This window comes from Ovis canadensis, chromosome 4 (genome assembly GCF_042477335.2).
Source record: "Ovis canadensis isolate MfBH-ARS-UI-01 breed Bighorn chromosome 4, ARS-UI_OviCan_v2, whole genome shotgun sequence".
Classification (NCBI taxonomy): Eukaryota; Metazoa; Chordata; class Mammalia; order Artiodactyla; family Bovidae; genus Ovis; species Ovis canadensis.
This window is the reverse complement of record NC_091248.1, coordinates 61,970,747-62,042,835: the sequence shown is the minus strand read 5'-3', so window position 1 is coordinate 62,042,835 and position 72,089 is coordinate 61,970,747. Positions and strand designations below refer to the sequence as shown.

General features: G+C 41.1%; 2 protein-coding genes across 3 annotated transcripts; one reads left to right on the top strand and one right to left on the bottom strand.

Annotated features, from left to right (window-relative positions):
- Positions 1–16,704: 16,704 nt before the first annotated feature.
- On the top strand, positions 16,705–49,577 carry SYPL1 (synaptophysin like 1). Of its 2 annotated transcripts, XM_069586673.1 has the most exons (6): positions 16,705–16,828; positions 17,068–17,139; positions 39,426–39,547; positions 40,814–41,021; positions 45,399–45,587; positions 48,171–49,577. In XM_069586673.1, the coding sequence occupies exons 1-6, from the start codon at positions 16,715–16,717 to the stop codon at positions 48,297–48,299; spliced, it is 834 nt and encodes a 277-aa protein (XP_069442774.1). In that variant the 5' UTR covers positions 16,705–16,714; the 3' UTR covers positions 48,300–49,577. The 2 variants fall into 2 exon arrangements, with proteins under 2 accessions (XP_069442774.1, XP_069442775.1); XM_069586674.1 differs by lacking the exons at positions 16,705–16,828; positions 39,426–39,547 and having other exon boundaries at positions 16,998–17,139.
- LOC138438797 (high mobility group nucleosome-binding domain-containing protein 3) lies at positions 22,567–23,171 on the bottom strand. The gene has a single exon (XM_069586675.1). It carries the CDS (start codon positions 23,079–23,081, stop codon positions 22,779–22,781), a length of 303 nt encoding a protein of 100 aa, XP_069442776.1. The 5' UTR covers positions 23,082–23,171; the 3' UTR covers positions 22,567–22,778.
- Positions 49,578–72,089: the final 22,512 nt, after the last annotated feature.

Sequence of the window (72,089 nt, the reverse complement as noted above, 5' to 3'; positions counted from 1 at the left end):
GGCCAAAGTACTGGAGTTTCAGCTTTAGCATCATTCCTTCCAAAGAAATCCCAGGGCTGATCTCCTTCAGAATGGACTGGTTGGATCTCCCTGCAGTCCAAGGGACTCTCAAGAGTTGCATATGCACAGGCACTCAAAGACATAAATATACTTGGAGAGCATTCATTCCAGCAGCAATAGGACTGTCAGGGACTGAGTTCCTGCTACCTAAACCCCTCCAGAGATATTCTCATTTTCACCTTTTTCAAAAACTGATGCTCAGTCTTGCTAACAATTTTTTGATCCAATCTGTATCTTTTTTAGTTCCACAAACATTTACCTACTATATGCAATGGTCAATGCCTACTATATACTCAAGGTACTCTCCTACTGAGGAAGCAGCAGAGAACAAGCTGGCCTCTGTGCTCATGGAACTTATTTTCTGATAAACCCTTTTCTTCTTAAGTAGGTGAACTCGTATTAAAGAATTGGTTTCTGTTGCTTGCCACCAACTTTCACCCTCCAGAGAATGCTAGCTCCACCCCTTCTCTGGGTCACCTTGGATAAGCCAGATGCTAGTCCTCTAGAAGTCAGAAGTAAAGATCCCGGCTCTGTGCAGTTCTTTTTTGTTTGTTTGTTTAATTTTTTTTAATTTTTTTTTTTACTTTATTTTACTTTACAATACTGTATTGGTTTTGCCATACATTGACATGAATCCGCCACGGGTGTACATGAGTTCCCAATCCTGAACCCCTCTCCCACCCCATATCATCTCTCTGTGCAGTTCTTGAGAGATACTTCTCTGTTATCACCCCAACGAAAAACCTGAGAACCAACCAGTGGACTTGTCTAAGGTACTCATTTTAGAATAGTAAATGGCTTGGCTGGAACACTACATCAGAGGTACTTCTCAACCAGATGCCCTCCATCGAAACCCATCTTCTCTCCCACTCACGGCCTGAGCATACACCACAATGAGCGTTAAATTGCTTGTGCCTCATTAGCACTCGTTTCAGGTTTAATCTTCTTTGCCAGAAGGCTTTTTAATGCCCTCCCCCAAGGCCCACAGGATTTATTCTGGGATTAAATAGGAGACAAGATGAGAGAAGCTGATCGAAGTGGCCAGACATAGCTTTCTCCTCAGGTAGCAACAGACAGTTATTAAACGCAACTGCAACTCTATCGTGAAATGAGTAAACATGCTGTTTGCTTCACTGTGGGGGGGCTCCGTGACTATGGCTGGGAATTGTCACAGTTGAGTTTAGCACTTCCTGCAAACTTTGGAGCCAGCTTGCATAATGCAGTGGCTAAAGAACATGATTCCAGTCAAACAGAACATGTTCGCAGCTTTAAAAAGGACTCGGTCACATAACAATTCATACATAAACCATGAGGCTGCTGAACCAAATGAAATAATAGTCGTCAAGGGTTCCTGCACACCTGCCCCAGTCACTCAGAGCCTGCACTCACTGGGAATTGCCAGCACACGGCAACCAGCCCTGCCCTGAAGTCAAATGGCAAAAATAAACGTATGTACTGACCCAGTTAAATCAAGAAACACGAGTCCACCTTTAAGCAGGCAGCAGTTCAGGTGGCCTCTCCAGGCCAGGCCTCCTCGGGGATTTAGCTCTGTGTTCAAAGAGAATTAACTGTTGTAGATCCAGTGGCTTGAATGCTGAGATTGAGTTAGGTGTGAATTCCACCCTCATTGATGAGTTTTCACTGCACATGCACCTGTGATGCTCTGAACAGAACACACCAAACTTGGAGCCCCTGACTCCTTCTAAACAGATAACCCTCTGCTCGGGCTGGCAAAGAGGTAAGAATTACAAAAGAAAGATTTGGGCTCCCATACCAGAAAACACACAAAAACAGGATCATGTGTCTAATTGGAAAGGCCGTCCCAGAAAAAGAAAAGAACTCTCACGCCTGGTGTAAAACTAAGCCATCAGTACAGCTGATACTGTGATATGCCGCCAGAAAAAAGGATGTAGAGGAACCAAAAGGAAAGAGGTTCCCTCCAACCCCACCGCCCTCTTGCCCTCAGCAGTCCTCTGGCCTTGGAAAATTGCTTCTCCTCCTTGTGCCTCTCTTTCCTTCTTTAAAATTGGTCTGCAGCACTTCTTTCCTTTTCAAACTCTCCGAAATGGCGGAGTTTAATTGGAGGCTGTGTCAGTTCTTTGTTTCTGGTTGTGAAATTCTAGACCAATAATACCCTCAGTGCTTCAATCACCTGGGGAGTTTGTAAGAATTACAAGTACCTGGGATTACAATACCAGAGATTCTTGAGTGCTAGGTCCAGGGCACAGGTAGATTTAGTGTTATTTAGTGTTATTTTTTTAGTGTTATTTTAATATTTATTTATTTATTTTTGACTGTGCTGGGTCTTTGTTGCTGAACTTTTCTCTAGTTGTGGCAAGCAGGGGCTACAGTCTAGCTGCGAGGCACAGGCTTCTCATTGCGGTGGCTTCTCTTGTTGCAGAGTACAGCCTCTAGGCATGTAGGCTCCATAATTGCAGCACGTGGGTTCAGTAGTTGTGGCCCACAGGCTGCAGAGTGCACGCTCACTAGTTGCCCCATGGCATGTGAGATCTTTCTGGACCAGGGATCAAACCTGTGTCCTCTGCATGGCAGAGTGGATTCTTAACCATTGGACCACCAGGGTAGCCTAGCACACGTAGATTTTAAGAGCCTCCCCACTAGGTAATTGCAATGTACAGCCAGGGTTGAGAACCATGAGCCATGATGGGGAGCAGTGTTGCTCTATTGCATCCCTAGGGGATGGAGGCAGATGGAAAACATGTGGGTGCTCCCACCTCCTCCACATCTGCAAAGGATTTCCTTTCATGGGGTTGGACAGATTGTTTCATTCCCAGATTTTCTCTCACCAACTTCTCCCACCCCTCTGCCAGCATTGTTCAGCAAAGGAATAAGCTAAATTCCTTCAAAAGGTGACTGGTAACTCTTCATGGTTTTTAACTGGAGCAAACTTCTAAGTTACATGTAAGGGTATTACGGCCTTTACCTCCAAGAAGTTTATCTTTCAGGGATTATTCAGCACCGGAACATTTGAAGAAATGGCGGCTCACTTCAGTATTCTTGCCTGGAGAACCCTATGGACAGAGGAGCCTGGTGGGCTACAGTCCATGGGGTTGCAAAGAGTCAGACACCACTGAAGCGACTTAGCACAGCACAGGAGCATTTGTAACCAACCAGAGGGTCCTACAATCCTTAGTCTGCTACTGTGTTCACAACAGGCTGCTGCCTTCACCCCTGGCTGGGGATATCACAGCCTCTGCTGAGCCATAGGTCCTTAGTAAGGGGTGTGTGTGGGCATGCATGCTCAGTTGATTTATTCATGTCCAACTCTTTGTGACACTATGGACAGTAGCCCAATAGGCTCTTCTGTCCATGGGTTGCTCCAGGCAAGAATGCTGAACTGGGTTGCTATGCTCTTCTAGGAGATCTTCTGACCCAGGGATCAAACCCGATTCTTTGGCATTGCAGGCAGATTCTTTACACACTGAGCACCTGGGAAGCACCCACACCCCCCTGCATCCACCTGTGTGTGTGTGTGTGTGTGTGTGTGTTTTAGTCACTTCAGTTCAGTTCAGTTCAGTTGCTCAGTTGTGTCCGACTCTTTGTGACCCCATGAACTGCAGCATGCCAGGCCTCCCTGTCCACCACCAACTCCCAGAGTTCACTCAAACTCACGTCCATCGAGTCAGTGATGCCATCCAGCCATCTCATCCTCTGTCATCCCCTTCTCCTCCTGCCCCTAATCCCTCCCAGCATCAGAGTCTTTTCCAGTGAGTCAGCTCTTCACATGAGGTGGCCAAAGTACTGGAGTTTTAGCTTTAGCATCATTCCTTCCAAAGATATCCTAGGACTGATCTCCTTTGGAATGGACTGGTTGGATCTCCTTGCAGTCCAAGGGACTCTCAAGAGTCTTCTCCAACACCACAGTTCAAAAGCATCAATTCTTCAGCACTCAGCTTTCTTCACAGTCCAACTCTCACATCCATACATGACCACTGGAAAAACCACAGCCTTGACTCGACAGACCTTTGTTCGCAAAGTAAGGTCTCTGCTTTTCAATATGCTGTCTAGGTTGGTCATAACTTTCCTTCCAAGGAGTGAGCGTCTTTTAATTTCATGGCTGCAATCACCATCTGCAGTGATTTTGAAGCCCCCAGAAATAAAGTCTGACACTGTTTCCACTGTTTCCCCATCTATTTGCCATGAAGTGATGGGACCAGATGCCATGATCTTCGTTTTCTGAATGTTGAGCTTTAAGCCAACCTTTTCACTCTCCTCTTTCACTTTCATCAAGAGGCTTTTTAGTTCCTTTTCACTTTCTGCCATAAGGGTGGTGTCATCTGCATACCTGAGATGATTGATATTTCGTCCGGCAATCTTGATTCCAGCTTGTGCTTCATCCAGCCCAGCATTTCTCATGATGTACTCTGCATATAAGTTAAATAAGCAGGTGACAATATACAGCCTTGACGTACTCCTTTTCCTATTTGGAACCAGTCTGTTGTTCCATGTCCGGTTCTAACTGTTGCTTCCTGACCTGCATATAGGTTTCTCACTTAGTCATGTCCAACTTTTGTAATCCCATGGACTATAGCCCACCAGACTCCTCTGTCCATGGAATTCTCCAGGCAAGAACACTACAAAAGGCAAACAATTCAGTGTAGAGGATCCACAGTAAGTCCCTTGCTGCCGCTGCTGTTAAGTCGCTTCAGTCGTGTCCGACTCTGTGCAATCCCATAGATGGCAGCCCACCAGGCTCCTCCGTCCCTGGGATTCTCCAGATAAGGACACTGGAGTGGAGTCGCTTAGTGGGGACTTAATACCTCAGCATGCACTGGTCAGCCCCGTTTTCCTGTCTGCTCTACATGTCATCAATTATGACCAGAACAAGTCCTAGAGGACCCATGGTTCATTTTGTATCCTCCATCAGCCTGAAGTTCAGTTCTTTGCCCTTGAAAGCACCCCATTTGCTCCTGCTCTGTCAAATCAAACATTTGGAAGGAGCTGGAAGCCTTGAAAGATGCAGCAAGGTCATAGAGTGTAGTGATTAAGAGCTTTGTGATTAAGGGGAATCAAACAGGTCTGGGGTCAAAGCCTGTCTCCATCACTTACTAGCTATGCACCTGGAATAACAGACCTAACCTCTCTGAGCATCAGTTTACTCAACTGTCAAATTAGTTTAATTATAAAGTCTGTATCATAGGATTGGTACAAGGATTAAACAAGATGTGCCTGCATCCTGGGACTACCCCAAATGTCAGCCACTGTTACCACTGTTCTTGGTAATAATGTCAGAGTGAGGGGTGCCTTGTGGACAAGTGGCATGTCCAAGAATCAATGTGAACTGTGGAGCAAACAGGACTTGGTTGAGAAAACCTGAGTTTAGACCCATTCCCTTTCTTTATGATTTTAGATAAATCACATCATCTCTTTAAGGTTCTGTTTCAGTTGCAAAATTGTGATCATAATAATAATATTAATAATGACTACTTCACAGGGTGATTAGACGTTTACTAAATGCCACAACGCATGTAAATGTACTTTGCAAACCACAAGTAACCATATAATATTAGTAATTATTATCCACATGCAATTCTTAACATTTTCTGGGTCTAGTCCTGATGATTGACAAAAGGAATAAATAGATTTTCTAAAATTAGAAATGAGAGAAAATGAGGTTCAACTCTCATGTCTTAAGAAAGTCCAGGCCAAAACGTGAGCCCTAAAGAGACTAAGGAGTGTGATTAAAAGGAGCTTCTGTGCTGGGCTAATTTCACCTTTGAATAAGCCCTTCCTTTAATTCTGTAAGTGCCCACTCTTTACTTACTGTATTATCTCATGATGCCTCGTGAGACCTCCTAACATTAGTTGTTAAAGTTATTGATTTTCATAAGAGATGACCTTCGCGAAAGATGACCTCATCTCGTGGGGCAAAGACAAAAAGGGCAGAAAACATCACAGTGTATGTTTCTTCTCTTGAGGAGCCTTTTTTCCTGGCTCTCAGTTTTTTTAATGTTTAATTTTTTTTTAATACTGTGTTTTGGTTGACACTTTTTTTTTTTTAAATGAGTTCTCCCACCTCTGCTGACTATAACCTACACTATGTTCCACTTCCCTGGTGGCTCAGCTGGTTAAGAATCCACCTGCAATGCAGGAGACGTGGGTTTAATCCCTGGGTTGAGAGGATCCCCTGGAGAAGGGAACAGCTACCCACGCCAGGATTCTGGCCTGGAGACTTTCATGGAGTATATAGTCCACGGGGTCGCAAAGAGTTGGACACCACTGTGCCAGTCTCGCTTTCACCTTCGCCATAAACAAACATTTCTAATTTGAAAGTTAAAGGCAGGGAGCAGCTATGCCAGCAACAGAAGGGGAATTCAAGATCCAAATGTATCTTACCACCTGTAGCAGGTCCTGACGGCTGCTATCAAAGCGGTCTGGTCTTTCAGGAACAATCAGAATTTCAGCTAAAGGAAAAAATTCCAGTAGTAGAATGCTAGGCTCTTGAGGGCCCAAGAGGTATTACAGGAGCAGGCAGAAGGTAATACTGGGGTCAGTCGTATGAGGTCTTTAAATGACTTCCTACCCCTTGCCCATTGCCCACTAGAGAGACATTGGGGTCAAATGGATCTGTGGACATTGAACTATGCTAACTGGGAGGGGGAGGCTGAAGGGGAAGTTGCGAAGAGCATTCAGGAGTGCCACTCCTCCAGAATTTTTTGCATGTTTTTAGAGGCCTTGGGGTTAATTTCCAGGGAAGAGAGGCAACCTTGCAATTAGGAATGTTCTCCGTCCTCATAAAGGTTCTGAGAAGGAGTGTCTCAGGGTTGGCGCATGTATAAAATATGCATTAATGATAAGAAGAGCCATTTTTGAGAGCTTCCAGCCCCAAGTAACTTTATTTTACCCACAAATTAGAAAAGAAATTGAGAACAAGACAGGAAAATTTTAAGTTGCTCAAACCTACAAACTTAAAACCTCTGCTTCCTCAATACTACATTTCACCAGCAAAAGAGCAGTATGTGTTCATTTTAATCGGTGCCAAGTATTCAAACACAAGAACCTACGGAGGTGTTATGAAAGACACTGCACTTTGTTGTTTAAGACAGGCAAACCAGAAAATGAATATTCTTAAATAAACAGAAAGCAAAGGAGAGCCTGAATTCAAATGATATCCATCAGTTACCAAGAGTTCTGGCTGACCTAGAAACCAGGTTTGAGGGGTTCTAGATGTGGAAAGGAATAACTAGGTGGACAGGTGACCAGGGTAGCAAGTCATTTTCACATCCCTAAAGTGAACTGGAAATCTGCCATTGGTCCCCATGCCCCACTCTTGCCACACTGATGAAAGGTGCCTTCATCCTGCTGGGGCCAGCTCTGCCCCCACCCAAAGTAAATATTGAACAAATATTTGAAGAGTATCATTTAAAGGAGGTGGCAAATTATTCACCTGCTTGAAGCACTCATCATTATTTGGAATGCCTCTTTAAACTCTACAGCTTTTTAAACGAAGAGCACAGAGGGGAGGTGGTATAGCACCAGGATTGTTGATGTTGGAAAGTGGGTAAAAATTATCTTTACTCCTTCACCCCTCACACAAGTGCCCAGTACCCTTTGGCTGCCCATGGTCAGGAAAGGCTGACATGGCACAAGGAGAAAAAAATGCAAAATGAAGCTAGGCCTGTTCTTGCACCCAGTACTGTCTCAATTATGCTTGATGCCATGAGGCAGGACCAAGGGGAATATACTATTTTTTTTTAGGACTTCTTAGGTGCCAAAGATTCTTCTCATTGCATTAGCTCTTTTGAATTCTCACAACAACTCTTGGAAGAAGTCACCACTATTTCCATATTCCATATGAGGCTCAAGGAAAGTTAAGGAATTTATCCAAATTCACACAGGATTCAAATCTGGGTCTAACAAGCTCCTGCTCATACGAGACAGCCTTATTTACCTTTTAGACTCTGTGTCATTCTGGCCTGGGCCCTTGGCCACCAGTTCTGGGTCAGTTGCCTCCACATCCCAAGAACTTGCACCACCTGGGCTCAACCAAAGTCCTGCCTAGAGTGTCAGGACCTGCCCCAGGCTGTTGGGCATCTGGGCCAGGAAGCCACACGACCTCAGATTTTGGCTTCTCCCATCATTTCTGGACTTAGCTAAAAATGCAGGCTGATTTCCTGGACATCTGGTTTCCCTGACTGCCACCAAAGGAGGCCAGAGAAGCAACCCAGAAGTGGTGCCCAGGGAAAGTTACCTTCCCACTGGAGAGACCCAAGCTGACAATTTTCCTCTACCTCCTCTCTTCCAAGGACTGCTCCAGGCACAGTCTCTCTGAACATCCTCCCTAAAGACTTCTCATGTAGCTAAACAGACACATCTATGAACTCACAGGCCCCGAGTCTTTAGAGCTGTTTGTGAAAACATCCCTGGCATCACTTCCCATTCTTCCCTGACTCCCTTCACTTTTCCCTCACCATCATTGCTCTGAGATGGCACTTTCTAAGTAAAGCACCAGCTTCAGGCTGTATCCTAGGGAACCCAGGCTTTCTGGTTTTGTTTTCATTTAGCTATATGTTTATTTCATTGTTCTTAATATGTGATCAGTAGCTACAAGCCTACCATTCAAAACAAATGCTAGAACCTTGACATAACCTTCATCTAACCATGTGGCTTCCCATCCCATTCCCCATCTTTCCCTATACAACTATAACCATGATCCAGAATTCTTTCACTTTTTAAAATATATAGTTTTATTGCATCTATATATTTTTATATAAAGTATACTCATATTCATTTTCTCAACTCTATAAAAATTATGTCATATTGTATACATTTTGAGCATTTGCTTTATTCACTTAATGTTTTGTTTCATTGCTAGCATTTATCCCCATTGTTGAGAACTAGTGTAGTTCATGTGTTTTTATTGCCATGAAATATTCAGTTGTGTAAATATATCATAGTTTATCTATTCGCTGTGCTATTGATGGGCATTTGAGTTGTTTACAGGTTTTCACATTGTGATCAGTGCAACAATGAACATTCTTTCACACCTCTTCTGCTGTATATCTGCTTGAGTTTCCCTTGGGTCCATCCCACGGAGTGAATTAAATGTTGGGTCATATGTATATGAATATTCAACCTTAGAAGATAATGCCAAAGTGTTTTCCAAATTAGTTACACAAATTTGTGTCCTTTCTATCAAACCAAGAGTGTTCTCTGAAATTCACTTTTTATAGTCCCCCTTGTTCTGATAACTGCCAAAAATAAGAGTTGCTGGTTGACAAGGAAATATTTCATATCTCCTCTGGGTATTTGCATTTTTAAAGAGAATGCTTGGAGAGGCAGTGTTTTAATCCAAAGCAATGGATTTCTCTGACTAAATATTTCAGGGCCTCTATCTCTATATGCTATATCATATTTACTCATTCAATGCTTCACTGGAATGCTTGAATTCTGCAGCTGTGTGAGGCCTGAAGACCAACTAGTGGGACCTGCCTTCAAACATCTTAATGTCTGTGTGAGAAAAACAAATAGCCTAATTATATTGGACTTGGATGCCATCTTGGTCTTCCTATCTCTTCATCACGGTTTCCCAGGTAAGTAAGGTATTTCTGATTGACATTTCAGTCTTAATTACCAGACCACTAGGGAAGTCCCTTGAAAATATATTTCTGTTTACTATTTTTTCTTTCAGCTTATCTTTCCTTTTAGAATGTAAACTCTCTGAGGACAAGAATATCTTATTCTGCTTTGAGGTGAGGTGAAGGTGAAGTCGCTCAATCGTGTCCGACTCTTTGCGACCCCGTGGACTGTAACCTACTAGGCTTCTCCGTCCATGGGATTCTCCAGGCAAGAATACTGGAGTGGACTGCCATTTCCTTCTGCTTCATATGACTAAAATTTACCAAAGTACCTGGTCCATATAGGTAATCAATAAATATTGGAAGGAATAGGTCTGTTTTCATGCCTCTCTATCTTCTCAAATGATTGGCCAGCATCGAAATTAAATATGCTAAGAAAATTCAGTCTTCCCTAAACTAAATTGTGAAGGAATCCAAGTTTGTTTTATTTCTGCTTTCGCATTTTCCTTTTCTCCAACACTGAGCAGCCTCTCCCCATACTTCCCAGGCATTCAGAATCCCTTTTGCATCTTCTTGGCAGCCAGGAACTTTTTCCTTTAGTTAAGACTGTCCTGGGATGGTGCCCCAGATTCCAAGATTATTCCTTATTTCCTACATTCCAATTAAAATTCCCACTTTTCTCACTGCCAGGAGGAAAAATAATCAGATAATTTTCTGTTGAAGTATTATGCTGTAATAGACCACTTAATGCAGTAATTCTCCAAGGTTGGGTGGTTAGGGTTGTCCTTGTTCTCTTAGGATTATACCTTGATAATAAAAATCAAAGTTGATAAACTCCTAGGCTTCTCATCATTAGGTCATTCCAGGAAATGAAAAAAAGAAAAAGAAGAAGACAAACAAGAAACTAGAAGAGCTTATCTAAAAACAAACAAAAACCTCGATTTTATGGCAAGGAAAATTACAATAATCAAAGTAATTGTTTCAGAAAGCAAAGACCAATTTATCTAGCTTGTGAGAAAATTACAAGTATACTTGCTTTTAAAAAAAACTGGGGAGCATAAAATATACAAACTGATGAAGTATAAAGAATGATCACAAGGAGGTTCTCCAAAAGAATCCTTTAAATGGCCAACTCTTAAAGTGTATTTAAAGCAAAATTCCATTTACAAAAATTATCTTTACGGTTAACTTTTTAGGAAACAAGCTACTGGATAAAACACTTTTTTTTTGCCTCCTAGAGAAATTATGAACAAACTTACATTGCCATCATTCCATCAGCATCAGATTTTTTAAGGTCAGTTCCTATTCAGGTCTTTATTTTCCCTTTTGTATCACTTAAGAAGATTGGTTTCTGTTGTTGATAAGAGGACAGACTTCCTGGGCATGTCTTGGTCAACACTGACAGTGGTCATTCAGGCGATCTGTTCTCTCTTAATAAATGCCACAGTGTCACTCAGAAGAAGATCATGGTGGTCCTGATGCAAAATCGACAGGGTCAGAATCAGGAGGGAAATGCTTCCATGCATTTCTTTGGGTTTTTTATGTTAGGTACAGGAAGTTCAGATCCTGAGGCAAACCTGTCCAGCTTGCTAAAGAAAAAGCACTTCATCTGCTCAGTTTACTGTCCCATGTCTATCACACCCTGTTCTCTCCCTGGCAGGAAGGCAGTTCTCTGCACTTGCAAATAGAATAAACAAACTATCCATAGAGAACTAGTGGACATTTTGATTTTTATTTTCTAACTGATTTCACAAGAGTGAAATATTAGGTTGGTCCAAAATTAATTGCAGTTTCAGACCATGAATTTTAAATTGTTATAACTAGGCTCAAACATATCTTTATTAATCAAAATAGGAGCCATTACAATCAACACATTTTTGCCAATGAGAAATAAGTTCATTTATTCCTGTAGCATAGAAATCCATGCTTCAGGACTTGATGAGCTCTTGGAAAGCACTTCCTGCCTTCTGTTGGTTGTGGAAGCGTTTCCCCTGCAAAATGTTGAGATGCTTAAAGAAGTGGTCAGGTGAATATGGCAGATGAGGCAAAACTCTGTAGCCCAATTCATTCAACTTTTGCAATGCTGTTTGTGTGACATGTGGTTGGGCATTGTTATGGAGAAGAATTGGACCCATTATATTGACCAATTACAGTTTTTGGTGCATCTCACCAATTTGCTGAGCATACTTCTCAGATGTAATGGTTTCACCAGGATTCAGAAAGCTGTAGTGGATCAGAAGGGCAGCAGACCACCAAACAATGACCATGACTTTTTCTAGTACAAGATTAACTTTGGGAAGTGTTTTGGAGCTTCTCAGTCCACTGAACTGGTCATCATCAGTTGTCATATACAATCCCCTTTTCATTGCAGGTCACAATCCGATTGAGAAATGATTCATTGTTGTTGCGTAGAATAAGGCAAGACGACACTTCAAAACAATGAATTTTTTGATTTTGGGGTCAGCTCATGAGGCGTCCATTTATGGAGCTTTTTCACCTTTGCAATTTGCTTCAAATGCCAAATGACTGTAGAATGGTCAACACTGAGTTCTTTGGCAACTTCTTGTGGAGTTTTAAGAGGATCAGCTTTGATGATGTTCTCAACTGGTCATTGTCAACTTCCAATGGCCAGCCACTGTGTTAAGGCTCTCATCTCCTTTGCAAAACTCCTTGAACCACCACTGCACTGTATGTTTTTTAGCAGTTCCTTGGCCAAAAGCATTGTTGATGTTGCAAGTTGTCTCTACTGCTTTACGACCCATTTTGAACTTGAATTAAAAAATCGCTTGAATTTGCTTTTTGTCTAACATCATTTCTATAGTCTAAAATAGATACAAAATAAACAGCAAGTGATGTCATTAGCAAAAAAAAAGCAGGAAATGTGCATTAAAATGATATATAACATAACTACATTTAAGAATTATTCCAATACCAAATGGCAAAGTTCAACAATGTAAAACCGCAATTACTTTTGCACTAACCTAATACAATACAAAACTTGAAATCTCTATGTAAAACCTAGGGGGCAATCTGCTTTCCAGGGAGACAATAAAACAAGGAAGTTTTAAAATAACTAATTATGATTTAAAATGGCTCCGAATTGGACTCTAAAATTTCCATATCCACCATGTTCCATAGCCTAGGTTACCTCTTCCCCTCCATCCCTGGATATGATTCTGCAACCAGCTTATGACATCTTCATGTTTGTCTTCATTCCCAAATCCTGATTTGTCAGAACTACGTCAATGTTAATCAACATACGTAAAGTTGGTACCTTACAAATATTCCCATTAAACAGAAATAAGTCAAAGGAAATCAAATGGTAATGCTCCAAGAAAATTTGTAGATTTGACAAAGCTAGGGCAGGAGCCAGTGGTTTATGCATCTAGATGTTATGCTTTTGTTGTTGGCAGTATTGTGCTGCTGGTGCCAACCTGCTATCTATTCCTGCTTATTGTCACCATATCTGGGACCTGAGATCTCATGACCGACAGGTTTAGAAAAGATCAGCTGTCTTGAACCTACCCGCTAAGGATCTTTCATCTTCTATACTACTCCTATAGTGTTTTTCCTACATGGAAATCTGACCATGTGTCTCTCTTTTGCCTCAAAACAACTCACTGCCAGAGAATAAAGTCCAAACTCCTAGCCAGGCATATAAATCCCTTCCTCCACACTGCTCCTCCTACTCAAAGCATCAGACATAAATCTGAGGTATTTGGTGCCCCAAGAGAACTCCTCTCTCCTCTGCCACCATACCCTACCTTCTGCTGCACCTCTGAAGAGAACCCTCTCATCCACCTTTGGAACTCGCCTCATACCTCTCAGGCTTCAGTGCTATATCACTTCCTCCACAAGGCCTTTCCTGATAGGCTTTCTTTCCTCTGAGCTTCCCTCTCAGCAAAATGAATATCTTAATTCCTGTACCTTCCCTTAATTCCAGGGTCACATGGAAGAAATGACAACAGTCTCTGAAAAATGCAGAACACTACATAAACTCCAGGTTGTGTTATTATAAAAGTTATAATACAATAAGCCTTTTTTCTTCAGGAACCTAATTATAGCACTTGTGATCATTATTATGAAATTAGCCTCCACAAAGTAGAATGTTTCCTGTTTATTGCTTAAATGTGAGCTAAACTAAAAATGGGAATGAGAACTATGCTTACATCAGCCACAAATAGATTAAAATTGGACCTATACAGAGAGGATTAGTGTGACCTTTAAGGCTTCCCTGATAGCTCAGCTGGTAAGGAAACCACCTGCAATGCAGGAGACCCCAGTTTGATTCCTGGTTCGGGAAGATCCGCTGGAGAAGGGATAGGCTACCCACTCCAGTATTCTTGGGCTTCCCTGTGGCTCAGCTGGTAAAGAATCGGCCAGCAATGAGGAAGACCTAGGTTTGATCCCTGGGTTGGGAAGATACCCTGGAGAAGGGAACAACTCCAGTATTCTGGCCTGAAGAATTCCAAAGGGTCACAAAGAGTCAGACACGACTGAGTGACTTTCACTTTTGCCCAACGCGATTTTCAGTATTTTAGGGTTAGGGTTATTGTATTTCGTTATTTTGCAACCTTTCTGTAAATCTAAAATTATAGTTAAAATTTTTAAAGACCTCAGTTTAATTATTTTGGGATTAATTTACTGAGTCCATTGAGTCAGTCTATTGTATAATTTATACAAATGAGTGATTTCTGTATTTTTCTAAAATGACTGTAGAATTCATCAGTGAGAAGAAAAGAGCTGCATCTAAACCCAAAACTCAGACTTTAAACTCATGGATATTAAACACTATCAGATAAAAACTTTTGAAAAAAGGACAAATATTGGTTGAGAATGAGTTATAGTCTCATCTTACCAATAAAATGATCAGGACTCTGTACTGCCATTGACTCTAACTGCCAATGTTACAGTTAGCCAATGATAAGACTTCCCTAAACACAGCTTCCTCCTGACCTTTTGTACATCCTCAAATTCCAATGTCATATACTACCATAGGTAAGTCTCAACAATACTACCTCAGACAGGGAAGTTTTGCTTTACAAGTATTATTTTCCATAATGAACCTGGTAGAGAGTAGAGTATGTTGTGTCCAGAACTTCTGGGTCTTTCCTCAGATTCCAAGAACAAATCAGAATATGACCAATGTTATATTCAATGTTAAACAGTTATCTGAACATTCTTCTCAGATTTTGAACAGTTGTGCCTTCAGTGAGATGCTGTTTAAACACTCTTGTTTCTTGAGCATTCAAAAAATTCACAACTATCTAGTTGCCTAATCATATTGTACTTGCTCTGTCAGCCACTCCCAGCTCCTTCTTAGGGAAGTAGGAGCTCCTCTGAACTCAGGTGACTGGCAGAAGCAGTGATGGACTATACATCACCAAGGGTAACAGCTGTAGCTCACTCCCCCTTGGTTTTGCCCAGTCAGAGTATATAAATGAATTCTGATAAGCGACCACATTGTCTTAGCACCAATGGCTTCCTGAAGAGAAACAACCATGCCTTCCATTAGTGGGCGTGAACCAGAAGCAGAAGAGAAAGTAAAAAAAAAGAGGCAGAAGAGACGAAATAGAAAGTTAAACTTCTCAGAGGCTGAGAAAGGGCCATGTCAATTCCAGTTTCTGAAACCTTCAAAAATTGGGGGGGGGGGGGGGGGGCGGCGAGGAGGAATACAGAAAAGCCCAAACTGGCTTACTACATTAGAGTACATTTTTTATTTACATGAACAAATAAAGCTGCAAAGTGAGCATCGTTCTGACTTGTCAGTGTGTATCTGATTTGGAAATAACATGAGAGTCTAATTTGAATCTTTGTGAATATGAAGCCCAAGCCAGAGAGCACTACTAGCCAACTCCAGGGCAAACCCCAAAACCTCAACAGAGTGGAAGTAAAAGTTTAGAAAAACAAACTAAAGAGAATACAATGAGAAGAGTACCAAGGAAGCCAGTATGAAGATCACTACCATGGGAATCCCATAACTGGGTGCCAGAAGAAAAATTTTTTAAAGGGGGTGGGGAGCAGGAGGACCTGAGGTATTCCTTACAGTGGTCTCAGGAGTAGTGAGTACTAATGCATGGTCACCTTCCACTGATTCTGCCCTAAGGAGCAGCTCTGAAGCCTTCTTGTTTGGTAAGAGGAATCTACACTCATTCACTAGGTATCCACTGAATATAAGGCACTGTGCAGGGATTGAAGAATGGAAGTTAGGATCAAAAGAATAAGATTGTCTCTGTGGACCAGGAAATTGAAACATGTTCTCTGCATTCTCTAGGAAACAAACAAGGAGGTAAATAGGTCTCAAATGAGAAAGGATTAGCTTCTTAGAAAGAAGGTCAGTAACACTTGAGTAACTTCAGTGGCGAGGAACCTGCTGACTCATAGATAAGCGCTTGGAAAATCAGTATATATAGGTAAATAATTGGAAGCTGGTATATTGAAATTCCATTGTGCTAGATTCCTTTCTTTCGTATTAGGGGTACATGATGTTAGTCCCTTTACCATACACTCCAAAAGGCCAGCATTTCATCTCCAAGAACTTCCAAGATACTAGGAAAGCCAAAAAGATCATTTCTTCGGGGCTCCGATAACTGGGTGCTAGAAGGTAGGTGTCACCTAGGCGACTCTCAAATGGGGAGCAGCAATTAGCCTTTTGTAGAGACTCCAAGAGCGTCCCACGTAGAAAACTTGACTGACAGGGTAGGAGAGGTGGGTAAATGGGTTAGAAGAAGCCTGTCGGACCAAGTCTTTTTCTGTTAGGTATAACCTTATTTGTAAATCGTTCAACCCTGACTCCAATGGTAAGTTTGAAAATAAACAATTTCCGTAAGAATGTTTGATCAATCACGTTCCTAAGAGAGACCCTGTATAGCGTGGTCGCTCAAAGTCCGTTGTTCTGCAGTAACTTTCCATCATTTTAATAAAAGGTCTCTAGCACCAGCCTTGAATCGCGCCTTCATTTGTGTCAATGTTATAAACCTAGCTAAAACATTGGGAAGAGTGACGGGAAGCCAGTATAACAAAGCTGTTGGGCCAAAGCCGTAGGTTTCCGGTGGATGGTTTTCGCTGCGAGCAACACTGGCCCCAGCTACGCCGGCGTGGGAGTGAGCGCGCGCATGCGCGGCAGGAATCCGAGCGCGGAGGCTGGACTTGAGGGAAGGGGGCGCGGCGCGCGCAGCATGGCGTCTAACATCTACTTGGTTCGCCAGCGGATCAGCCGGCTGGGCCAGGTACGGCTCGGGGAGGCACCGCCCCTTCCCTGCCCGTGTCCGCCCTCGCCTCCCGTGCCCGCCCCTCTCCGTCTCCGCCCCAGCGCCTCGGCAAGCGGCTCAACCGCCGCCGCCCCGCCCCGCGGCCTCCCAGGCCCGCCTCCCGGAGCCGCCCCTCCTGCCCTTCCTCACGGCCGTGGAGCTGTGTCTGGTCGGTCCCCCTCCTCCTCCGCCTAACACGCTTTCCCTCCTTCCCTCAGAGGATGTCCTCCTTCCAGCTCAACCTCAACCCGCTCAAGGAGCCTCTCGGCTTCATCAAAGTCCTCGAGTGGGTGAGTGCAGCCTGCGCCGGCGAGGCTGGGAATCGCGTCGCCGCGCCCGCTCCGGTTCCTGCTCCCCTTCCGGCGCCCTCTGCCAGGAGACTGGGAGCTCTGGGAACGGGGGCGCAGCCCGCCCCGCACGGGCCGCGAAGCCGCCTTCGCCCCCGGGGACGGGCTTGGACGGGACTGGACGCGCGGGGAGGGGAAGAGAGGCCGAGGCCTGGGCCTGCGCGGGGCGGGGCCGCTGCGGTCGGCATTGAATCACGAGTCCCTCGGCTGCCTCTGTCCCAGGCGGAGCCCCCCACCCCCACCCCTACACACACACACCGCAGCTCTCCTCTGGGTGTCCCCCGGAGAGTGGGGGTTCAAATTTCTCTTTGGCTTCACAGCTTTCCGCAAGGGAAGAGAAAACTTCCTGTTGCGGTCTAACCGAACCCGCCGGGCTGGAGTCGCGCTCAGGCCGGCAGGCGCTGCCTCTGCGCCTCTAGCAGAAGGGGCCAGTCAGTGCATTTCTGTCCCCTGCGGACTCGAGGCCGCGCTCCCTCAGAAGTTGGTGTGCCTTCTCCAAGTGATTTGACGAGCTCTTGGGTCTTAATATGCTTTTAAGATTGGCTCCAAGTTAAAAAGGATAAAAATAAACTGGGACAGGGAAGCGGGCGGAGGTGGGGGGAAAAGCTCCAAACAAAATGCGTTGTTAGTCTGATCCACTGAAACACACGTTAGGAATCGCATGTTGGGAACACATTAGGAATCCAGTTTGTTTTCGGTATTTCGCAGCAGCATCCTGCAGTCAGCTTTCAGTCCTTCCCTGGGGACACTCTCAATCATTAACATCAAAGCAGATTTATTACTTCGACCTTGGTAATGATCACTTTGGAGAGCTTAGTGAATACACCAGGCACTGCCTTCAGAGTTAGTGGCCTAGTACATATTCCAGTGCTGGTTTTCAGGCCCGTATTAATAGGCAGCTGGCATCTGTTCAGTGTGCAGGCAGGTTGCTTTTGTAGCCAGCAATATTTACATCCGTAACTCTTCAACCCCTTATGTTAATAATAAAATGGTGAAAAAAACTTAGATTTCCTGTTTTAAATAACCTGCGGAGGTAACACAGAAACTCAGATTCTCTAATGAATGCTCAGTCTGATTTCCTTCCTACACCCGAAGTTTCCTATGTTTCCCCCAAAGTTTTACTTGGTGTTTTCTGAAAACTGTGCTAATTTCACACAAACGTTTGCGTTAAAGACACCTAAATGTACGTATTTAGGGTTCTATAAACATCTGTCCAGATTTAAATATAAAGATAATTACATTTGAGTATATAAAAATTTCACATTGCAAGAGGAAAAACACAGTTAACTTGGCTAATCAAATACCAAGTTTAAGGAAAAAAATCTTACACCTAGTAGTTTAGTCTTCTTGAGGATTATAATTAAACTTATAATTAATTTAAAATTTCACTTAAATGAAGTCAGTTGTTTATATTTGTGCTTACATTATTCATCAATCTTTTTTAAAACAACTTTTTTTCCTTTATATTTTAAAATATTAGTGGTAAGTTTATTAATGATCATAGGTGACATTTTTGAAAGATACCCTTTTTAAGCTTAGGAAAATACTACTGTCAGTTTGAACAATTCATTTTTATACAGAGACTCTTTCATGAAAAGAATATCCATTGTTGATGAGGTAGAGAATTATTTATTCAACAAATATTTGAGTATGTACTATATACCAGTGCTGTGCTAAGCACTAACAGACAAATGGTGAATAAAACGTGGTTTTTTTCCTTGTGACTTAATAAAAAACATGAACACAAATATAAATATGCTGTATGACCAATACTATAATAAAGGTATAGGTTAAGTGTAGTAGGTGAAAGGAAGGAGAAATCAAATTGCTTGGAGGTGTAGAGAGGATTTCATAGACTAAAGAACTTGTTCACTTGGGGAATGGGTGGGGAATGGCTTTCTAGGTAAAGAGGAGCTTATGCTCAGTGGTGTGAAAAGCTGAAGCAGCAGAGCCCTATTTGAGAACTTAAGTAGTTGAGGTTGACTGCAGTCTTTACTGGGAGGGAGATGGTAGTTTGAGATGATTCTGAAAGGTTTCAAATAGTTTGAATACTTTGGAGTTCATTCTACGAGCCAGTGCTTCTTAACCCTTTGGGTTACCCTTGGATAATCTAGGCCCTTAAGAGAATGCGTACATGCAGGTACAGAATTTTGTATTGTTTATTGTACAGCTTCCACTTAAGACCAGAATTCCTATTGTGTGTAGTGGATTCACTCATTCAAGAGTAAATAAACAAGTGGATAATATAATTAGATTTGCCTTTTAGAAATTTTTATTTTGTCAGCAGTGTAGGGGATGAATTGAAAAGGAAAGGCCATAATTGAAGAAAGGGAAATCTATTGTTGGAAGTATCAGTTCAGTTCGGTTGCTCAGTGGTGTCCGACTCTTTGCAACCCTATGAACCACAGCACGCCAAGCCTCCCTGTCCATCACCAACTCCTGGAGTTCACCCAGACCCATGTCCATCGAGTCAATGAAGCCATCCAACCATCTCATCCTCTGTTGTCCCCTTCTCTCCTGCCCTCAATCTTTCCCAGCATCAGGGTCTTTTGAAGGCCTAAAACTAATCGCAGTGGAATTAGAAAGCAAGAGGTTTAGAAATTAGAATATATTTGTGTGTTTGCATGTGTTTAGTCGCTAAGTCTTGTCCATCTCTGATCCCATGAACTGTAGCCCACCAGACTCCTTTGTCCGTGGGGTTTTTCAGGCAAGAATACTGAAGTGGGTTGCCATTTTCTTCTCCAGGTGATCTTCCCCATCCAGGGACTGAACCCGCATCTCCTACATTGTAGGCGAATTCTTTTTTTTTTTTTAACTCTTCCTGAATTTTATTTATTAATTTTTAACTAATTTATTTAATTAGAGGCCAGTTACTGCAGCCGTGAAATTAAAAGATGCTTACTCCTTGGAAGAAAAGTTATGACCAACCTAGATGGCATATTCAAAAGTAGAGACATTACTTTGCTGACTAAGGTCCATCTAGTCAAGGCTATGGTTTTTCCAGTGGTCATGTATGGATGTGAGAGTTGGACTGTGAAGAAGGCTGAGCGCCAAAGAATTGATGCTTTTGAACTGTGGTGTTGGAGAAGACTCTTGAGAGTCCCTTGGACTGCAAGGAGATCCAACCAGTCCATTCTGAAGGAGATCAGCCCTGGGATTTCTTTGGAAGGAATGATGCTAAAGCTGAAACTCCAGTACTTTGGCCACCTCATGTGAAGAGTTGACTCACTGGAAAACACTTTGATGCTGGGAGGGATTGGGGGCAGGAGGAGAGGGGGACGACAGAAGATGAGATGGCTGGATGGCATCACTGACTTGATGGACGTGAGTCTGAGTGAACTCCGGGTGTTGGTGAGGGACAGGGAGGCCTGGCGTGCTGCAATTCACGGGGTCGCAAAGAGTCGGACACGACTGAGTGACTGAACTGAACTGAACTTTACAATGTTGTGGTGGTTTTTGCCATACTTTGACATGAATCAGCTACAGGTGCACGTGTCCCCCCATCCTGAACCTCCCTCCTACCTCCTTCCCCACCCATCCCTCTGGGGTGTCCCAGAGCACAGGCTTTGAGTGCCCTGCTTCATGCATCGAACTTGCACTGGTCATCTGTTTTGTATATGGTAATACACATGTTTCAGTGCTGTTCTCTGAAATCATGCTACCCTCGCCTTCTCCCGCATAGTCCAAAAGTGTTCTTTACAGCTGTGTCTCTTTTGCTGTCTTTCTTGCATATAGGGTCGTTGTTACCATCTTTCTAAATTCCATATATGTGAGTTAATATACTGTATTGGTGTTTCTCTTTCTGGCTTACTTCAGCCTGTATAATAGGCTCCAGTTTCATCCACCTCGTTAGAACTGACTCAAATGCATTCTTTTTTATAGCTGAGTAATATTTCATTGTGTGTATGTACCACAACTTCCTTATCCATTAGTCTGCCAGTGGACATCTAGGTTGCTTCTATGTCCTAGCTGTTGTGAATACTGGGCAAGCAAATTCTTTACTACTGAGTTACCAGGGCTTCCCAAGAATATATGTGTAGGATGAAGAAAAGGCGGGACTCTAAGATGACTGCCAAGCTTCTGACTTGGAGTAGTAGTGGCACATGTAACTAAGACAGGTCACTAAGGAAAAGCCGCAGATTTTACGTAGGAGGTCAATAAGGTTTTGGATATATTAAATTTGTGGTCTCTTTAGAGCATGTAAGTGGTGGTACCCTGTAGATATATAGGTCTAGAATTTAAAAGAAATACAGGCTGGAGATTCAGCAAATATTTGATTGTAAAGGAAAGGGAATAGTTAAGAGAATGGAGAGAAATAACCTCACCGTTAGAGATATTTCAAGAAGAGTACTCAGCAATATTAGGTGCAATGTGAAAGAAAGTGAAAGTGAAGTCATTCATTCGTGTCCAACTCTTTGCTACCCCATGGACTGTAGCCCACCAGGCTCCTCCATCCATGGAGTTTTCCAGGCAAGAATACTGGAGTGGGTTGCCATTTCCTTCTCCAGGAGATCTTCCCAATTCTCGGGATTGAACCCGGGTGTCCCGCATTGTAAGCAGACACTTTACCATCTGAGCCACCAGGGAAGCAGATTAGGTGCAATAAGTTAAGTAAAATAATTACTAAAATGCCATCTGTTGATTTTGGTAATCAGTAGGCTTTAATAAGAGCAGTTTTGGTAAAATCAGAAACCAGATGATAGTAGACCAAATGGATGTATGTAAGAAAGAGAATACAGTGAGGGTAGACCACTATTTGACTGTGAAGATGGGAGAGAATGAAAGTGTTAGTCACTCAGTCGTGTCCAACTCTCTGCGACCTCCTGTAACCCGGCAGGCTCCTCTATCGATAGAATTCTCCAGGCAAGAATACTGGAGTGGGTTGCCATTCCCTTCTCCAGGGGCTCTTCTGGACCCAGGGATTGAGCCTAGTTCTCCAGGATTGCAGGCAGATTCTTTACCATCTGAGCCAGCAGGAAAGCCTGGGTGGAAACCTATTTTAAAGATGGGAAAGATTGAATGTGTGTGTACACTGTAGAGAAGAAACTTTTGAATAGAAGGTTTAAAACAGAAGCTGAGAGAGATAAGACAAAGTTCCAGAAGAGAAAGGCCCATAGCAGGAATTTTTTTTTTTTTTTTTTGCAGGCAGGAAAACCTTTTATTTTAAACCACAAATAATCAGCAGGTGGCCACAACTATCCATGTTTCATTAAAATCACATAAAACCTAGGTACAAAAGCACCACTGATTATTGCTCTAGAAAAACGGCATGAAAAAATTCGAATATGCACAGTAAAAGCACCACAGAATGCACAGGACTAAAATTTTAAAGCGAGAGCATGGAATACTGAAATCAATTTTATAGACAGCTTCCAATATTAAACTGGTATTTATTTTACTCAAGGATGATGGAAATTTCCAAAAAGCACGACTATGAGAAGGTAAAATGTCCATCCTTATATATTTTTGTATGCCAACTAGTAGAGTCCTAAAAAATTAGCATTTACAAAATACTCGGTAAAAATAGCTTTTAAAAGTTGTCCCAAGAGGTACATAAAATCAACCCCAATTTTCATGACCATTCATTCTCCCTCGTTAGCTACAGATTCAGTTTTCTGTGCCTCTTCAGCTTTAGTGTCACCATTTTCAGACGGTGCTGCGGGGCCTTCCTTTCCAGCGTCCTGCTTCTCCTCCTTCTTCCCTTTAACACCTTTGCTAACCTTTGCTGCCGGTTCTTTCTTAGCAGATGTTTTTCTTGGTTTAGGTTCAGGTTTGGGGGGAGCAGGTTTCGCTGACAACCTGGCTGACCGTCTGGTGGGCTCCTGCTTAGTTACTTTGGATCCATCCTTGCCCTCTGTATTCTCTGGAGACTTTCTCTTCGGCATAATGACTGTATTCGTGCAGCTTAAAAGTAAAGCAACGGGCTGGAACTACTGGCACCGCCGCTGGATGCTGCCGCCGCCGCAGCTGCTCACGCGCAGGTCTTGGCGTAGCCCGGCCTCCGGGACCTCCCATAGCAGGAATTTTTAAATGTGTTTTAAATGAATTGTAAGTTTCATAAGGTGTTGAAAGATATATGAGTTGCTTCTAAAAATAGTCAATAAGTTTACAGTCAAATATAAAATCTAGATAAAGGCTGTTTATTATAAATATTACTATCAGAATAATTCTCCAAATCAGTTTATCTTTAATAAGATTCTAGAAGATGTTAGACTAAGATGCAGTCTGATAATATATAACTTTCAAGGGGTTACAAATCTGAAGGCCTCGGAGACATGAAGACAAGTGCCCAGGAAATATTTATTGACAGGATAAAAATCCAGTTGCCAAAGCAGAAGCATTTCTACTTTGCTTCTAAACTGCAGCTACTATGCATATAATATATATGAAACTGTTATCTCCATGTTACTGAGGTTTAGAGAAATTAAATAACTTGCCCAGTATCCCATGGTTGTGATTACTATATCCTGGACACAAAAGTCTGTTCTTAGGCTTTTCAGTAACTTCCATTTGTGTTTCTGATTGGTCTTTTAATAAAGTTAATGAAAAGATTAGCAAAAATTTCAAGTTTAAGAAACAAAAATGTAAGATTCCTAATGTATTTTTTTCTTGTTACATTTATGTTTCTACTAGATCTTAGAAGTTAAAACAAGTAGGGTTTTCTTGATTCATTTATCAAGTTTGAATTTTTTTTCTGATTTTATACTTATAATTAATGAGCAAATTCAAAAGAACATTTAAAAGCATTATTGTTTAGTCCCTCGGTCTGACTCCTTTGCAACCCCATCGCTTTGGGGTTAATTATTCTCCAGGAAAGTTAGTGTGAAAAACAATGATTAAGAAAACATACAACCATTTGAGCATTACATATGTCAATTTGTTTAAACAGCCTACTTTTAGAAATAGGTGCTAGTTTATATAGAATAATCATCCCAAGTAGACCACTAAGATTTTTGCAAACAGGGACCATGTTTTATTGTAATTTTGTGGTTCATAATATAGCACAGAAGAACACAACAGAACATACAGATTGTATTACAGAGTACAGGGGATGAGGCATATTTAGACTCATGTTTGTTTCATCCATTTGCTTAATACTTAAATTTTTAGGCTATCAGTCTATGACACTGACTGCATTTTAAGGAACTTAATCTTTCTCTTAACCTTGCCATTTGTGTTCACTTTTTTTCTCTATTGTGGAAAGGGAGAAAAAAGGATTTCAAATGGTATTTTGTGCCTAACAGATCGTCTCTCTGTACATGTAAAACTTGGAATAGACTGATTTGACTTACCTCGTGCCTTTGCTTTCTATTTCTTCTACCTGGAATCCTCTCGGTATTTACTTTGAACACTCTCATGGGATATACAAAATGTTTTTTCCATAGACTATATATATATTTATGTTGTGTGTATATATATATGCTTTTAGAATGCACAAACATATACACATATGCACTTACCTCACACAAATAACAACCTCTGATAAAACATTAAAGGGAAATTTAAGGTAACGGAGCAATGCTGTATTATAATAAAGTGTTCTCAAACACTGGTCTCAGAACCCCTTTAAACACCTAAATATTGAGCACCCCAAAGAATTTTTGTGTATGTAGGTTATATCGGTCAGTATTTACCATATTAGAAATTTAAGCTGAGATTTGAAAAAAAAATTTTATTTTAAAATAATCACTTGAAAGTTAGAGTACACCAGTGACAACAAATGTGGCTGGTTTTTCTTAAAGTGAAAGGCTCATTCTATTCATTAAAAAAAAAAAGATCTGACAGATATCTGAGTCTGAATAACTATATTATGTCTATTACTCATTCTTTCAAGTAAAACTCGTATTCAACGAAAAAAGTGACTATTTCAGGGAACAACTCAGTTGCTTAAATGTTCTCCCTGGAGACAACCATTGTATTTCGGTATGCAGTAAAAGTGATTTTTGTTTGTTCATTTGTTATTAAAGTACTATAGTTAATTTAAATTGTTGTTTTAGTTTCTGGTGTACAGCAAAGTGATTCAGTTATACATACATATATTCTTTTTCATTTCCATTATAGTTTATTACAGTGTATTATAGTTCTCCGTGCTAAACAGTAGGACCTTATGTTTATGTTTTCTATAGTAGTGTGTATCTGCTGATCCCAAACTCCTAATTTATTTCTCCCTGCCTCTTCTTTGGTAACTATAAGTTTGTTTCTTATGTCTGTGAGTCTCTTTCTGTTTTTTGTGTTTATTTGTATCATACTTTTAGATTCCACATTTAGGTGATTTCTTATGATATTTGTCTTTCTCTTTCTGACTTACTTCATTTAGTCTGATAATCTCTAGTCTATCCAAGTTGCTGCAAATGGCATTATATGCATTATTTCATTCTCTTATGGCTGAGTAGCTTTCCATTCTATTTATAGACTACATCTTCTTTATCCATTCATCAGTCAATGAACATTTAAGTTGCTTTCATATCTTGGCTATGTAAATGGTGCTGCTACGAGCATTGGAGCATTTTCAAATTCGAGTTTTCTCCAGGTATATACTCAGGAGTGGGATTGCCAGATCAATGGCAACTCTGTTTTTAGTTTTCTTAAGAACCTCCATGCTGTTTTCTGTGACTGCACCAGTTTACATTCCCACCAATAATATGAGAAAATTGCCTTTTCTCCACATTCTCTCCAGCGTTTATTTGTAGACTTTTTGATGACTGCCATTCTGACTAGTGTGAGGTGATACTACATTATTTGCAGTTCCCTGATAATTAGCGAAGCTGAACATCTATCAGGTACCTATTGGCCATCTGTATGTCTTCTTTGGAGAAATGTCTATTTAGGTCTTCTGCCCATTTTTGATTAGGTTACTTTTTGTTATGGAGTTGTGTGAGCAGTTCGTATATTTTGAAAATTAAACCCTTGTCAGTTGCATTGTTTACAAATATTTACTTGCAGTCCTTAGCTTGTCTTTTCAGTAGTAAAAGTATTTGCACATCTTGTTTCATCCCACAGAATTTTAAGAAGACGCAAGAGTCAGGATTTAATAAAAGTAATGATTTTTCTGTTTCATCAAAGACACTTTCAAGTAAAACTGGCTTTTTTCATTAACTGCAAGTGCATGGCAATGAACTGACAGTTTGATGCTTTTGCTGATTCTTACTGAAGCCTAGCAGTTTTACCCATCAGTGCTTTTGTGTTGGATCAGCGCAAATGCCAACACAGTGTAAAAAGCAAATGATGTAATAATATTGTGAAAATATTTTTGACCTCACAGACCCCTTGAAAGAGTCTTTGGTACTCCTTGGGATCCACAGACCACACACACTGAGAATTGCTTTTCTAATACAGGGTAGATGTCTTTGGGGACCAGCAATGGAACAGAAATATGGGTGGGAGAAGGACTATTCTTGGATCTGGGAGATAAATCTGAGAAAAAGCTTCAACCTATTTTTTGGATTTATGACTTCCATGGAGTAGAGTACTTAATGTACTAACAAAGACTTTAATCAGTCTACCTGCTTAAGGTCTGCTTTGTGATAAATTGAATATTCTCCTATGTTAGTAGTTTGGGGTCCCAAAATATAGATACAGTGTTTGCAAAGTAGGGAATTAGAAATGATTATAAAACTACTGGGCAGGGAAATTACTTATAAAACCACTAGACCAAGATGGAAAATGGGGAAATAACATACTCAAGTTGAGCCTGCATCAAATGTCCTGAAACACATGAAGAAACTAGTTCACTTAAAAGCTCAGATTATATCAGAGTACGTCAAGGCTGTATACTGTCACCCTGCTTATTTAACTTATATGCAGAGTACATCATGAGGAATCGCTGGGCTGGAGGAAGCACAAGCTGGAGTCAAGATTGCCAGGAGAAATATCAATAACCCTTATGGCAGAAAGTGAAGAGGAACTAAAAAGCCTCTTGATGAAAGTGAAAGAGGAGAGTGAAAAAGTTGGCTTAAAGCTCAACATTCAGAAAACGAAGATCATGGCATCTGGTCCCATCACTTCATGGCAAATAGATGGGGAAACAGTGGAAACAGGGTCAGACTTTATTTTGGGGGGCTCCAAAATCACTGCAGGTGGTGATTGCAGCCATGAAATTAAAAGACACTTACCCCTTGGAAGAAAAGTTATGACCAACCTAGATAGCATATTGAAAAGCAGAGACATTACTTTGCCAACAAAGGTCCATCGAGTCAAGGCTATGGTGTTTCCAGTGGTCATGTATGGATGTGAGAGTTGGCTGTGAAGAAAGCTGAGTGCCAAAGAATTGATTCTTTTGAACTGTGGTGTTGGAGAAGACTCTTGAGAGTCCCTTGGACTTCAAGGAGATCCAACCAGTCCATTCTGAAGGAGATCAGCCCTGGGATTTCTTTGGAAGGAATGATGCTAAAGCTGAAGTTCCAGTCCTTTGGCCACCTCATGCAAAGAGTTGACTCATTGGAAAAGACTCTGATGCTGGGAGGGATTGGGGGCAGGAGGAGAAGGGGACGACAGAGGATGAGATGGCTGGATGGCATCACGGACTCGATGGACGTGAGTCTGAGTGAACTCCAGGAGTTGGTGATGGACAGGGAGGCCTGGCGTGCTTCCCTGGGCACGCCTCATGGGGTCGCAAAGAGTCGGACACGACTGAGCGACTGAACTGAACTGAACAGATACTCATTTTTCTGTGAAGTGAAAGACAGCCATCCAAATCAAGAGTTGGAATACTGATTCACTCCAAAAGACATAAAAATAATAGAACAGTCTGACATGATTTTAAAATAGGTATATTTTGGTTCCCCTGAGATTTCTAGTTCCATATTCAGCTAAAAAATTGTCTAAGAATGTGACATAGATATGTTTTCAACATGTAATAATTAAGAGTTAGCAAAAAACACCTAGCTATTTCTTTCAATAGGAACTTAGGTTTACTTCTCATGGTTCAAATTCTTACGGTTTATGGAAACTACTAGCAGGCTATTTTGGAGAAGGCAATGGCACCCCCTCCAGTACTCTTGCCTGGAAAATCCCATGGACGGAGGAGCCTGGTAGTCTGCAGTCCATGGGGTTGCTAAGAGTCAGACAGGACTGAGTGACTTCACTTTCACTTTCACGCATTGGAGAAGGCAATGGCAACCCACTCCAGTGTTCTTGCCTGGAGAATCCCAAGGATGGGGGAGCCTGGTGGGCTGCCGTCTATGGGGTCGCGCAGAGTTGGACACGACTGAAGTGACTTAGCATTAGTAGCAGGCTATTTAGAACTTTCTGTGATTGTACTTTTCAAACAGATGGAAATAATAGAAAAGTGAAATTGAAGCACTTTGAAACTGACTTTACTGCTCAGTGCACAGTGGAAAGAAACTGAAATATTAACATTAGTAACAAAATGTTTTTTATATCTTTAATAAATGCTTCAGACCTTGACTTAGCAAAATCAGTACCTTGGCTCTAGGCATCTAATCTGACTGACTGTAAAAGCAGACATGCTATGATGGTTCATCTAAAATACTGAATGGTCATCTGATTTAGTAAAACAGCATGCATTGATTTTGGACATAGACCTTCATTTACAGTATACTTTTAGGTCTATTTCTGAAGATTTCAGTTATATAATTTTCCTGAATAGCTCAGTCATGAAACGAAATAGCAGAGGACCGTGCAACTAAAAACATGTAAAAGATATCTGTAAATTAGATGAGTACCAATGTTCGTCAGTAGGATCTTCTGTGAGCTGTGCAGTGTCTGGGAGTAGGAGCTGGAACTGGGACTCTGGCTAACTATCAGTATAAGATTTTATAGACAAAGCCCCAGATGCATGTTTTACTATGTCGTTATCTTAAGGCATATTATATACTCTCATTAAATTTCATTCAGATTTTTAAAAACCCTTATTTCAGGTATTTGTCTAATAATTTTTTTCCCCCAACTTTTTCTGATTAAGTAGAATCTTTTTTTAACCTGGTCATATGGCTGGTGAATCCAATTCACAAAGAGTATTAATGCTCTTGGACATGAGTTTTTGTATTGTTACTGAGTAGTTTCTGTGAAGACATTTTTAAGCCACTAGTCCATTTTGTGAAGGTTAGTTTGGTTAAAAGTAAATAGTTTATTCTATAAAGTCAACTTGCCATGAACACTCACATTATGATACATGAACTCTGAAATAGAAGAATGGGTGATGGTATCACTGTCTGTCCTATGTTATGGGACTCCCTTACCTTCAGGATACCCCACATACTGTCCCAGCAGCTGACTCTCTGACATACAGGCCCAACATGGGTTTCAGCAGTATATTAAATTTAATGAAGCTTTACTTCCTTGTTTAAGTCTAAGAGTAGATATAAATAGACACATTTTCTTCTTGTACACCATTTAAATTGAGTACTCCAGTCTACTTTCGAGAGTAGTATTCTGGAGGGCCAGTCTAAAGTATGTATGAGTTACAAATATCTAAATCAATGAGGCATCTGTTGTGTCTCTAATGTGGGTCCAATGGGCCAGAGAGGTGAGTGGAACTCTAGACTGTCATCGTGAATATGGGACCTTTTGACCTGAATGGAAGCTTGCTCTCATCCTGTGCCTGGATTCTTAGTCATTACCCTACAAGTGGAATTTTATGTCAGCGGTTTCAGTCATTCTTAATGGGATAGAGTGGGGGCGGGGGGTAAGATTAGTTTCCTAAGTGGCAAGGAAGTGTAAATCAGCATACCACCACAACTCATTTTAGACTAGAAGTACAAACTGAAATGCATATTGGAACCCCTCGTAAAGTAAATGAGTATAACAAGCTCTTTGGAAGAAGAAAGAATAATATAATTCATTGATTACTGGTAACTAACATGCATTCTGAGGGGTGGAGAGATGATAGAAAGTGACAGCAATCTGGAAAGCATATTCCATTTCTTAAGTGTCATCTGTCACTCATTTCTATGGGACTGTCACTTTATGGGAATATAGGTCTGATGTTGCCATAACTTTGTTTCCCCATTCACATGCGGGAAATCCAAATTTTCATGTGCAGCATGCTGATAATACTCACAACAGATTCACATTTTTCATGAATACTGGGAAGACCATAAATCTGTTTTCAGGCCAGGTTTCACCCGTGGGCTGCCAGAATATAAGTTCTAATTGAAATCAAAGTACTAGTACAATACAGGGAAAGGTGAGATGATTGGATAGCTTACCCTCAGATTGTTTGTACTTCATTTAGTAAAAAGTGTGTGCCTCATCCCTTTTTTCCCATAAAATAAAGACCAAAATGACAAACATGACATTTATTTATCTTCATAACAAAATGACAAACTTGAAATGATGAATATGTAAGACTTGAAATATTATTTTATATCTACATTATTGAGTATTTTTTTTCCCTTTAGTTAAGCAGTTACTTAGCATTTGGTGTATGTCAGGCCTTCTTCTAGGTAAGCACTGAAAACCCAAGAATGCAAAGATACGATAGTCTGCCAAGGGAGGGGTAAAGGCAATAATCTTAAAAGCAATAAGCTGTGGTACAGTGTGCCATTTATTAACTAATTTTTGTCTTAAGTGGCAAACTAGTTTTTATTATTTTGGGTTTTTTTTTTTTTTTTAATAAGCAAGATACACAAAAATGCCTATAACAGAAGTAATGAGCTCAAGTCTGGCAGCCTAGTAGTCAGAATATTTCCACCACAAGGAATCGGACAGGGCCTTAACAGATGAGCTTATTAGAGATGCAGGGTGGGGACGGAGGGGGAAATCCTGGCAGAAAAAAAAAACATACATTCAAGACATAAATACTTGGTGTGTTTCAGAAACAGTAAGTATACAGTGCAATATGACAGAATTGTATAGGCCCTCGCACGGAGTACAGTGTATAAATCTAGAAAGGTAACGTTGAGGCTATGCCTCTCAGCCCTGCCTCTTATGCCAAATTAAGAACTTCGGGCTTTATATGTTTTCTCAACCATGAAATCTCAACCATGGGAATGACACGACCAGATTTTTATTTCGTATCAGTATGACGTCACTCTAAACAGCTCTGTGCCATAGAAACAGTGCAGACTACAGATGCCAGCCGTAGAGTACCTTTAAGCATTCCACTAGCCACACTAAAAAGTAATAAACGGGAGGTTAGTTTTAATAATACATTTTGTTTAACCCAATATATCCAAAATATTATTGTTTCAACAAGTAATCACTATAAAGTTTTTGATGAGATATTTTGCATTCTTTTTTTCGTACTAACTCTTCATAAACCATGGTATATTTTACACGTACAACCATCTCAGGTCAGGCTAGCCATTTTTAAAGTGCTCAGTAGCCACATGTGGCTTATGGCACCTTAATGGAGACTGCAGCTCTAGAGCCCACAGTAAAAGATGGATGGCATTAAGAATGAGTTTAAAAGTGAAGAGTCTGTTGGGTTAGTCCAAGGGAAAAATGGTGAGGGCCTGAACAAAGATAGTGGCAGGAGTGATGTACACAAGAAGTGTTACTTGCTCATTCATGTCCAACTCTTTGCGACCCCATGAATCACAGCACGCCAGGCTTCCCTGTCCATCACCAACTCCCGGAGTTCACCCAAACTCACGTGCATCGAGTCGGTGATGCCATCCAGCCATCTCATCCTCTGTCGTCCCCTTCTCCTCCTGCCCCCAGTCCCTCCCAGCATCAGGGTCTTTTCCAATGAGTCAACTCTTTGCATGAGGTGGCCAAAGTATTGGAGTTTCAGCTTTAGCATCAGTCCTTCCAGTGAACACCCAGGACTGGTCTCCTTTAGGATGGACTGGTTGGATCTCCTTGTAGTCCAAGGGACTCTCAAGAGTCTTCTCCAACACCACAGTTCAAAAGCATCAATTCTTTTGCGCTTAGCTTTCTTCACAGTCCAACTCTCACAGCCATACATGACCACTGGAAAAACCATAGCCTTGACTAGACAGACCTTTGTTGGCAAAGTAAATGTCTCTGCTTTTTAATATGCTATCTAGTTTGGTCATAACTTTCCTTCCAAGGAGCAAGTGTCTTTTAATTTCATGGCTGCAGTCACCATCTGCAGTGATTTTGGAGCCCCCCAAAATAAATTCTGACCCTGTTTCCACTGGTTCCCCATCTGTTTCCCATGAAGGGATGAGACCAGATGCCATGATCTTCGTTTTCTGAATGTTGAGCTTTAAGCCAACTTTTTCACTCTCCTCTTTCACTTTCATCAAGAGGCTTTTTAGTTCCTCTTCACTTACTGCCATAAGTACTGTATACCAATATATTTTGTCTGCTTTCTGGTTGCTTCTCCTCTCCCCATATTCTGATATTATAAACAATATTACTGTGAACATTCTTAATGCTTGTCATGTGGTATGCATGAGCAAGAGTCTGTCCTAGATCTATATGCTAGTAAATTCTAATCATTTGTAACATTTTTGCAAATATCTAATAGTTTGTAGTGTACCCCAAAGCAGATGATTCAAGGGAGTGAGAAATGAAGACAAAAACTGCAGTCTCTCTATTACCTAATCTCAGAAAGGACATCGCATTCCTTCTACCGTATTCTGTTCACTAGAAGCAAGTCACTGTTCTATCCACATTTAAGTGGGGTAGGTGGAGATTAATCTCTACCTTCTGAGGGGAAGAGTATCAAGGAGTTTGTGGATGTTTCTTTAAAACCACCATTCTCCTTTCCTTAGTGCCCTATAAAGCCAGTTCTGTTAGATACAGTTTGTCTCTATACACAAGTCTGCTTCTGGCCTTTTTATTCTGTTGATTCAGTTGTGTGTGTCCTGTTTCTTTTTTCTAATTCAAAATATGGATATATGGGATATCCCAGGACTCATTTCCTGGCCTTGTGTTCTCACTGTATATTCATATATATTTATGCTGAAGTAGTATTCTTCTTTCTTAACTTTTTAACTCTTAACTAAAGATACCAAACTATGTATGGACATTATACCAGACTCTTCATATATACAACTAAATTCCTTTTCATATATCTTTCTTCGTGGAAAAAAAATTCCATGGATAGTTATGATCCTGATTATGGGTGGCCTGATTCAAGGCCCTGGATTAATCCATGGGAGGCATTATGTCAGTGTTCAACAGTATAGGACTTGCACTGAATTCCATCTATTTGCTAGATGTGTGTAACCTTGAGCAAAACAGTGCCTGCTCTCTTTGAGTTTACATTGTAGAGAAAAATGGACAAACAAATAATGAAGTGCTGTCAGGCACTGTTCATTACAATGGAGGAAAAATAGATCAGTACAAATAGAACTGATTGTGTGGAGTGGGACGGGCACTGTTTTTTTAACATAGTGTGGTTAGGAAAAGGCTTTTCTGATAAGGTCACATTGGAACAGGGAGCTGTGGAGTAGGAAGCTAACCATGTATTCCAAGCAGAGGAAATAGTACACAGGTTCTGAAGGAGTTTATTCCATGTCTTTAAAGAATAACAGGGAGAACATTTGTGTAAAGAGTTTTGGCAGGGGAAAAAGTAGCTACATGAGATCGGAAGTTTTAAAGGAGGAAAGGATCTTGTAGACCACTATATAAACGTTGTATTTGGAGAGAACTCAGAAGCCAGTAGAGAGTTTTGAGCAGATGATAAAGTTTTCTGCCTTACATTTTTAAAAGATGGCCCTGGCTGATGTGGAAAATAGATTGAAGAAGAGGCAGAGACTGAAGTAAGAGGATCAACTTAGAAGACTGTTAGCATTTAATTCAGGCAAGAAGTAATAGTGGCTTAGATGAGGATGTTGTGATGATGGTGGGAAAAGTTAACCAAGTTCTGAATATATTTCATAAATAGAGCCGTCACCATTTGCTGAAGGATTGAGCTTTTGGTTATTACACTATATCTTGGGTTTTTGTTTGTTTGTTTTGTAGAAAATTCATGAGATACAAAAAGAAAAAAATTATCTTTTGTCTTCTTTTCAGAGGTGACCACTTAAAATTTTGATGCATATTCTTTTTAGTTTTCGTTGTGTATGTGCACAGATAATAGACTCATGCACAATGCATTGTTTAAACAAACTTTATATGTAATGAACCTTTTTCTCTATCATTAGGTATTGCCCATCATTTTAATGACTGCATACTGTTCTCTTTCAGGAATGAATTACAGTTTATTTGACTCCCTGTCAATATTTAGGATGCTTTCAGGTTTTTCCCTGTTTGAATAGCATTTGAGAAAGCATTGGTACATTTCTTTAAGCATATGTATGATAAGGAAAACAAATCTCCAACTACTTTCTGAGACCTGGAAATAGCCACAAGTGAGGCCTTATAAGCTCATGAAATAACATTTCTGCTTATAGTTTCTTGACTTTATAGTTACCCTCGGGTTTCAATTTATCCCCTTTTGGTTTTGATACTAATACATAAGACTTCCTTTGGATTTCATACTAATATTTAATAGGTACACTGTAATAGGAGCAGATGTGTTGTTATATGGGCTGTTATACTAATTTCTATATTATACTCAGGAAAATAAAATCACATATGTTGAGAGGTTGCAGCTGCTGCTGCTGCTAAGTCGCCTCAGTCGTGTCCGACTCCGTGCGATGCTATAGACGGTAGCCCACTATGCTCCTCTGTCCCTGGGATTCTCCAGGCAAGAATACTGGAGTGGGTTGCCATTCCCTTCTCCAGTGCATGAAAGTGAAGTGAAGTAGCTCAGATGTGTCTGACTGTTTGTGACCTCGTGGACTGAACCCTACCAGGCCCCTCCATCCATGGGATTTTCCAGGCAAGAGTACTGGAGTGGGTTGCCATGTCCTTCTCAGCATGTGCTACTATATGCTAAATACTATATTGAGTCTTAAATTCAACCTTCACAATAACTCTATGCAGTAAATACTATTACTATTGCCTTTTTCCTTTTTTTTTTTTTAACATTTTAGAAAACTGATGCTTGGTAGGGTGAACACAGTATAAAATCCTGGTTAAAAACAAACTCTGAAGCCAGACTGCCCAGGTTTGAATCTTGACTTAGCAGTTATTAGCTGTGTAACCTTGGGAAGTTACTAACTTCTTTGTGCTTCTTTTCTTTTTTAATGGACATTACTTTTCTTGTTAAGAGTACAAAATAATGACACAATTAAAGTGTTTCTCACATTATGACAATCTGGATTCTCATCTTCCCCTCACAGCATGGAATACAGTTTCCCTCCAATATCCTAAACTATTTCTAAGGACCTCACGCTCGCTTTGCCTTGCTTTGAATTCATCCTTTCTGCTAGCATGGCTAACATGGCCAGCTTCTTTTCTCATTATTAAAATTTTTTTACCTAAGTCTGCAAATAACAAATGCTGGAGAGGGTGTAGAAAAAAAGGGAACCTTCTTACACTGTTAGTAGGAATATAAATTGGTACAGCCATTATGGAAAACAGTATGGAGGTTTCCCAATAAATAAAAACTAGAGTTGCTGTATGATCCAGCAGTCTCATTCCTAGGCATATATCTGGATAAAACTATAATTCAAAAAGATGCATGCCTCCTTTGTCAAAGATAAGGTGTCCATATGTGTGTGGATTTATCTCTGGGCTTTCTATTTTGTTCCATTGATCTATATGTCTGTCTTTGTGCCAGTACCATACTGTCTTGATGACTGTGGCTTTGTAGTAGAGCCTGAAGTCAGGCAAGTTGATTCCTCCCGTTCCATTCTTCTTTCTCAAGATTGCTTTGGCTATTCGAGGTTTTTTGTATTTCCATACAAATCTTGAAATTATTTGTTCTAGTTCTGTGAAAAATGTGGCTGGTAGCTTGACAGGGATTGCATTGAATTTGTAAATTGCTTTTGGTCAACCACTTGTAAAAGAATGAAACTAGATCACTTTCTAACACCGTACACAAAAATAAACTCAAAATGGATTAAAGATCTAAATGTAAGATCAGAAACTATAAAACTCCTAGAGGAGAATGTAGGCAAAACACTCTCAGACATAATTCACAGCAGGATCCTCTATGATCCACCTCCCAGAATTCTGGAAATAAAAGCAAAAATAAACAAATGGGATCTAATTAAAATTAAAAGCTTCTGCACAACAAAGGAAAATATAAGCAAGGTGAAAAGACAGCCTTCTGAATGGGAGAAAATAATAGCAAATGAAGCAACTGACAAACAACTAATCTCAAAAATATACAAGCAACTTATGCAGCTCAACTCCAGAAAAATAAACGACCCAATCAAAAAATGGGCCAAAGAACTAAATAGACATTTCTCCAAAGAAGACATACGGATGGCTAACAAACACATGAAAAGATGCTCAACATCACTCATTATTAGAGAAATGCAAATCAAAACCACAAGGAGGTACCACTTCACACCAGTCAGAATGGCTGCGATCCAAAAATCTGCAAGCAATAAATGCTGGAGAGGGTGTGGAGAAAAGGGAACCCTGCTACACTGTTGGTGGGAATGCAAACTAGTACAGCCACTATGGAGAACAGTGTGGAGATTCCTTAAAAAATTGCAAATAGAACTACCTTATGACCCAGCAATCCCACTTCTGGGCATACACACCGAGGAAACCAGAATTGAAAGAGACACATGTACCCCAATGTTCATTGCAGCACTGTTTATAATAGCCAGGACATGGAAACAACCTAGATGTCCATCAGCAGATGAATGGATAAGAAAGCTGTGGTACATATACACAATGGAGTATTACTCAGCCATTAAAAAGAATTCATTTGAATCAGTTCTGATGAGATGGATGAAACTGGAGCCAATTATACAGAGTGAAGTAAGCCAGAAAGAAAAACACCAATACAGTATACTAACACATATATATGGAATTTAGGAAGATGGCAATGATGACCCTGTATGCAAGACAGGAAAAAAGACACAGATGTGTATAACGGACTTTTGGACTCAGAGGGAGAGGGAGAGGGTGGGATGATTTGGGAGAATGGGAATTCTAACATGTATACTATCATGTAAGAATTGAATTGCCAGTCCATGTCTGACGCAGGGTGCAGCATGCTTGGGGCTGGTGCATGGGGATGACCCAGAGAGATGTTGTGGGGAGGGAGGTGGGAGGGGGGGGTCATGTTTGGGAACGCATGTAAGAATTAAAGATTTTAAAATTAAAAAATAAATAAATTAAAAAAAAAAAAGATGCATGCACCCTTGTCTTCACAGCAGCACTATTCATAATAGCCAAGACATGGAAACAACCTAAATATCCATCAACAGATGAATGGATAAAGAAGACATGGTATAAACGTACAATGGAACACTACTCAGCCATAAAAAAGAATGAGATGCCATTAACAGTAACATGGATAGATCTAAAGATTGTCGTACTGAGTGAAGTAAGTCAGACAGAGAGAGACAAATATCATATGATATAATTCGTATGTGGACTCTAAAATATGACGCAAACGAGCCTACCTGTGAAACAGAAACAGACTCAAAGAGAACAGACTTGTATTTGCTGAGGGAGGAAAGGGAGTCTGGAGTTGGTAGTTGCAAACTATTACACATAGAATGGGTAAACAAGGTTCTGTCATACAGCACAGGTGACTAAAAATCAGTATTCTGTGATAAACCATAATGGAAAATATGAGCAAAAATTATATATATAACTGAGTCACTTTGCTGTAAAGCAGAAATTAATTGTCAATCAACTATATCTCAAGTTAAAACAATTTTTTAAAATTCCTTATCTTACAAGTATGATCCCCAGTTTCCAGAATGTGATTAGTAAGTATCATTTCTCATTCAAGGAACTAAGTTTCCCTGGAGATAATACACTGGATGAATCCACAATTAAGGCAGGACATGTACAAACTTATCCTGAAATATTGTGTCCAGAAAACAAGTAAACTATCAAAAACTGTAAGGGTCAAGGGGGAAAAAAAGGAAAGCCACTTGAGACTACCATTAGCTAAATACAGGACAGTTTGAGTATTAAAAAGGTAAAGGCAAACAGTTGGAAAACATAAAATATATTAAACCTAATTTACAATAATGCTAAAAATAATCCAGTTGTTACATCTGGAAGATACTAACAAACTAGTTTGCTCTTCTAAAAATTGGTAAAGAAAAATAAAGAAGCAAGCATTTATACTGTTTGCCTCCTATGAACCGTACCTCAGGTTAACCACAATGATTATGTGACAGAGTTCTACACAGAATTCCAGGTAACAAACAAACAAATGACAGAATGCTGCATTTCCCAACCTCTAATAAAATAATGGAACCAAGTCATGACCATCAGTAGCTGCTGAAACCACTAGAGGAAAGTCTAATGGAGAAATTAAAGGGTAGATCAGGCTGACAATACCTGAACCCACTAATTCATCTTAATATCATAACAAGAGAGCCAACTAAAAATTGGCTTTCTCACAAATAAACAAGACAAAACAAGTGACGAAAAGAAAACACAAACCAGAGTTTAATCTAGCCTCTTTAGAAAATACAGACAGAGGAATTATGCCACACAACACCATATGGAAATCTCTGTAAGACAAATGGCCTAGTTTCTTCAATAATAAATGAGAAAGAAGTGTGGGGCTATGGAGAGAAACCCATGACTTAACAAACTTTATATTAAACAAATGTAATGTGCAGACTCTGAAAAAAATACTTAAGATTAAAAACTATGAATCAGCTTGGGAAATTTGAACTCATGACTTGCTATTAAGAAAGCATTGGGACTTCCACCTGGTGATCCAGTGGTTAAGAATCTGCCTTGCAATGTAGGGGCAAGGGTTCAAGCCCTGTCAGGGAACTAGGATCCCACACGTCACAGGGCAACTAAGCCAGCAGGCCACAACTACTGAAGCCCACAGGCCACAAGAGAATCCGTTCACTGCAATGAAAGACTCCACGTGATGTGACTAAGAGCTGATGGAGCCAAATAACAAGTGAAAAAAAGAAAGGAAGGAAGTATTAGTTGTCATGGAGTGATAATGGTATCATGGTTTTGGGGTGGGATGAAGGGTCTTTTGTTTCAGAGACAAACCAAAGCAGTCATAGAAGAAATTATATAATAGAAGCAGTGTACATAGAAAGGTAACAGACACAATAAGGTCTGCCTGTGTTCATAATTTAAGTTGGTGACTAGTGCATGAAGCTGGGAGGTCAGAGGTTGCAGATACATTTTAAAATATTTTTCACCATCTTCATTTGTAAATAAGAATTTGAAGAATGTTAGTGAGCCAATTTTTAATAGTCATTAATAGTCACTGTATTTAAGATTTTAATGACCTATGTTTGGGTAGAGTAATACTTCTTTCTTTTCTTTCTTTGGTCTTTGTATAGATTGCTTCTATCTTTGCTTTTGCTACCTGTGGAGGTTTTAAGGGCAAAACAGAAATTCTAGTGTCTTGTGTTAAAGAACCTGAGAATAAAACGATTACAGCTGCTTTTGGTTATCCATTCAGGTAAGTTTGCTTTTGTGGTTTAACAACCCTTTTCACTCATTAAGATTTCCCAACAACTTATAGATCTTGGGAGTTAGACATTTTTAATTTCATGCTCGTTTGTAAGTAGTGATCATTGCTACTGAAAGTATGGTGTGTGGACCAGTGCCTGTCTGCAGACTGTTTTCCTGAACTGTGATGAAATAAATACAGAAAATGACAGTAAGCATTCAGAAACTTTCAAATGACATTGCCTTGACACTTTTATTCTGTCATCCCACAGTGGATTGGAAATTTCAAAACAAGACTGCTCTGTCACCTTAGTTTGAGAAGCCATGTTGTAGAAGCAAACACAGCTTATGAAAAATCCAACCTTTTCATGTATTTGAAGTTACTAATGTGTAATGTATAGCTTTAAGACTGTATTTATATAAAGTGAAGAGTTCCTATGTTTCTTTCAGCAGCATAAAACTTTATTTTCTGAATATTTATGGCTATTTTGTTCTGTTTGAACCTCAGGATTCATTAAATGTTTACTCCATCTGTCCTATGTTTAAGTGAGGGTATGAATCTTTCTCCACTTACTGACTACTTACTTAATTCTCTAGACTCAGTTTTTCTGTTCAGTGAATTTAAACCATTTAAGGTTTCTTTGATGATTAAATAAAATCTTACATTAAATAAAATAAAATTGATGATTAAATAAAATCTTTACATTAAAAATATGTCAGATAGCAAGTGCTTGGTTATCAGTCTTTGCCTCTCCATCTCTTAGTCCTTCTCTTATAAAGTTCCTGTATAAGGAACTGTTATAGTAGCATCTTTAGTGAAAAGTGCTTTTGTGATTTATCAATAGGGAAAATTAAAGACTTTGTGGAGTTAGCTAATTAATGAGAGTTAAAATGTGAATCATTATAATTGTTTCTCCTGGTGCTAGTCACACAGACTCTGCCTCCTAGAATGGAATACAGTTTCTCAAATTGTAAACCATTTTGTAACAGTGCTCTTAATCTGCTAAGTTTTTGTAACAGGAAGATAGTATCTGGGTGTGAAAGTGTTTAATTCAGTCTGTATTCAATGTATCATAAACCAAGTATTGGGGTAATAAAAGATTTATGTACTTTTCTTATGAAAATTTTAATTAAATATTTGAATTTTTCACTTTTTTTAAAAGAAAAGTGTTTTAATATATTTGGGGAGTATATTTTACTTAAATATTCTGCCTATGTGTTTCTGTTAGAAGAGTCCAAGTAATTCATAAATTGGTTTGTCCCTTCTTTTTAATAGGTTAAATGAAGCATCATTTCAGACACCTCAAGATGTAACTGTCTGTGGTGTAGATTGGAAAAAGTATGTCCTTATTGGAGATTACTCCTCTTCTGCGCAGTTCTATGTGACTTTTGCAGTCTTTGTCTTCCTGTACTGCATTGCCGCCCTTCTGCTGTATGTTGGTTACACGAACCTGTATCGTGATAGTCGAAAGCTTACCATGACTGTAAGTAATCCCTTTCTTTTTATACAAAAATAAGTTATGTAGGTATATATTATATTTGAATTTAAATACGGATTTTCTTACACTGGGAAAAAAAACTCTTGGCATAAACCAGTTTCAACATGCTTGACTTCTGCCACGAGTTTATGCTTGCTCTTGTCATGTTTAACCCAATTCTTGTGGCCTGTTTGCAACACTTCCTCTGTACTCCTTATACAGAGAGAGGTTTGTTTGTTTGTATCTAACTCTTTTTTAACCTGGAAAGAACTCGAATATATGACAAAGCATATTAGGTTGCAAATAGCAGGGAAATTAAGTAGAAATTAATGTGTTTGATTTGAAGAATTGCTAACAATGCTAGTAGTCTCATAACTGTTTTCCTGTTTATCTTTTTTCTCTTTTCTCAGAGATACACCCTTTATGCCTGACACCTGGTCTATATTCTTAAATTCTTTAATTTAAAATCTGACCAAGGTAATTCTATAAAAATTATAGAATTTGGCATTAGTGGCATTCGTGAGCTAATTCTGAATCTTTAAGATGGCAACAAAGGATTTGAATTTGAAGTCCTAATACCTTCTTTGGCCTCAGGGTCTACTGAGCTAGAAATAAAAATAATCTCTGAGATTTAGTTAGTAGAATTCCCTTAGATTATTGGTGGCAAACCCAGAGATAAACTGTAGTTTTAAAGTGGACCTCCACTACTGAAGAATAACTATGAAGTCAGTATTGGAATTACTGATTTGAAGGGACAACAGAGATGTTTTCGTGATACTGGTCATTTGTATCCTAAGAAAACAGTAACTACTCATATCTGCTTATTATTTGTGAAGTTACTTTAAAGGATAGGCCAAACTATTAAATAACAGGTTTTATTTATTTACTTATTTATTTTTAATTTTTGCTGCCTGGATCATAAGAATGCACATGGTAAGTAAGTAATAAAACAGTATTTTATCCATCATATTTGTTGCATGTCATGTATCTCAGAAGAAATTCTCAAACCTGATGTTTTCATAAAACATTTCTTGGTTGTTAAGTGACTTTCAAAAGATAGACATCAGCCATTTTAATTTGCAATACTTAACAGAAATTTCATGTTAGTAACCTGTAACTTCTGTGGACTTTTCAAGCCTTATTTATATTTTGTTAAAGTTCTTTATAAATCCTGAATGAAGATGTTTCTTGCCGTCTTGTCATTATCCCAACAAATTTTAAATTAAATCTTATAAAAGCAATGAACCTTTTATTTCTCTAATTTTGTTCATTAAGCCTTAAAAATATGACAGTTTTTAAAGTGGCATTCAAATCTACTTTCAAGGAGGCTTTTTCTGCCTAATAAAACTATAAAACTGATCTAGTTGTAGCATTCAGAAAAGTCAAAAATAATTTTCCACCTCAGAGTGATCATATAGAGAAATAATAATGGTCCTAGAGAGACATAATCTAGAATTAGTTCCGTAAGTGGTTTTTTGTTGATACAATGTATGATGGATACTTCTTATTTGTAAAAGTCCAGCCTCTAAATTAAATTTTGGATTTTACTTTAACCATATAAATGTAAAAAAAAATTTTTGTGATACCTAAATTTTTAACTATAGCCAAATTTGACATGAATTTTTTTTTAAGTACCGTTCGTTAATGATAGTATGCTCTTTCATCACTGTTTTCAATTCTCTACTGAGCTATCTCTAGGAGAATTTCAGTTGTGACATTTTAAAATCAACTTTAGTTTTTAAGTAAATTCAACACATTTTTGTGTTAAATAGCCAGAGGTTAAGGATTCTAGGCTGTGTGGAGGATCAGAAATACCATAAAACGAAACCAAACAAAGATAGGGTATCCCAAATCCTAAAGCTCTGTTATGAGTTACATCCTTCTTACTGGTAGCACTAGGGCTGCCACAGGCGTGTTGTGCATTGCCTAATTCCAGGTGGCATCGTTCATGTAGAACTAGCTAGAGTCCTGAGTCACATGGACTGTCTTCCGAGGCCCGCATTTCTCCCACTTCACCTCATACTAAGATTACTTCATGCATCATTGTCAGAAAAGGACCTGCTTTTGGAATATAAAAATGTCATTCATAAGCCATTAATAGCTTGGACGTAAAGAGCATAATCAGGAAAAAACATTATGCTTTTTTGATTAGGAATTTGGAAGGAAGAAACCTTAAAATGAAGATTTGACATCTGTTGGTCAAAGTGATGAACTTTAGCCCAGAGAGAATTTAACATGTGATAATCTCATACTAATCATCAGCTCTTTCTAGCAAGTGCTTAGAAAACATTTGCCACAGCACGATATACAGCTGAGAACAGCAGCGAAAAGGGGTGTACTCCCACAGTGCAAAATACTTAATGTTTCTATTCTTTTCTCTTTGATACACATTTTTTTAAAGAGGACCAGTAGCAGTGGAGAGCTTAAATGCAAATACTGTGACACCATGCTTGTAAAATTAGTCATTGTTTCAGTTCACTAATGCAAGGCGTTGATTCAGTGCCAGCTTGACCAGGTCGACAAGCTATATATAGCAGTTTCTGTATCTCATATGTGATCACTGGTATTTATCTGACATAAATGACTAAAAGCTCATTGGCAAAAATAATTTAAAACTAACCAGATTTATTAAAAAAAAAAAAATTATGTGATAAGCTCCAAAACCCATTTCTGAGCTTGGAGAGATTTTTGCTGCGGATGGTGAGAACTCATAGTCTTGAGCATACCTGAATGTTCAGAATACACCTTTCAGTTCAGTTCAGTCGCTCAGTCATGTCCGACTTTTTGTGACCCCATGAACTGCAGCACGCCAGGCCTCCTTGTCCATCACCAACTCCTGCAACTCCTGGAGTTCACTCAGACTCACGTCCATCAAGTCGGTGATGCCATCCAGCCATCTCATCCTGTGTCCGTCCCCTTCTTCTCCTGCCCCCAATCCCTCCCAGCATCAGAGTCTTCTCCAATGAGTCAGCTCTTTGCATGAGGTGGCCAAAGGACTGGAGCTTCAGCTTTAGCATCAGTCCTTCCAAAAAACACCCAGGACTGATCTCCTTTAGGATGGACTGGTTGGATCTCCTTGCAGTCCAAGGGACTCTCAAGAGTCTTCTCCAACACCACAGCATCAAAAGCATCAATTCTTCAGTGCTCAGCTTTCTTCACAGTCCAACTCTCACATCCATAAATGACCACTGGAAAAACCATAGCCTTGATTAGACAGACCTTTGTTGGCAAAGTAATGTCTCTGCTTTTGAATATGCTGTCTAGGTTGGTCATAACTTTCCTTCCAAGGAGTAAGCGTCTTTTAATTTCATGGCTGCAATCACTGTATACTGTAGTGATTTTGGAGCCCCCAAAATAAATTCTGACACTGTTTCCCCATCTATTTCCCATGAAATGACAAATTTTACATTGTTCCCACTTTGGTTGTTAATTCAAAGGAAGACCTAAGGATATGGAAACTTATACTTTATACTATCCAAATACATACTTTAAAAAAGTGTGACTTAGATTTTTATAGCCGGTACTGTAGTCAACAGAGTTCTAGTTCCCCAGCAGATTAGATTAGGGAGAGTACATTTTTTTCTTATTAGTTCAATAAGAAATTATCTAAAATATTAAAAATTCACTCCTATTCTTGAACTGTAATAAGTAGCAAACACTTTAGTAGAAAACTGGTAGTGACAGGGTGTTTTGAGAGAGATTTTATTGTTGTTCTTAATATAATGAGCATTCTTAAAATTTTGTAGTCATGTATTTAAAAACAGACAAGTCATCCTGGATATGTGCTTTTCACCATCTCACTATTCATATCATAGAGCATTAGATTTAACTAAAGTTAGAGGTTTGCCAGAACAGTATGAGAAAGCAGGGGAGGATAAGGGAATTGAGAGTATATGTAAGAGATTATAATGAAGAAGCTTAGAATCTAAATTGAAGGAAATGGAGATCAGATTGTAGATCTCAGTGGGGTCAAAGGACTTTTAAGGTTGGGATGCCAAAGAGAATGAGCTAGAAAGAGAGGTGATATTTGAGAGGGGTGATTAAAACAGAGATTATGGAGGTATACAGTTATTGGTGATAACAGAGTCTGATATATGATCCCAAGAGGGAGAGGGTTAGTTAGATAAGGTTGTGATGAGGGCTTTATAAAACTTTTATTTCTCCGTGTAAAAATCTTAAACCCTTCAGAAGATGACTGGTGTAGCTCAGGCACTGGTCTGGCAATAGTAAACAGCAGTGTTTGCTATGTTGATTGTGGCCTTTTTTTTATAAAGTATGTCATTTCTCAGGACTGAGAGTTCAACATCATTTCCTTGGTGGTGGATTTGACATTTTATATCTTTTTAAGTATTCATTATTAATTCATACTTATTTTTGCTTTAGGACTTTGTAATTACTATTGTTGTGACTTTTTTGTGGTTGGTGAGCACTTCAGCCTGGGCTAAAGCTCTTACAGATATTAAATCAGCTACCGGTTCCAGTATTGTCCAGGAACTTAAGCCTTGTAGTATTCAAGGAGTGGTGTGCCAGTTTGTCTCTGTGACTAGTATGGGATCCCTAAACGTGTCTGTGGTGAGTATGCAGTGTTTATAAAATATTTTATTTCACTTATAAAAACCTTACAGTGATTTAAGAAAACAATAGTTTTAATAAATCCCTGGATGAATATATTGATTTTATCTTTACCAAGCTTATCAGAATCCTAGTTATCATATAGTCTTTATAACAGCAAAAAAAAGTTTGTGAAGAAAGTTATTACTTGTAAACAAGGTTAGACAAGATCATGGTTATATCTTTATTAAGATTAACTAGGTAAAAAAAAATTTCTTTTAATTAAATTAAAAAAAAAAAAGATTAACTAGGTAAGACTTTGACCCTAAAGGCACTGCTGCTACTGCTAAGTCGCTTCAGTTGTGTCTGACTCTGTGAGACCCCATAGATGGCAGCCCACCAGGCTCTACCTTCCCTGGGATTCTCCAAGCAAGAACACTGGAGTGGGTTGCCATTTCCACCTCCCAATGCATGAAAGTGAAAAGTGTAAGTGAAGTCACTCAGTCGTGTCCGACTCTTAGCGACCCCATGGACTGCAGCCTACCAGGCTCCTCCGCCCATGGGATTTTCCAGGCAAGAGTACTGGAGTGGGGTGCCATTGCCTTCTCTGCTAAAGGCACTAATATAACATTTATTAAGACTGTATGCTAAGGTCATTACACATATGTCAGTTCTGAGAGGAATGTGGGAAGTAGTGTTATTATCTTCATTTACAACTGGGAAAGAATATAGTTTATATGTTAAATCACTCAAAGTGACAGGGCTGTTAAGTTGGCAAAGCCAAGGTTTGAACCAGATCTGACTTCTGTTGTTGCTGTTTAGTCCCTAAGTCATGACCAACTCTTTGTGACCCCATGAACTGTTCTCTGTCCATGGACATTAGCCCTTTCTCTGCTTTGCTCTGGGTCTCTGAAAATAGTACTTTCATAGTTCCTTCAGTTCAGTCACTCGGTCATGTCCAACTCTTTGCGACCCCATGAATTGCAGCACACCAGGCCTCCCTGTCCATCACCAACTCCCAGAGTTTACTCAAACTCATGTCCATCGAGTCGGTGATGCCATCCAGCCATCTCATCCTCTGTCCGTCCCCTTCTCTTCCTGCCCCCAATCCCTCCCAGCATCAGAGTCTTTTCCAGTGAGTCAACTCTTTGCATGAGGTGGCCAGAGTATTGGAGTTTCAGCTTTAGCATCAGTCCTTCCAGTGAATACCCAGGACTGATCTCCTTTAGAATGGACTGGCTGGATCTTCTTGCAGTCCAAGGGACTCTCAAGAGTCTTCTCCAACAACACAGTTCAAAAGCATCAATTCTTCTGCTCTCAGATTTCTTCACAGTCCAACTCTCACATCCATACATGGTCATAGTTCTTTAAATAATCCTAAAATTTTAGCCTCTAAGTTTAAATATTATTTTGTCTGGTATTTTATCTGAATACAGATATATTATTTAATGAGGGTATTATTTTTAAGGAGGTTTCATGTCTTTTCAAGAAAGTATTTTTCAAATGGATAAAGTTGGTCTTGCCTTATAAAGCAATTTGGCCAAATTTTTGTTTTAAAAGTCTTTTTTTTTGCATATATATTGACGATGAGCTGAGATAATTTCAGAAGTGTTTTTATACCCAAATAATACAAAAAGATAGAAGAAAGCAGTTGGGGCTTCCCTGCTAGCTCATTGGTAAAGAGCCCACCTGCTGGTGTAGGAGACACAGGTTCTATCCCTGGGTTGGGAAGATCCCCTGGGAGGAGGAAATGGCAACCCACTCCAGTATTCTTGCCTGGGAAATTCCATGGACAGAGGAGCATGGCGGGCTACAGTCCATGGGGTGGCGAAACTTGGCTTAACGACTAAACAGCAACAGTACAAATATGATAGTACCCAAGCTTTTTACCCTGCTCTTACCTCATAGGTCACTACTTGTCTTGTTTTTGTTTCTTTTTTTTTTTTTAATTTAAATACTGTGAAAATAGGATATCTGCAGTTCCTTCATCTCTGAGACTTTCAATTTTCAGATTTGTACCTGGGAAGGTTGATTTCTTTTAGGTTGATTAATACAGGATGTGACGTAACGTTTTCTTCTAAGACTCCTTTTCTCTTGTGGCTGCAGCTGTGGAAGTAAAGGTGAATGCAGCAGGGGGATGAAGTAGGGAAGTAGGAAAAGGTGCACAAAGGATGTTTATAACCATTCAGATGGGAGAAAAATAAAACCCCTCTTAGTGAAGGAACCATGGATTCCTGTTGTTCTCTTCACCTAGAACCACTAAGGTCTAAATATAAAGTAATAAAAAGAAGATCTTACTTTTCTCAAACAAATTTAATTCCTTTTTTTAATTGGTAATAGTGCACATGTAAAAATAAGATATCTTTTAGTCATGATTTGATATGTTACAGATTTAGAGATTTCACTGGGAATAAGTCATTATATATCTAAATCGGGCATTGAAATACAGAGTCTTCCATTTTTATTCCACTTGATGTATCGTTCAGACTTCAAATGAAATGATAGTATATGGCCAGGAAATATTAACTATTAATAGGAAAACTAGGATAGGTATGAAATTTTAATAGTATACTAGATTTTCATGCTTGTTTTTCTCTTTCTTAGATCTTTGGCTTTCTGAACATGATACTTTGGGGAGGAAATGCATGGTTTGTGTACAAGGAGACCAGCTTTCACAGTCCATCAAATACTTCTACTTCTCAAGGAGGTATTCCTCCTCCAACTGGAATATAATTGAAGGGAGAAGTACACTGTATGAATTAAATGTCTGTACTATGACCTGTTGCCAACACCTTGAGAAGCATTTTTTGTTTCTAATAAAAGTAATGGCTTTTTCAGTAAATTGATGGGTTTAAAATTTTGCTGCTTTTTTACATAAAGCTTGTGCCTTTCCTAGAAATTTAAGATGTAAATGTATTCTCACATGTGAATTTGAAAATTCAGGGGCCTATTATGAGATGTGATACACATTTTTAATGAACGGTAATTTTCTTCACTAAGTTGTTTTCCTTCCAGAGTGTTTACACCTTAAGCCTTAACGTATATCTTCACTCAGAAAAGAGTTTTATTGTCATATCATAATAGGAAGAAAATCTCTTTTGGAATATACACTACTGTAAGTTTGTACAGATAATATTCCTAAGACCTATCTTTGTTTAAGAAAGTCTTGATTACATAAATCATATTTAGAAAGAAACAAGTTTATATCTGAACATTGTTTATATGTTATGAAAAATGCTTAATTACAAAGGCTGATGTATTTTTTATTTCTGTTTTTCTAAATGATCTACAGTACTTGGTAGATGTACTAAAATTGTTTAGGGAGTGGGGCTTAGAGATTTCTAATAGATGTATAGTTAATTTGGTAATTCTCTTGCATGAGGTGTAAGCTTCCATATGCTGGTTATTTAGTAGATTTGCTACATAAGTAAAACATGGTTCACCTAGATATATTGACATGTACGGGCATTACTCCTAGTGATATTTGTTGGCTGTCTTTTGTTGCTTATGCTCCTTCAGTGCAGGCTGAGACCTAGTCTCCTGCAAGTAGAGTAAAATAATCTACCTTTTTTTTGCAGACCCTATTCATAGGATTTAAAAAAATTAAGATTGCCTTTTACTTTTGAAACATTTATATTCAATGAAGTTGCTGTCTTGAGTTTAGTATTGGTATTGTGAAAATGAATGCAATTTGGATTTCACATTTCTTAATGTTTGTTCTTATTTCACAAATGGATAATTAAGGAATTATGCATCATAAAGAAGGAACCTAAGTGAGCTATATTATGGGTGTACTGTCTTTGCTCACACATTTGGGTGGCTTCTGGAATATAGGGCTTATTCACGTTTTGCTTCCTAATCTTTCTGTTGTACAGGGCCAGATCTCCTCTTAGCCACATGATTGTTTTTATGTGAAGCACATCTTACTATCGCCTTATTTTGGTTGCTTTTGTTCACAAGAATTGTTAATATGAGAATGTGTATCCACCTTAATAAAGAAATTAAAATAAAGAGTGCACTGATTGTTATGTTATAAAGAAACTTTCATCTTAAAGGCATGAGCAGTATAAAATAGAATTGATTTACAAAGCAAGAAATAGAATATTACAGTAGGTTTTTTTTTTGTTTGTTTAATGTTTGGCAAGGAATAAAAAATGCTTTGGAGACCCTGGTTCTATTTTTCTTTCAGTCTCATTTTTTAAATGCTCATCTGTAACTTTGAGGTTGAGTGTTTCTGATAAACCTTTTCTAATTGACTGTCCAGTTGGCAGCCAAGACTCTTAATTAAAAGTGCATGCCCTGGAGACAGACTGCCTGGGTTTGAACCTTGGCTTCACCGCCTACTAGCTCGTTGTTGGCTCGGTCTTGTCTGATCTTTGCGGCCCCATGGACTGCAGCCCGCCAGGCACCTCTGTCAGTGGGATTATCCCAGCAAGAATATTGGAGTAGGTTGCCATTTCCTACTCCAGGGGATCTTTCCAACCCAGGGACTGAACCTCCATGTCTTGCAGCTCCTGCATTGGCAGGCAGATTCTTTACCTTTAGGGAAATTACTTACCTCTGTGTGCCTCAGTTTGCTTATCTGAAAAATGAGAATAAGAATGCTGACCTCAAAGAGTTTTAAGTTAATGGCATTAAATGTTAATAAATAATGAGATCATAGATCTAGGAAAAAGTCCATTCTGTTGCCTTTCACTCTCTGATTTTGAGTCAGTGTTACAGGGTTAAGATTTTTAGGATAATTTCCAGGACAGAGGTTGCAAAGAATTTTTTATAAATAGCATTATTACCAATGTTTAATTTAAAAATTTAAAATCATGTAACATTTAAGATAAGTATGGGCTTTCCCGGTGGCTCAGACGGTAAAGAATCTGCCTGCAGCACCAGAGACCTGGGTTCGATCCCTAGGTTGGGTCAGGAAGCTCCCCTGGAGAAGGGAATGGCAACCCACTCCAGTATACTTGCGTGGAAAATACTGTGAACAGAGGAGCCTGGCTGGCTAAGTTCCATGGGGTTGCAAAGAGTCGGACATACCTGAGCGACTAACACTTTTTAAGATAAGGATAAGAAATAGTATAGAACCAAGTTTCCGCCACTAAGGAAAACAAATATTAACATTTTGTTTTATTTATGTCAGATTTGGTTTTGTCTTTTTAAGGAAATAAAGTGTTACAGAGACAGCCTTTTCCTTGTGAAGTAGATTTTTCTTTTCACTATTACAGATAGCGCTGAAGTATTTTTGCAAAATATGTGAAGTCTTCTCTAGGATATACCACTAGAAGTAGAATAGTTGGCATGTGAACTATTCACATTTTCAGTCGTAACTTAGGTAGTAAAAAAATTGTTCAATAAGGTGCGAGTATGGTGTCAGTTTAGTCTCCCACTAACAATATGTAAGAGTCCCTGTTGCCTGTATTCTTGCCCTTGCTTGATGCTTGATGTTGGACTGTCGCCCTTCTAATGGGTTTGCGATAGTGTCTGGTAGTTTTGAGTTTGTATTTCTCAGACTGCAATCGAGGTTGGCTGTCCTTCCCTGTGCTTATTGGTCACTTAGGTTTGCCCTGCTCTGTATCGCCTGTTCATATCCTTTGCCAGTTTTTCTGTTTTGTCTTTTTCCTATTGATGTGAGGTGCTCTTTATTCTGGATACCAATCCTTTGACATTAATGTAGATTGCAGCTGTCTTCTTCCTCTCCATAGCTTGTATTTTCACTTTGTGATTTGTCATACAAAAGTTTGTCTGAATATTGACTTAACTCTTCATGGTTTGTGCTTTTTGTGTCTTAAAAAGTCCTTCTCACTATCATAAAGATATTCACCCCTCTTTTCTTCAGAATATGTTAGTTTTGTTTTTCACTTTTAGGTCTTTAAACCATTGGGAGTATACTTTTGTATATAGTATAAGGTAGGGATCTAATTTTAATTTTTTAAATACTCTCAATTTTCATGATATTTATTTAAAAGTTCATCTTTTGTTCCCTCTGTTGTATATCATTGCTATGTTATTGTAGTTCTTTACATTCTATGCCAATCCATATCAGCCCTATCACCCTTTAATTATGTAACTTTACAGAAAGAATTGACATCTGAGAGGATGAGTGCCAAAGCACCATCAGTGTTATTCACAGTGGTCTTGGCTGTCTTGAGCCCTGTACCCTTTCATATAAATTTTAGGATGAGCTGGTCAGGTTCCTAAAAACCTTTGGGGTTTCAGTTGAAAAGAATTGCTTTGAATTTATGTATAAAATATATTTATGAACATGATGTATGTCTCCCTTTATGTCCTTCAATAAAGTTATAATTTTCTGCATAAAGATTTAGATTGACATTTGTATCTTGTAGCCCTGGTTACTATTATACATAGTAACACTTAAGTTATGTTCTGAATTGTAGTTTTTATTGCTGGTGTACAGGATTTCTCTATTATTTATTGACTTTATTCGTTTTTCTACAAGGCAGTCTTTCTAAACCATGTGTATGTGTGTGTCTATGTGTATGCTCAGTTGCTAAGTCTTGTCCAACTCCTGTGATCCAATGAACTCCTCTGCCAGGCTCCTCTGTCCATGGAATTTTCCTGGCAAAAATCCTGGATCAAGTTGCCATTTCCTGCTCCAGGGATCTTCCCCACCCAGGGATTGAACCTATGTCTCTTGCATCCCCTGCATTGACAGGCAAGTTCTTTTGCCCCTCACTGCTAAACCTCTTAGTAATTTTAATAATTTGTAGGTTCCTCTACTTTTTATATAGATAATTATATCATCTGCAAAGTGATAGTTTCGTTTTTTCATTATGTTTGGAAATTAGAGTAAATATTATCTTTAATTATAGTTACGTTATACTTGTCATTGGAGTCTGAAAAATAGAAAATATGCTTATTTGAAATTACAGTAGCTGCCATTTTGCTTCAGAATAGTAAACCACAGATTTACACCACTTTGTATATTGGTCATTTGAGTGATATGTAAAATTTGGTCAATATTAATAGTTCTTACATTGTGGAACAGACAAATAAATGGAAAATAGTTACCAGTTAAAATTAAAGTGATTAATACTTATATAATTTATAATATTGTCATACAGAGTCTATTTCCTACTGTTAGAATTTGGATTTTACTTGTATAAGAACAGTAATTACAAGTGAAGCCTTACTTGCTAGTCAAATTTGAAAAATTTAGCTGTTCAGTTTTTTTTTGCTGTGCCACACAGCATATAGAATCTAGTTCCTTGACCAGGGATCGATCCCACACCCCTTGCAGTGGAAGCACGGAATCGTAACCAGTGGTCTCATTCTCCATGGTGAGCTCTCTTACCTGTCTATTCCCCAGCAGCTAATGACCTTTGTTTCTATTAGTTTACATTTTTTTAAGTTGTATGTAAATAGTCATAGAATACATATTCTTCTTGTTGGACTGCTTTCACTCAGCATAATTATTTTCAGATCTACGTTGCATATATCAACAGCTCATTCCTTTTTATAGCTATTACACACAGTGTGTGGATATACCACGTACGTTTTATACCTTCACCTGCTGGTGGATACTTGGGCTGTTGCCAGTTTGTGGCTAATACAAATAAAGTCGCTACAAACATTTATATAAAAGTCTTTGTATGAATATGTTTCTCTTGGGTACACAGGTCATTGTGGATGGGATAGCAGAATCATGTGGTAGAAACATTTAATTTTCTAATAAACCACCAAGGTGGTGGTGCCATTTTAAATTCTCACCAATAGTGTATGATAGTTCAGTTACTTCACGTCTTCATCAACACTTGGTATGGTCAGTCTTTTTAATTTTGGTCATTCTAATATGTGTGTATATCTTTGTGATCCTAATTTGCAATTCTGTGATGGCTAATGTGGGCTTCCCTGGTGGCTCAGTGGTAAAGAACCCGCCTGACAGTGCAAGAGCTGCAGGGTCATTCCCTGGGTCGAGAAGACCCCCTGGAGAAGAAAGTGGCAACCCACTTCAGTATTCTTGCCTGGGAAATCCCAGGGATCAAAAGAGCCTGATGGGCTACAGTCCATGGGGTCCCAAAGAGTCGGGCATGACTGAGCGACTGAGCACAGTCTTTTTACAGCATGTGTTGGTCTGTCATCAGAACTGAAAAGGGAGCTGTGTGACCATAGTAGAGATCTCAGATAAATAAATAGGGCCTTCATCACAGCGTCATTCTCAAGGTCCTGGAGGATGCTTTGGTTTTCCTTGTCTCCATTACACTTCATTCTCTTAGCTCCATAACCACATGCTAGACCTCTTTACCCTAATTGCTCTGAAATCTTTCTTACCCTCATTTTAATAATTTCACTGCATCTGTTCTCTGACCTTATCAGAACTGCTGGTCAGTCTCCTCACGTTCTGGTCATGTCTTCTGGTTTTACTTTCTTCCCTGACTGGCTACTCCTCTTATGCCAGCATTCTCAACTTCCTTGCCTCACAGAAGCCCAACCGCAGATCGTTCTCTCAGCTTTCTCTGTTCCTACTTTAAGACTGAACATATTGCTTGACAAAATCACTCAACTCTGCAGATTGATCTTACTCTTAAAAAGTGCAAGTCACCCAGTCGTGTCTGACTCTGCGACCCCGTGGGCTATATAGTCCATGGAATTCTCTGCTAGAATACTGGAGTGGGTTGCCTTTCCCTTCTCCAGGGGATCTTCCCAACCCAGGGAATGAACCCAGGTCTCCTGCATTGTAGGCAGGTTCTGTATCAACTAAGCCACAGGGGAAACCCAATTATACTGGAGTGAGTAGCCGACCCTTCTACAGCAGATCTTCCCAACCCAGGAATAGAACCAGGGTCTCCTGGATTGCAGGTGGATTCTTTACCAACTGAGCCACAAGGAAAGCCAGATTTTACTCTTAAATGTCTGAAATTTTACTAGGTATCCTTGGCAACCTTCCCTGGGCAGCTCTCCCATTCTTCACCATGTGTATGCATTTCCTGAGCCTTCTATAACAGATTACTACAAACATGATAGCAGTTCATTACTGACACATCAGTATAATACCCAGCCCGGAAATACACCATCTTATAAATAGTGACTTAGAATAAAAGGAAGTGTCAGAAGTCAATGGATTATAAAAGCATCATTCAGTAACTGGTATTGAGAAAATTGGACATTCAGGGGGAAAGCAAGCTAGATTCTCAACATTACTCCCCTAAATAAATTTCAAATTGATTTAAAAAATTAAATGCCCAACATTTAAAGGAGAAACACAAAATGGCTAATAACATTCCTGGAAAACAGTTTATCTAATAAATATTGATTGGCTAAATGCTGAGCACTCTGCTAGATGCAGGGATACAAGCATGATGGATATACTGTTCCTGCAGTTGAGCCCATATTCTGGGCTATTTCACGATATACACGTAGAGTCTTGAAATCGCAAAAGGTGAAATGTTTTTTCACTCGAGTCATTCATATAAAATGCAGGTATAACAAATGGTACCAGTGCTTACAACCAGTTAGGACCTTGAATTTACATTCTGCCATGAACATTTTCATATTTCTGGTCCTGCTAATTCCACTTTGAGCATCTTAAATGATCAGTGATGTGGTTCTACTCTTCTCTCCCTGACAATAGGGAAGTCTTGGATTTGGCCCAGAATGGCACTCTTGAGATCAGCAAGTACATGAGGTTGAATTATGAGTTAAGGAAGTAACTTGCAGCTTTTTTGAAGTCTTATTTGTTTTTATAATTTCACAGAAGGGCTTAAGACATTTGTGATAACTAGCCTAATTGCTCATCTTCATTTCTGGGCAACATCCCCAATATATGGTAGAGCCTCCTCATTACCAACCAGTAGCCACTCTAACTTTCTATCTCAAATGAACAGAATGCCATTTGCCCTTTGCCACCAGCTAAAAGACTGTTTCCCAGCTCTCTTGCAGCTATATGTACCTTGATGGTTAAGTTCTGGCCAACTGATTGAAAACAGAATGTTGTGTGATAAAATGCTTCTAAAAAAGGGGGGAGGGGGCGGGAACTTCCATGGTGGTCCAGTGCCTAGGACTCTGCTCCCAATGCAGGGGAGCTGGGTTCAGTCCCTGGTTGGGGAAATACATCACACAGGCTGCAACTGAGACCTGGTAGCCAAGTAAATAATATACTTTTAAAAAAAAATGCATGACTGCAAACATTTCATTAGAATCCAATCTTAAATAAAACCACTACAGCAAAACTGTGCTCAGTAGGAAAACATTAGAAGTTTTCTTTTGAAAATCAGAAAAAATTTCATTTTAGCACTCTATAGAGACCCTACACAGCACACTAACTCAAGAAAAATAATTTGAAACACATAGTGTTTGAAAAGGAAGAAATAAAACTGTCACTATGCAGATAATATGATTGTCTATATAGAAATCCCCCAAAAAAGTCTAAAAATAAATGATTAGACATTATAAAAGACTTCAATATGATGAACACAAAAAATACAATTTCTACACACCAGACACAAGCAGAAAGCATTTTTAAATATTAATATTGATTTGCAATACCATAAACTATGAAGTTCAAAGGGAAAAAATCTAACAGATGTGCAAAATTTATACATAAAAATCATAAAATTTTAGAGACAGAGCAAGGATAACCCAGATATAACTGAAGAAGGAAAATAAGAAGAGGGGCCTATCTTTGCAGATACAATGGTTTATTATAAAGTTAGAATAATTTAAAAAGTATGGTATTGGTTCAGGACGATACCAGCAAACTGTCCAAGGGATAAAATATAGAGTCCAGAATTAAATTTGCTTATTTGAAGTTTTAAGTCACACTGGAAATAGTGGGAAAAGGAAACACTGATAAATGGGACCAAAAAACTGAAAGGGGGCCTTACTTCATATACAAAAATCCAATCTAGAAGTATTAAGAGCTTAAATATCTAAAGCAAACTCTAACTTTTAGAGGAAAATACAAGTGAATATCTTTCTAAGTATGATATCATAAAAGATAACAAATTCAGACATTAAAATGAGCCATCAAAACGTGAAAAGATACTTTCAAGAAAATAAAAGCTACAACTTGGGAGAAGTTATTACAACACAATTACTATGCAGAATAAATAAATATTTCTACAGACAAAATAAACTAATAGAACACTGCACAGAAAATTCAAACATGTTTCACAGAAAAGGAAATAGGGCTAAGAAACATTTGAGAAATGTAAATGAAAACCTTACAGAAATACAGTTTTACAACTTGATACACATTAAGTCTGACACATCAAGTTTGAAGGCTATATGAATCAATGTGATCATGTTGCTGGTAAGAGTATAAAGATAACCACTTTTGAAAATAATTTGTCATTTATCTATAAAGTTGTTCATGCTTTAAGACCCAGTAATTCCATATCTAGGTATATACCCAAAAGAAAAATTGGCACCTGTGTAATATAGAGAGAAGATTATTCATAGCAGAAAAGTTTGTTTTAGAAAAAGAAATGGAAACAACCCAAATATCTATTGGCAGGAGAAAATAAAGATAGAATTTGGTAGAGTCACATAATGAACTATAACAGAGGTGAAAATAATGAACTACAGTTCTAATAACTACATGAATGTCTCAAACAATGTTGAATAAAAAGGCTACAGAAAAGAAAGTATAATGTGACACCCGTTTTATTAACCAAGCAAATAGGATTATATACTATTTAGATATATATATGCATATTGATAAAACTCATTTTAAAAAGTGAAAGAATGACAAACACCAAATTTAGGTGAGCAATAACCTATGTGTGAGGCAGAAGTCAGGGACAGGGAGGGTGCCCTTAGGGCAAGGGAAGATGGTGGTGAAGTTATTGGCTAGGTGTTGTTTTCAGCAGGTGTTCATTAGCAAATACCAATGTAAAATAAAGCCATGCAAGGAATAATGATGAGGGTGTGTCATGAATCAAGACTTTATATTAATTGTATTTGGGGCACTTGAAATTTCTTTTTTAAATGCTGTGAAAAGTTTAAAAGAAATTGTCCTTAATCTCACTATACCAGTGCAGCAAGCAACTCCTCTTAAAAGTCTCAGTTAATGACCTGAAACATGCCTTTATGACTTTCCAATGAAGTGTGAAGTGTTGCTGTTCTTGTCAACAAACTGTCAAGCCACTTGTGCCACTTCCAGCGGCTCTTAGGTCAGGGGAACAATTTGGAAAACCTTAGCTAGGAACTTTAGGAAAGAAAAAAGGTGTCAGCTAAGGCTCCTCAGGAACCATGTCTAGTGTATTTTAAAAATCTGGTTTCAAAAGCCTCATTTAAATTCTAGAGAAAACAAATTGTAGTATTGCAAAGTCAATGTTTATTTTAAGTGTCAGCGTTTTGGGTCATGTTTACATTGTAACCCACTTTGTACTTCTGTGTGAGTCATGATTAAAATTTTCTTGAGAACTTTGTATAGCCCTCAGTTTCCATACAGATAGACAAATTAGAAAGAGCAACCCAAAAAAGGAATCTGGGAGGCTAGAATGTGTATTTTTAGAGCAGCATCCCTTCAAAATGCCAACAAATACGAAGTCCACCCCTAACAGGGCCATGCTTAAAGGGGTGGACACTGATTCATGGAAAGTGACCAACTTAGGAGGAAAAAAACCCACTATATAAGTCCCTGCTGTGATTCCAACTAGCTGGACCTAAGATCTGTGCACCTAATACTTCACGTCACGTTAGTGTAATGACATGGAATCAATCAGTAATCAGTGGTCAAGGGATCAGCAGTTTGGGGGGCAGCTACAAGGGACTACTTGCCAACAAAGGCCTGTATAGGCAAAGTTATGGTTTTTCCAGTAGTCATGTACTGATGGGAGAGTTGGACCGTAAAGATGGCTGAGTGCCGAAGAATTGATAGTTTTGAATGGTGGTGCTGGAGAAGACTCTTGAAAGTCCCTTGGTTTACAAGGAGATCAAACCAGTCAACCCAAAGGAAATCAACCCTGAATATTCACTGGAAGGACTGGGCTGAAATTAAAACTCCAATACTTTGGCTACCTGATGCAAAGAGCTGACTCATTGGAAAAGACCCTGATGCTAGGAAAGATTAAAGGCAGCATCATGATGATTGAACAGCATCATCCACTCAATAGACATGAGTTTGAGCAAACTCAGGGAGATAGTGAAGGATAGAGGCTGCAGTCCATGGGATTGCTGAGTCAGACGTGACTTCGAGACTGAGCAACAACGGGACCATTGGGATGCATGGAGTACCTTTATAGTACTTTACTATTGATAATGACCACGGAGAGTTTAGAATTATTTTTGCAATTTCTGACAGAAATCATCAAATCATATCTGATGTGTCTGATGTCAAATCCCTAATTAGGAATGTAACTCCCAAGTTTATAACCCTGATCTCATGATATAACCCACCAGGCAAAAACATGTTTTATGATGATCTGATTTATGTGATGGTTTCGAGAAAATTTTTATAGTGACAACTGAGGGTTGCCCCTAATTGAAATTTAATTACATCATCGGTGTATTTACACCATAAATGTTTTCCTAAAATGGTGCCCTATGAAACAAATACTTGTCCCCATTATTTCACATTATCACTTCAAAGAACATGATCTTTCTGCTTGAATCACCCTTTGAGGTGGCACCTCCAAAATGTCAGCTCAGAGTTTCTCTGCCCTTCAGCCTCTGTGATGAGTGAATTAATGATCTGTAAATGAATCCTTAAATGTCCTAAGGAATCTGCCATTTGAAAGAATCCTATTAGAAACCAAAGAATCCTTCTGAAATGCAAAGTACTCTTCTCCTTACTGAACTGACCTGAAGTGGGCTTTCCGGAGGGAAGCAAACCCCCAACAGAGCCCCTGCCTTCTTTTTGGTGGTTCTCATTGTCTTTTGGGGGTGGGGGAGAGACTGGGAAGAAGCAGAAAATCTTTATCTCTCTCTTTTTTTTTTTTTTTTTTCAAGAAGAGTAGGAGGAAGATCGAAAATAGTTAGGTCTGGCGGCTTAATCTGGGTTGCCTGTTTTTGCCAGCAATCTGTAAAATGTGTTTTTCAAGGATAAGAAGTTTGGGCCCTGGGCCAAAGCTCATGCTTGTCATCGACAGGAAGATAAAGGATCTCTTTAACCCACTGCTATACTCCATCTACCCTAGTACTTGACTGTGAACACGATGCCTGCTGCAGGCCCAGAGCTGCCCAAAGTTGATCCTTCTCTTTTTCTAGGCAGGACCTTCATGTTCCCAGTTGGGTGGGCATGACAGGGCCCCCTTCCCTTTGTGGGTGAAATGCCAAACCAGCACCCATCCCTATAATTGGTATTTAGCTTCTCATATTGCCTAAGAGGCTCAGGAAGGGAACTTGAAATACTCTTACTTTCTCTTCCCCACAAAGGTTATTTCCCAAGAGGTTGGAAGAACATACACAAGGTTCTTACAAGGTCCCAGTGGCTGCCAACCACCGACCACCGGGAGTCTCTGGGGCAAGAATCCTGGTGGAGTTTGAGCTTCATGCATGGAGCTGGAGCGGAATGGCACCCTACTCTGCAGTGTTAACGGGATGTCTGCTCAATTGTGTTTCCCGTAAATTTACCACATTAGTGCTGAGGGCAGAGCTCAGAGCAGAAGGTTCAGGTATGAACAAGGGATAGGGTTGACAACATGACAGAGGCTTGACCCCTTCCTCCTTGCCCTCTCCTGCCTTTCCTCATCAACTGGAAAAAAAAAAAGCACATGTAAAGGTTGAGAACTGTGTTATTTGGCAGTCTTTCTGAGAACTCCAAGTCCAGGAGGCAGTCTCTCAGACAGGTAGCTCTAAGGGATTGCTCCCAAAAGGTAAGGGAGGAGCCAAGATGTATAGTTCAGTCAGTTCAGTCACTCAGTCGTGTCTGACTCTTTGCGACCCCATGGACTACCGCATGTCAGGCTTCCCTGTCCATCACCAACTCCCAGAGCTTGCTCAAACTCATATCCGTCGAGTTGGTGATGCCAGCCAACCATCACATCCTCTGTCATCCCCTTCTCCTCCTGCCCTCAATCTTTCCCAGCATCAGGGTCTTTTCCAATGAATAAGCTCTTTGCATCAGGTGGCCAAAGTATTGTAGTTTCAGCTTCAGCATCAGTCCTTCCTTCAGGACTGATTTCCTTTAGAATTGACTAGTTTGATCTTGCAGTCCAAGGGACTCTCAAGAGTCTTCTCCAACACCACAGTTCAAAAACATCAATAGGAGTTTTGCAATAAAGATCAGGTAACTTGGACTTGAAAAGCTGACTATTAAAGAAAATCAGGTAACTCATGTTAATGAATTTAGTGCTTTTCTGCCTATGGAAGATCCAAGAGCCTGAGTTCATTGAAATCGTTCTTTTGATATGCGCCTTAGCTATCCAGGGCCAGCATCCCGTGCTTCTCCATCCTGAATCCCCTAGGGTGCATTGCTGGGGGTGACTGGAGTGGCTGAGGGCTTGGCAGTGGGCAGCCCATTAGTCTTTGTCCTGAGTTCCCTCAGGGCTCACTGTCAGTCTGACTGTAGTGGCTTGAGGGCCGCTACTTCCTTTGTTTACTGATGTGGCAGGCAACATTTTTCATTCACACCCCCCCCCCCATTTCATTCACAGCCCCCAGGAGGGCTGTTTCCTCAGGGGTGAAAAAAGAGCTGGGGCGGGGTCGGGGGGTTCTCGCTCCTTCAGGCATGGTGCAGGACAATGCTTCACAAGTGCCTGAGCACACAAGAGATTTCCCTCCGCCTGTGCCCCACCCTTCTCCAAGCTTCCGACTTTCTCCTTCGCCATCCAGACCAAGTGGACAGGCCCAGACAAGAGGTGAGAGAGAGAGAGAGAGGCCCTCTGGCCGGGAAGCAGGGGAATCGACTGGGAGTGGGGTCGGGGCAACAGCCAGGAACTAAGTCACCTGCTCACCCTAGTTTCCCCAAATCCTGCTTCTCAAACTGGGGTCTGAGTGTGAGGAGGACAGGACCACGATGCAGCTGAAGGCTGGGATGCGATGGGAGGGATAAGAGCAGCTATGGAATCAAAATGGTATCACCTCCTCGATCCCACTCACAGATTTGGAAAGGAAATGTTGGGTGTTTTTTTTTTTTTAATTTGTAACATTACTTTTTAAATGAAGACAAACCTTTTTATTCTGAAGTTGGGTCCAGCTAAGCACCATCATTTGTGACTAAAGAGCAAAACCCAAAATAGCTCCCCCGCCTATAGCCTCCATTCACTTAATGCCTCTCTCAACAGGTGTTCCTCAGACTCCCATTGGGAGTGCCCAAAAGGGACAGTACATTTCTTCCCTCAGGAAGCTCAAAATCCAGGGATGAGGGGACAAGCTCATGGGTGCTGTCAGTGTGAGAGGCTGGGCTCTGACGGTGACCTGGGAGAAAGCTAGAAAGAAGGGTAGTAAAGCACCGGATTGGGGTGAGGAGCCAGCGCTCTACCGAGCGGTTACACCCCCTTGCTCAGGTCCCCTGCCCTCTCGGGCCCCCATTCCATCACCTGTCAGGTAAAGGAGTTGGAGGCACCTGATGTGTCTTGCTGGCTTGATATGTCTGCGGTTCCCTTCACGCACACCTCTGCTGAGCTTTCTGCTCTCCGGGCATAGAGCCCAGGCTGAACACAGTGGGGGTGGGGGTGGGGGTGGGGGTGTGGGTGGGACGGGTGGGGGTGTGGGTGGGACGGGTGGGCATCATCCTGACTCCAGAAATCAAAGACAGGCGTGGCCGGCCCCAGGGTTCCCTGTGTTGCCTGGTGAGTGGGAGTAGTCTGTGATAGCACTGGTCCTGAAATCTTACCAGCTGGGTGTGGGGAGCAGGTCTGGTGGAATCCAGGGTGTGTTCTCCCCAGAGGAGCCAGACTTGATTCTGGCTGCAGAGGAGCTTAGGATTTGTTCTGGAAAAGTGAACACCACAACCCCACCGCAGAGCGCATGCCCCCTACACCCCCAACCACGCAGCCCTCTCATCCCATTCATTGGTTGCTAGGCAGTACCTGAAAGGAAGTTCACCTCATGTGGGCAGGCAGCCAAGGGTGCATTTGTAGGGATTTCACACTGCCTTATTCCACCAAAAAACACTCAGTGTTACAGCATAAATGTGAGACTTAGGAGCTCCTCCCTCAGAAATGAACTTGTCCTCCCTATATGCAGTGCTCTTTTCAAGACCAGTATTTTCATCCTCCTGAGGAATTCCTGCCCCCAGTCAAGATTTAGCCTCAGAGCCTCCTCCTGTCTATCCTGTGGGCTTTCTCTGTGCTCAGGCTTAAGAGTAGTTCTGCCATTCATCTGTGTCACTTTCCCCACCAGACAGACCCTGAGCAGGTTCTCAGGAGGAGCAACTGTCCAGGGTGGGGCTTCCATCACCTAATACGAGACCTCTGCCAACGCCGAAGTTCTGTGCAGTCACTTCCAAAGACTCTTTTCTTAACTCTCCTCATTTTAATTGTTATGGTCTCAACTCTTTCCATAACAGTTTACTTACTTATTTTGACCTCATTACTGAATGTTGGTGATGGGTCATCTGTGGTCTAAAATATACAGTGAAAAAATGCTGATACTGTTGCCTACTATGATTTCTGGGGATAATGACACAGGGGCCTCACGTCTTGCACCAACATCTATGAATTGTGTCAGGCTAACTTATTAGACCAAAAGTAGGGAGAGACGTCAGTCAGGCCCTTCATGTTGCAGGCCGAGGAAGCAGTTATGCAAAGGCTCTGAGGCTGGAGGAATCACAGCCTGTTCTAGGAGTTGCCAGGAGATCGGGACGACCAGGCATACACTTGGGTGTAGGGTGGCAAGCAATCCCTACCTTCAGGCTTCTGCTCATTAATTTATTTTTTTGGTTGTGCCTAAGATAGCCTGGTGCTGGAGAAGACTCCTGAAAGTCCCTTGGACAGTAAGGAGATCCAACCAGTCAATCTTAAGGGAGATCAGCCCTGAATATTCACTGGAAGGACTGATGCTGAAGCTCCAGTATTTTGGTCATGACTTATTGGAAAAGTCCCTGATGCTGGGAAAGATTGAGGGCAGAAGGAGAAGAGGGCATCAGAGGATGAGATGACTGGATGGCATCACTGATGCAATGAACATGAACTTGGGCCAACTCTGGGAGATGGTGAAGGACAGGAAGACCTGCCATGCTGCAGTCCATGGGGTCGCAGAGAGTCAGACATGACTGGGTGACTGAAGAACAAGAACAACAAGATAGCCTCGATAACTGGCAGGTCCAAGGAGCACCAGAAAGGAACTCAGTTCACAGTGACCGCGGGTAATGTCATTTTACCGTAATTGTTTCTGTTTTACTGATGAGCAAGACAATTTGGGAGAACACACCAGTGGTCTGCAGCAATTATTTTCATACATTTATGAAGACTTTTAAAATTCCCAAGGACCAGGGCTGGGGAGGGAGGTTGAACCAGGATGTACGATGGGGTCCCAAGTAATTGGAGAGTGGCATTGAGCTACCTACAGCCTGTGGCCCAAAGTCAGGGAGATGGTTTTTCTTTATCATAAGTGGAAAAGGTTTTCATTTCTGTGTAATCATGCTCGTGCTGTAAAGCATCCATCACTAGGATTCAAAAGAAAGAGGTAACCTCCTAATTTCTGCTAAAGAACTTCTCACATCCTTGATTCCTGGTGACCATATGACATTCTCAAGACCCTATTTCCCGTCTAAGCCCCTTCCCAGACATTTCTGATCTCTCAGGCAACTCCACTGAAATACTGAGAGATGTCTAATGCTAGACTTCTCAGGCAACCCCAGAGATTTCAGAAGAGAAAGAAAATTCTCATTGAATAAACCCTTGTTATGTGACAGGTATTTGTGAGGGAGTTTACATCTGTTTCGTTATTCAATTTTCACAGCAACACAGTGTGAAGCATAGTGTCGTTCCCCTTTGACAGAGGAAGAAACAGATGTGCAGAGAGGTTAATCAACTTGCCCTAAGTCACACAGCAGGGTCAGAATTTGATCTCAGATAGTTTAACTCTTTCACCTCCAGCATACTGTGCTTCAGAGACTGGGTAAACATGAGCATAAACATGTGAGGGACAGGGAGGCCTGGAGCGCTGCAGTCCATGAGGTCGTAAAGAGTCGGACGTGACTTAGCGACCGAACAACAGATAGGAGCAGACCTCCAAGCCTGGCTCACACTGTCTTTAGGTTCTAAAAAAGTGTTAGCTTTCAAAAGCCTCTGTGGAATTCCACTGCCTTTAACTTTCTTGTATGGAAAATAATCACAGATCTTGAGGCTAAATTAGCCAATCCAGAGTCACATGTAGCCCAGTGTTAAAAAGCTGATGGTGATACCAGTGACTTGTGGTGGCTTCCAGAAATCTGCAGGCCAAAGGGCAACTACTTAAAGGCATGGAAATTCCTCTTACACTACTTAACTCTCAGAGGTACCCGGGGCAGGGGTTTAGGTGCCCTATCAGGGAGTTATTTACCCTGTTACCTCACCCTTCATGAAGGAAAGAAGCTGGAGTCCTTGGAGCCTGGAAGAACTTCAAGGGAGCTGCCCAACCACCAAGAAGGTGCTGAGGAGCATAGCTCAGCTCAGGGCAGGGCACCCTCTGGCTGAGAGCCAACAGGAGTGTCAGGGGAGTGTCAGAGCCTGTATAATTGCATTCTTCCTAATTTCTGAGGATAGTGAATCACTCTCCCTTCCTGTTTACCCAGAAGAGCTTATGTAGATAAAATCCTCCAGAGAAAGTCATAAAAGTCACTTAAGAAAACAAGAGACTTATAATGAAACTTCCACATGAAGTTTGCATGGAATAATTTGCAGTTGGCACGGGGCACTTGGAGATTGGGAGAAGCCTTCTAGTGAGGTGAGCAAACAAATCACAGATCATTCCAGAAAGGAGCCCTGCTCACCCCCAGTACACTGGATTTCATGTAGGAATGGCCAGCCTTGGAGGCATGGGAAGGGGCCGGGGGACACAGGTGAATGAGGCTTCCTCCACCTTGCTTCAGACCCAGCTCTCAGACCTCAGAGAGCTCCAGGTCAAGTTGCCTCTAAGTCACCCATGTCACCATGGCCAGCGAGACCTTGTCCCTGGGCACTCCACCAAGGAGAACCCCCTCCACTGGAGGTGTCAGACTGACAGACAAGCTAAACAAGAGCCTATGGTGCCTTCCCCGGACAGACCCCTTCCACGCCCTCTGCCTGCTTCTTGTTTGTATGAAAGCTGTAGTCTCCCAAGTTGCCTCTGAGTCACAAAAGCCTGGCTCAAGAATTAACAATTGAAAGGATGTGAACTGTGTCATGACAGAAGCAGCAATTGGGCCAGGAAAATTGGTAACAGTTTAAGTAGTAAAGCAGCCACACGGCAGTCATAGAATCCCTAGTTCCTAGCAGAAGTACCTGTGCGGTGCTGTGCTTAGTCGCTCAGTTCTGTCCAACTCTTTGCAACCCCATGGACTGTAGCCTGAGAGGCTTCTCGGTCCATGGGGAATCTCCAGGCAAGAGTACTTGAGTGGGTTGCCATGCCCTCCTCCAGATCATCCCAACCCAGGAATTGAACTGGGGTCTCCTGCATAGCAGGTGGATTCTTTACCAGCTAAATTACCAGGGATGCCTGAAGTACCTAAATAACAGTATCGAATGCACATTTCCTGAGTTGTTTTACAGGTGCTAAAAGTGAAGTGAAGTCGCTCAGTCGTGACCGACTCTTTGCGATCCCATAGACTGTAGCCTACCAGGCTCCATGGGATTTTTCAGGCAAGAGTACTGGAGTGGATTGCCATTTCCTTCTCCAGGGGATCTTCCCAACCCAGGGCTTGAACCCGGGTCTCCCGCATTGTAGACAGACACTTTACCGTCTGAGCCAGCAGGGAAGTCCTACAGATGCTGAACCCCCTACCAAATGGAAGACGTTAACTACATGGTGACCATAACCACGTAGTTAGTCCCCAGACTGGCTGAAGCCCAAGGATTGGTGTATCAACCCTTGTGATACTACCCTGTTACCTCACAATCAGAGAATTGTGCTGTTGGCTAATCACATACCCTGTGACACACTGCCCTGACCCCACCTTTCCTTTAAAACTGCTTTCCTGAAACCAGTCTGAGGGTTTTGGGATTTTTGAGCATTAGTTGCGCAGAACTCCCTGTCTGATACCTTACAGTAAAACGCTACACTTTCCCATCAGCACAACTGGTGTTCTGGCTTTACTCTGTGTAAGTAATGGGACCCACGTTTGGCTCAGTAATGCTGCTTGCTTTCTGAACAAAGGGCAGGAGGTTGAGACCGGGGAAAAGGCGCCCCATGCGGGCAGCGGCTACAAAAGAGTGGATTCCAGCAGCTGCTGGATGAGAAGGGCCCAGATGGCCATCCCCAAAGAAAAAGGCGGCTCCCAAGAGTCCTCGCCTTCAGGCCAACCAAATGGTGGGCAAGGCACCCAGGAGCAAGCTGCTGACTCTGGCAGCTCTGAGCAGTCTTCTATTCCACAAAAAAAAGGAAAGGGAAGGGAATAGCTCAGAACGCTGGCCTGGCTCCCAGAACCGGGGTCCTCCGGAAAGAGGAAACAGCTGCTCAGGCGGACAGCGGGCTTGTCCAGCGCAGATATGCGCAGGCTCGAGTCCCTTAGCAGGCGCGGCCGCGCCCACCACACCCCCTCAAGCCTTGCCTCACCAGTGGTGGCAGTACAGAGAGCCCTGGGCTGGGAGTTCGAGAGCTGGCTCAGCTCACTCGCTTCATCACCCGAGCATGAGTCAGTGACTCACGGGCGCCTCAGAGAGGCTTGGCGGGGAGGACCCACACCTCCCTCCTAGCGGAGCTTCCAGGGCACCCTGGGCCTCGCGGCCCTCGCGGTCGAGGGCGCAGAGAAACGCACCCCCTGCAGGACCCCGAGTCCCCCTCGTTTTGTCCCACGCCGGGGAAGCCACATTTTGCCTCTTGCACGGTTGGTTCACGTCCTCAGCAGTTCCTGGACCAACAGGTACTTAAGCAGTGTTTATTGTCTGATTAATAATGAGCCCGGTCAGAGGAGGCTTTGGGGCCCACGAATCTCAGCTCCCACTTGGAGCTGTGGGGCCGAGTTGGATGCCTCCGACGCTGCAGGGCTTGGCTTTCTCGGATGTAAAATGTGGCTAATACTTCACAGAGCGGATGGGTGCGTTAAACAAAGTAACATATGGCAAGCAGGAGGAGGCCCGATAAATGAGAGTTCTCTTTTTCTGAGCAACTGGAATCCTTGATCACTTCCCTCCAGAGGGAGAGTGTGAAGCCGGCTGAGCCTGTGGGGGCAGGGGTCTTCCTGGTTTTAGGGTCGCATCTGCCACCACCAGGAGAGCGGGGCACATCTGCTGGGCTACTGAGCTTACCGAAATCCCTTATGCTGCGGCTGTGGCCTCGAAGGGGGTGATAGGGTGTGTCCTGTTTAAACACAGCGCGGTGTGACCCCGCCCTCTGGAAGGGCCTCGCCGCAACCCGGTCCTTCAGCATCTGTTCTCTCCACTGCTCACCCCACTCCTCCCGCCTCCCCAGCTTCGCACCTGTTGTTGGCCCTGAGGAGGAAGGGGAGGAGTGGGTCTAACCAGTAACGGTTCGGGAACAGAGTGGGGGGTTTTCAATGTGAGTGGCTGGTTCCAGGGAGCAGGAATTTTAACCCCTGCTTGACCTAAATCTATACAAGCCTCACAGCTATTCCTTCTGGTGGAATTCTGCGTTTCCGTGGCTGTAAGAAGACCGTGGTGCATGTCGCCTGACAGCACAGAGCGCACTGGGGTACACTTTCCTGAGCGCCTCACCACAAATCTCAAGGCAGGCAGGAAAGGAGTCCTTTGCCCCATTTTACAGACAAAAGCATTGAGTCCCAGAGATACTGAGCATCTTGCCCAAGGTCACACAGCTTATTAGTGGAAGGATGGGCACTCGTTCCCCCTAGACTTGGTGCTCTCCTTATAACAGGCCAGGAAGAAGTGAGCCATTGTTCAGCCTCATGTATTGAGTTTGGGAAAATATTTTGCACACACACACACACACACACGTGTGTTTCTTTCCTGGGTTCAGCTTCCTGTCACTGTGGGCAGGGAAGGGACATGGGAGGTTATCCCTGACTCCATTCTACAGACTTCACTTTAAGAAAACAGTAGGTAGGGGCTGCAGGCCTTGTGGCATCTCTGGAGTCTGAGAACACCTTTACTCTCACCCCAGGCACCTTCAGGCTGTCCCCAGGCCCCAGGGCTTGCTAGGGTCCTGTTTCACTGAGGTCCTGGGCTAGGAAGCCTCAGGAGGCACCTCGGACCTGTTCTCTCTCTCAGGCTGCTGGGGGCAGGGCCTGAGCTCCCCCTCCCCCCACCCCAACCCCAGAGGCTAAAAGGCAGGCAGCTGCTGCCAGGACCAGTGCCTTCTGCACAGAAGGAAAAACAGTCGTTTCAGAATCACTTGAGAACTCCTTTTATCACGTTATGTTCAGAAGCCATGCACCTACTCCCAGCTGCGGCATAGTCCCCCTCACTGTGGTGTCCCCCTCACTGTGGTGCTGTCCAGAGGCTGCTGGGTGAGCACTGAACAGGGTCAGGGCAGAACCGGGAGGCATAAGAACAAAGACAGCAGAGCCTCAGAGCTTAGATTCAAATCCCAACTCCCTTTCTTGGTTAGCAGTTGGGTAATCTTAGGAAGCCCCTGAATCTGCCCATGTGCCAGATTCTCCATTTGCGGATGGTAATAACACCTACCATGTGGGTTGTTATGCAGTTTAAATGAGGTAATAGGTGTAAATCACTGGTTGGATGCCTGTTTAGAGTGGTTGCTCAAACCGTGTTCACTGTCACTCAGTGGCCAGTGACGTTAACTCTTTTCATGGCGGTATTGCCTGGCACGTAGAAATCTTCAGGGCTGCTTACCATGCTTCCCATGTCATGGGTTTCACTTTTAATCATATGTCATATCTCCCTAATTGGAATATTTCCTTGAGGGCAGGAATTTGTGTGATTACTTTGATATATCCTCAGTGCTTAGAAGACTATCTGGTGCCTAAGAAAAGCTTGGCTTGTTGAATAAAAGGAAAAAAAGAGAGAGAGGGGGACTGGGAAAGAAGAAAGTAAATCTCCTTAGGCAAATGGTTGACAAAGATGGTCCTTGTCTTGGACAAAGGACCGATCAAAGATATACCTGGCCATGCTGAACGATGGCAACCATGGTGGCTTGGGCTGGCTTGGAACACACGCGGGATGGGTCCTGAAGGAGTGAGAAGGGCTGGGGTTCAGAGGTCCGAGAGCAGAGCAGGAGGAGAGCCTCCCAGGACCATGGCCGTCCCTCAGTCACACCTGACTAAAAGTCTCGCCATTCTCAGAGCGCTGAGTTTGGAAGTGGCCCCCAACCCCACTGCTTAGTGTTTATTTGTTGGACACATCATTATGCAAAAGCTCACCGTAGGCTAAGCTGCATCTGGTTCTCACTCTAAATGTGGGTTCTGTCCCTTCAGGATATTCGTTTAGCTGTCTATTAAGTTCTTAAAGGCTGACCAGGACACGTTTCCAGATTAAGCCCCAGAGGAAATGTGCAAGCAAGGTTCTGGAGTGGGCAGACCAAGGGAGCAGTGGTTGGGGCCTCCTCAAGCCAATGGGAAGGCAGTGCTGTCCACAAGGAAGGAGAGGGGCTTACAACTGAGGATTACAGTCAGGTACCAAGCCAGAAGTCAGTCTGCCCATGTGGGTGCAATACAGTCGATCTGCTGACATGAGGTTGTGGTGAAGGAAAGTGCACTATTAATTGCAGGGCCAAGCAAGAAGTCCAGGCAGCTGGAGCTTAAAGGGCCTGAACTCCCATCAGGGTTTTTAACAATAGGGTGAGGGAGAGGGTTGCAGGGTGTGTGATCAGTTCGTGGACATTCTTCTGCTTGGTGGTGAGGTAATCAGGAGTCAATGCCATTAACCTGGTTCCAGTCAGTCTGGAGGGGTCCTCCTGCTTGTGGATAGCATACAGTAGTTAACTTTGTCCACCTGGTGGGGATTTCAGTATAACGCAAAGGACTTGGTTCAGAATATTATCTATAGCCCTTGAGGAGGATCTAAAGGTCCTTGACGTTGCTTAATGGCTGAACTATTATTATTTTGTCTTGTTTGGCTGTTTTCTGTCTGCATTTTCTCACTTCACTGGCTAAATTTAGTCCTTAAAACTTGGGGAAGACCTGGGAGGCCAATGTTTTTCTTCAGATAGGAGGCAGTGGGGGACCTAAGGAGGGTTCTGCCACAGGAACTCCCCATAGGGTCTTACTTGGTTACAAGGGAGCCCCTCTTTTACCTGGACTTGGTCTAGAAGGTGCTAATTTTCAGCATACTTGTTGCTGTTCAGTCGCTCAGTCGTGTCTGACTCTTTGTGGCCCCATGGACTGCAGCACACCAGGCTTCCCTGTCCTTCACCATCTCCCAGAGCTTGCTCAAACTCACATCCACTGAGTTGGTGACGCCATCCAACCATCTCGTCCTCTGTCGTCCCCTTCTCCTCCTGCCTTCAATCAACCAGTCAGTTGGCTCTTTCATCAGGTGGCCAAAGTATTGGAATTTCAGCTTCAGCATCAGTCCTTCCAATGTATCTTCAGGGGTGATTTCCTTTAGGATTGACTGGTTTGATCCCCTTGCTGTCCAACAGACTCTCAAGAGTCTTCTCCAACACCACAGTTCAGAAGCATCAGTTCTTCGGCATTCAGCCTTCTTTATGGTTCAAGTACATCAGTACTCACATCAGTACATGACTACTGGAAAAACCATAGCTTTGACTAGACGGACATTTGTCAACAAAGTAATGTCTCTGCTTTTTAATATGCTGTCTAGGTTTGTCATAGCTTTTCTTCCAAGGAGCAAGCATCTTTTAATTTCAGCATACTTACCTTATCATAAGCCTTTGACTGTGTGGATCACAATAAACTGTTGAAAATTCTGAAAGAGATGGGAATACCAGACCACCTAACCTGCCTCTTGAGAAGTCTGTATGCAGGTCAGGAAGCAACAGTTAGAACTGGACATGGAACAACAGACTGGTTCCAAATAGGAAAAGGAGTACGTCAAGGCTGTATATTGTCACCCTGCTTATTTAACTTATATGCAGAGTACATCATGAGAAACGCTGGACTGGAAGAAACACAAGCTGAAATCAAGATTGCCGGGAGAAATATCAATAACCTCAGATATGCAGGTGACACCACCCTTATGGCAGAAAGTGAAGAGGAGCTAAAAAGCCTCTTGATGAAAGTGAAAGAGGAGAGTGAAAAAGTTGGCTTAAAGCTCAATATTCAGAAAACGAAGATCATGGCATCTGGTCCCATCACTTCATGGCAAATAGATGGGGAAACAGTAGAAACAGTGTCAGACTTTATTTTTTTGGGCTCCAAAATCACTGCAGATGGTGACTGCAGCCATGAAATTAAAAGATGCTTACTCCTTGGAAGGAAAGTTATGACCAGCCTAGATAGTATATTCAAAAGCAGAGACATTACTTTGCCGACTAAGGTCCATCTAGTCAAGGCTATGGTTTGTCCAGTGGTCATGTATGAATGTGAGAGTTGGACTGTGAAGAAGGCTGAGCGCCGAAGAATTGATGCGTTTGAACTGTGGTATTGGAGAAGACTCTTGAGGG

Coding starts and splice junctions, on each gene's coding strand:
- SYPL1 (XM_069586673.1), top strand. CDS start 16,715: ATGCGCGGCAGGAATCCGAGCGCGGAGGCTGGACTTGAGGGAAGGGGG. Junction 16,829..17,067: donor GGATCAGCCGGCTGGGCCAG/GTACGGCTCGGG, acceptor TCCTTCCCTCAG/AGGATGTCCTCCTTCCAGCT. Junction 41,022..45,398: donor GTCGAAAGCTTACCATGACT/GTAAGTAATCCC, acceptor TTTTTGCTTTAG/GACTTTGTAATTACTATTGT.
- LOC138438797 (XM_069586675.1), bottom strand. CDS start 23,081: ATGCCGAAGAGAAAGTCTCCAGAGAATACAGAGGGCAAGGATGGATCC.